At 41.2% G+C, this 72,089-nt stretch overlaps 2 protein-coding genes across 3 annotated transcripts in view; one reads left to right on the top strand and one right to left on the bottom strand.

Moving 5' to 3' along the window:
* Positions 1-23,755, top strand: part of KIN (Kin17 DNA and RNA binding protein) — a 37,093-nt gene extending 13,338 nt beyond the window's left edge. Inside the window, exons 8-13 of the mRNA XM_065872093.1 lie at positions 10,230-10,359; positions 12,511-12,561; positions 17,192-17,260; positions 18,068-18,167; positions 19,634-19,734; positions 23,416-23,755. Coding sequence (XP_065728165.1) covers positions 10,230-10,359; positions 12,511-12,561; positions 17,192-17,260; positions 18,068-18,167; positions 19,634-19,734; positions 23,416-23,478 — 514 coding nt within the window. The 3' untranslated portion in view covers positions 23,479-23,755. The remainder of the gene's footprint in view (positions 1-10,229; positions 10,360-12,510; positions 12,562-17,191; positions 17,261-18,067; positions 18,168-19,633; positions 19,735-23,415) is intronic.
* A 7,465-nt stretch (positions 23,756-31,220) lies between these two features.
* On the bottom strand, positions 31,221-68,845 carry ITIH2 (inter-alpha-trypsin inhibitor heavy chain 2). 2 transcript variants are annotated; one of them, XM_065870965.1, is made up of 21 exons: positions 68,652-68,845; positions 65,901-65,975; positions 62,987-63,019; positions 61,259-61,428; positions 58,058-58,162; positions 55,345-55,507; positions 53,626-53,733; positions 52,670-52,798; positions 51,183-51,299; positions 48,779-48,947; positions 47,686-47,811; positions 46,127-46,308; positions 45,094-45,279; positions 44,581-44,720; positions 42,594-42,763; positions 40,702-40,839; positions 36,356-36,469; positions 35,685-35,883; positions 34,955-35,127; positions 33,382-33,493; positions 31,221-31,421 (listed from the first exon to the last, which is right to left on the bottom strand). In XM_065870965.1, the coding sequence occupies exons 1-21, from the start codon at positions 68,733-68,735 to the stop codon at positions 31,274-31,276; spliced, it is 2,841 nt and encodes a 946-aa protein (XP_065727037.1). In that variant the 5' UTR covers positions 68,736-68,845; the 3' UTR covers positions 31,221-31,273. The 2 variants fall into 2 exon arrangements, with proteins under 2 accessions (XP_065727037.1, XP_065727038.1); XM_065870966.1 differs by lacking the exon at positions 62,987-63,019 and having other exon boundaries at positions 68,652-68,766.
* Positions 68,846-72,089: the final 3,244 nt, after the last annotated feature.

Here is a 72,089-nt window from a genome sequence, read left to right as displayed (position 1 = left end):
TAAGCTTAATCCATTTGTAAAGACCCTTTTTCCAAATAAGGTGACATTTGTAGGTTCCAAGGATGAGGACCTGATAGCTTTGGGGGTCTGCTATTCAACCTATTACATCCCTATGCCAAACTGTGATTTAGTAAAAACATTAGTTTTATTTGACCAAGTTCTGTGACTTCTGTCTCAACTGTCTATAATAATGCGAAAATAGTGTTGCAGATAATACAATGGAGAGACTATCTAAGTTTTCTTTTTCTGAAATTATGGTATATTTTTTTAGAGGTTGGGATTTATTTTCCTATTGATTTATATCTCTAATATATTTAAAACCCAGAATTAACTAAGTTATCTAGTTATCAAAAATGGATAATTTAGGCTGTGTGAGGCACAAAGATAAGCCCTGCTTCCCCATTGCTGGAACAAAGATTACTCAGTTCTCACTTCTGTTTTTCCTTTGGGCTTCCCTGTCTCTTTTTTTTTTTAACATCTTTATTGAATATAATTGCTTTATAATGTTGTGTTGGTTTCTGCTATATAACAAAGTGAATCAGCTGTATGTATACATATATCCCCATATCCCCTCCCTCTTGCACCTCCCTCCCACCTTCCCTATCCCACTCCTCTAGGTGGTCACAAAGCACCGACCTGATCTCCCTGTGCTATGTGGCTGCTTCCCACTAGCTATCTATTTTACATTTGGTAGTATGTATATGTCCATGCCACTCTCTCACTTTGTCCCAGCTTACCCTTGCCCCTCCCTGTGTCCTCAAGTCCATTCTCTATGTCTCTGTCTTTATTCCTGTCCTGCCCCTAGGTTTTTCAGAACCATTTTTTTTTTAGATGCCATATATATGTGTTAGCATACGGTGTTTCTTTTTCTCTTTCTGACCTACTTCACTCTGTATGTAGGACAGACTCTAGGTCCATCCACCTCACTACAAATAACTCAGTTTCGTTTCTTTTTATGGCTGAGTAATATTCCATGGTATATATATGCCACATCTTCTTTATCCATTCATCTGTTGATGGACACTTAGCATGCTTCCATATCCTGGCTATTGTAAATAGTGCTGCAATGAACATTGTGGTACATGACTCTTTTTGAATTATGGTTTTCTCAGGGTATATGCCCAGTAGTAGGATTGCTGGGTTATATGGTAGTTCTACTTCTAGTTTTTTAAGGAACCTACATACTGTTCTACATAGTGGCTGTATCAATTTACATTCCCACCAACAGTGCAAGAGGGTTCCCTTTTCTCCACATCCTCTCCAGCATTTATTGTTTCTAGATTTTTTTGATGATAGCCATTCTGACCGGTGTGAGGTGATACCTCACTGTAGTTTTGATTTGCATTTCTCTAATGATTAATGATGTTGAACATCCTTTCATGTGTTTGTTGGCAATCTGTATGTCTTCTTTGGAGAAATGTCTATTTAGATCTTCTGACCATTTTTGGATTGGGTTTTTTTTTTTTTTGATATTGAGCTGCATGAGCTGCTTGTATATTTTGGAGATTAATCCTTTGTCAGTTGCTGCACTTGCAAATATTTTCTCCCATTCTGAGAGTTGTCTTTTCATCTTGTTTATGGTTTCCTTTGTGCAAAAGCTTTTAAGTTTCATTAGGTCCCATTTGTTTATTTTTGTTTTTATTTCCATTTCTCTAGGAGGTGGGTCAAAAAGGATCTTGCTGTGATTTATGTTGTAGAGTGTTCTGCGTATGTTTTCCTCTAAGAGTTTTATAGTATCTGGCCTTACATTTAGGTCTTTAATCCATTTTGAGTTTATTTTTGTGTATGGTGTTAGGGAGTGTTCTAATTTCATTCTTTTACAAGTAGTGGTCCAGTTTTCCCAGCACCACTTATTAAAGAGGCTGTCTTTTCTCTATTGTATATTCTTGCCTCCTTTATCAAAGGTAAGGTGACCATATGTGTGTGGGTTTATCTCTGGGCTTTCTATCCTGTTCCATAGATCTATACTTCTGTTTCTGTGCCAGTACCATACTGTCTTGATTACTGTAGCTTTGTAGTATAGTCTGAAGTCAGGGAGCCTGATTCCTCCAGCTCCATTTTTCTTTCCCAAGATTTCTCTGGCTATTCGGGGTCTTTTGTGTTTCCATACAAATTGTGAAAATTTTTGTTCTAGTTCAGTGAAAAATGCCATTGGTAGTTTGATAGGGATTGCATTGAATCTGTAGATTGTTTTGGGTAGTATAGTCATTTTCACAATGTTGATTCTTCCAATCCAGGAACATGGTGTATCTCTCCATCTGTTTGTATCATCTTTAATTTCTTTCACTAGTGTCTTATAGTTTTCTGCATACAGGTCTTTTGCCTCCTTAGGTAGGTTTATTTTGTTCTTTTTGTTCCACTGGTAAATGGGAGTGTTTCCGTAATTTCTCTTTCAGATTTTTCATCATTTGTGTATAGGAATGCAAGAGATTTCTGTGCATTAATTTTGTATCCTGCTCCTTTACCAAATTCATTGATTAGCTCTAGTAGTTTTCTGGTAGCATCTTTAGGATTCTCTGTGTATAATATCATGTCATCTGCAAACAGTGACAGTTTTACTTCTTCTTTTCTGAGTTTGGATTCCTTTTATTTCTTTTTCTTCTCTGATTGCTGTGGCTAAAACTTCCAAAACTAAGTTGAATAGTAGCAGTGAGAGTGGGCAACCTTGTCTTGTTCCTGATCTTAGAGGAAATGGTTTCAGTTTTTCACCATTGAGAATGATGTTGGCTATGGGTTTGTCATATATGGCCTTTATTATGTTGAGGTAAGTTCCCTCTGTGCCTACTTTCTGGAGAGTTTTGATCATAAATGGGTGTTGAATTTTGTCAAAAGCTTTTTCTGCATCTATTGAGATGATCATGTGGTTTTTCTCCTTCAGTTTGTTAATATGGTGTATCACATTGATTCATTTGTGTATATTGAAGAATCCTTGCGTTCCTGGGATAAACGCCACTTGATCATGCTGTATGATCCTTTTAATGTGCTGTTGGTTTCTGTTTCCTAGTATTTTGTTTTGGATTTTTGCATCTGTATACATCAGTGATATTGGCCTGTAGTTTTCTTTTTTTGTGACATCTTTGGTTTTGGTATCAGGGTGATGGTGGCCTCATAGAATGAGTTTGGCAGTGTTCCTCCCTCTGCTATATTTTGGAAGAGTCTGAGAAGGATAAGTGTTAGCTCTTCTCTAAATCTTTGATAGAATTTGCCTGTGAAGCCATGTGGTCCTGGGCTTTTGTCTTTTGGAAGATTTTTAATCACAGTTTCAATTTAAGTGCTTGTGATTGGTCTGTTTATATTTTCTGTTTATTCCTGGTTCAGTCTCAGAAGGTTGTGCTTTTCTAAGAATTTCTCCATTTCTTCCAGGTTGTCCATTTTATTGACATATAGTTGCTTGCAGTAAGCTCTCATGATCCTTTGCATTTCTGCAGTGTCAGTTGTTACTTCTCCTTTTCATTTCTAATTCTGTTGATTTGAGTCTTCTCCCTTCTTTTCTTGAAGAGTCTGGCTAATGGTTTATCAATTTTGTTTATCTTCTCAAAGCACCAGCTTTTAGTTTTATTGAACTTTGTGTTTGTTTCCGTCATATCTTTTTCATTTATTTCTGATCCGATCTTTATGATTTCTTTCCTTCTGCTAACCTTGGGGGTTTTTTGTTTTTCTTTCTCTAATTGCTTTAGGTGTAAGGTTAGGTTGTTTATTTGAGGTTTTTCTTGTTTCTTGAGATAGGATTGTATTGCTGTAAACTTCCCTCTTAGAACTGCTTTTGCTGCATCCCGTAGTTTTGGGATGTTGTGTTTTCATTGTCATTTGTTTCTAGGTATTTTTTGATTTCCTCTTTGATTTCTTCAGTGATCTCTTTGTTATTTAGTAGTGTATTATTTAGCCTCCATGTGTTTGTATTTTTTACAGGTTTTTTCCCTCTTATTGATATCTAGTCTCATAGTATTGTGGTTTGAAAAGATACTTGATACGATTTCAATTTTCTTAAGTTTACCAAGGCTTGATTTGTGACCCAAGATACGATCTATCCTGGAGAATGTTCCATGAGCACTTGAGAAAAAAGTGTATTCTTTTGTTTTTGGTTAGAATGTCCTATAAATATTAGTTAAGTCCATCTTGTTTAATGTGTCATTTAAAGCTTGTGTTTCCTTATTTATTTTCATTTTGGATGATCTGTCCATTGGTGAAGGTGGGGTGTTAAAGTCCCCTACTATTATTGTTTTACTGTTGATTTCCCCTTTTATGGCTGTTAGAATTTGCCTTATGTATTGAGGTGCTCCTATGTTGGGTGCATAAATATTTACCATTGTTATATCTTCTTCTTTGGTTGATCCCTTGATCATTATGTAATGTCCCTCTTTGTCTCTTGTAATAGTCTTTATTTTAAAGTCTGTTTTGTCTGATATGAGAATTGCTATTCCAGCTTTCTTTTGATTTCCATTTGCATGGAATATCTTTTTCTCTCCCCTCACTTTCAGTCTGTATGTGTCCCTAGGTCTGAAGTGGGTCTCTTGTAGACAGCATATATATTGGTGTTGTTTTTGTATCCATTCAGCCAGCCTATGTCTTTTGGTTGGAGCATTTAATCCATTTACATTTAAGGTAGTTATCAATATGTATGTTCCTATTACCATTTTCTTAATTGTTTTGGGTTTTTTTTTTGTAGGTATTTTCCTTCTCTTGTGTTTCCTGCCTAGAGAAGTTTCTTTAGCATTTGTTGTAAAGCTGGTTTGGTGGTGCTAAATTCTCTTAGCTTTTGCTTGTCTGTAAAGGTTTTAATTTCTCTGTCAAATGTAAATGAGATTCTTGCTGGGTAGAGTAATCTTGGTTGTAGGTTTTTCTCTCTTATCACTTCAAATATGTCCTGCCACTCCCTTCTGGCCTGCAGAGTTTCTGCTGAAAAATCAGCTGTTAACCTTATGGGGATTCCCTTGTATGTTATTTGTTGCTTTTCCCTTGCTGCTTTTAATATTTTTTCTTTGTATTTAATTTTTGATAGTTTGATTAATATGTGTCTTGGCGTGTTTCTCCTTGGACTTATCCTGTGTGCGACTCTGCACTTCCTGGATTTGATTATTTCCTTTCCCATATTAGGGAAGTTTTCAACTATAATCTCTTCATATATTTTCTCAGTCCCTTTCTTTTTCTCTTCTTCTTCTGGGACCCCTATAATTCAAATGTTGGTGTGTTTAATATTGTCCCAGAGGTCTCTGAGACTGTCCTCAATTCGTTTCATTCTTTTTTCTTTATTCTGCTCTGCAGTAGTTATTTCCACTATTTTATCTTCCTGGTCAGTTATCCGTTCTTCTGCTTCAGTTATTCTGCTATTGATTCCTTGTAAAGAATCTTTAATTTCCTTTATTGAGTTGTTCATCATTGTTTGTTTGCTCTTTAGTTCTTCTAGTTCCTTGTTAAACATTTCTTGCATTTTCTCCATTCTATTTCAAAGATTTTGGCTCATCTTTACTATCATTACTCTGAATTCTTATTCAGGTAGACTGCCTATTTCCTCTTCATTTGTTTTATCTGGTGGTTTTTTACTTTGCTCCTTCATCTGCTGCATATTTCTGTGTTTTCTCATTTTGCTTAAATTACTGTGTTTAGGATCTCCTTTTCACAGGCTACAGGTTAGTAGTTCCCGTTGTTTTTGGTGTCTGCCCCCAGTGGGTTGTGTAGGCTTCTTGATGGAGGCGACTGGTTCCTGTGTACTGGTGGATGAGGCTGGATCTTGTCTTTTGGTGGGCAGGACTGTATCCGGTGGTGTGTTTTGAGGTGTCTGTGAACTTATTATGATTTTAGGCAGCCTCTCTGATAATGGGTGGGGTTGTGTTCCTGTGTTTCTAGTTGTTTGGCATGGGGTGTCCAGCACTGGAGCTTGCTGGTCGTTGAGTTGAGCTGGGTCTTAGCGTTGAGACGGAGATCTCTGGGAGGGCTCTCGCCTATAGAGATTACATGGGGCCGGGAGGTCTCTGGTGGACCAAAGTCCTGAACTCGGCTCTTCTACCTCAGAGGCTCAGGCCTGACACCCAACCGGAGCACCAAGACCCTGTCAGCCACACGCTGTCTCTGGTTTTCCGTCTCCAGGCACAGCCTGGCCTGCACACACCTCCGTGTCTCCAGGAAGGCTTGGCACTGGGCCCGGTCTGACAGGTAGCTAATGAAGATTCCAGCTGTGTTCATACACGTGAATAACACTGCCTGGGCCACAACTCATCAGCTCAGTAACTCCGCTTCGGTGTGGCTTCCCTGTCTCTTAATTGCACACATGCTCACTCCAGTTACTGAAAGCAGAATCCTAGGGCTGTTCTAGAAGCCTTCCGTTCCATTTCCTGCCTTGATTTTAACCTCATTTGACCCTGTCTCAATCTCTCACCTTTCTACTAGAATCTTTTTTTGGGCTGGAGGGGCATTATTGGTACAGCAGCTGGTGTAAGATTAAATATCATACAAAGCAAAGCTGGAAACAAATTGCCTATTTTCTTTTTTTTTTTTTTTTTTCGGTATGTGAGCCTCTCACTGTTGTGGCCTCTCCCGTTGCGGAGCACAGGCTCCGGATGCACAGGTTCAGCAGCCATGGCTCACGGGCCTAGCCGCTCCGTGGCATGTGGGATCTTCCCAGACTGAGGCACCAACCCGTGTCCCCTGCATCGGCAGGTGGACTCTCAACTACTGTGCCACCAGAGAAGCCCTCAATTTTTACCATTTGTATAATTTTTGTTTTTCTAGAATATTCTTTTCAACGAGGTATTCAAATTTATTATCCGTTTTATTAATCTTTTAGAATACTGTCCTTCATCATGTCTCATCAACATTCTTTATATTTTTCATTTATTCATTTTAGCTCTAAGAGATTCTTTTTTAAAATTTAATTAATTAATTCTTGGCTGTGTTGGATCTTCATTGCTGTGCGTGGGGGCTACTCTTCGTTGTGGTGCGTGGGCTTCTCATTGTGGTGGCTTCTCTTGTTGTGGAGCACGGGCTCTAGGTGCGCAGGCTTCCGTAGTTGTGGCACGCCGGCTCAGTAGTTGTGGCGCATGGGCTCAGTTGCTCCGCGGCACGTGGGATCTTCCCGGACCAGGGATTGAACCCGTGTTCCCTATGTTGGCAGGCAGATTCTTAACCACTCTGCCACCAGGGAAGTCCCTCTAAGAGATTCTTGATATCACAAGCAGAAAGGAGCTTTCTGAACGTCAAATCTTACCATGTCTTTCTCTTGTTAAAGACTTTCAGCAATTTAGGCCATCGTCTATATGATAACCTCTAGTTACGTTTACAGGCGTACCACCTGCCATCTGCACCACAGCTCTGCTAAGCCATTTGTCTCCTAAGCACTCTGTGGTCTCACCCTCGCTTGCATCTACTGCTCTCTCTCCGTGCAATGCCCTCCGTATCTGTTCTCCCACTACATCATGAGATCCTGATGGGCTATTCTGTTTAGCTTTTTATTCCCGATGATTCTCACATTTTAATCATTTAGTAATGCTGAATACATTTGCTAAATAGAAAACTTTATTTTTCCTATTCAGTTTAGTTTTCTTGTGTGGTGAAATATACATAACATAAGATGGTCCATTTTAACCACTTTTAAGTATACGATTCAGTGGCATTAAGTAGATTCACATTGCTGTGCAACTATCGCCGGTATCCATCTCCAGATCTTTTCATCATCCAAAACTGAAACTCTGAACCCACTAAAAAATAACCCCCCACGACACTTCCCCTTCGCCCCCGGTTACCTCTGTTCTACTCTTCTGTCTTTATGAATGTGACTGCCTCATTTGAGTGGAATCATACAGTGTTTGTCCTTTTGTGTCTGGCTTCTTTCACTTAGCATAAGCTCTTCGGGGTTTATCCATGTTGTGGCATGGATCAGAATTTCGTTCCTTTTTAATCTGAATAATACCCCACTGTATATATAGACCACAGTTTGTTTATCCATTCATCTGTCAGTGAACATTTGAGTTGTTTTTACCTTTTGGCTCTTGTGATTAATGCTCTTCCGAACATCGGTGTACAGATACCTGCTCAAGTCCCTGCTTTCAATTCCTTTGGGTGTTTACCTGGAAGTGGAATTGCTGTATTGTATGGTAATTCTGTGTTTAACTTTTAAAAGGTTTTCCACAGCAGCTGCAGTATTTTACATTCCCACCAGCAATTACACAAGGGTTCCAGTTTCTGCACATCCTTGCCAGTGCTTGTTATTTTCTGTAATTTTTTATAATAGCAATCCTAATGAGTGTGGGTAGTATTTCATTGTGGTTTTGATTTGCAGTTTCCGAATGATTAGTGATGTTAAGCATCTTTTCATGTGCTTTCTGGCCATTTATAGATCTTTGGAGAATTGTCTATTGTCCATTTTTAAATTGCGTTAAATTTCCAAGCTGAAACAAATACCAAAATATTGAATAATTTATAGATGTGTTTGACGACTCACTGTTGATAAAATTTGAGGAATCATGGAGAATGTGAGAAGACACAGAAAGCAGAAAAATAAGCAAATGTTTTTTCTAAAAGTGGAGAAAAAATCTTCAGAACACAATAGTAGCTAGCTTTTCCCAGTGATTATAGTAGGAAATAGTGGTTTGTGAACATGTAAGGAAGAAGTAATTACTAGACCCGAAAATAGCCACGTAATCCTAACTGCCCTTCTGCTGGGATTATTAGTGCCTATTATATAGACATATTGTGGTTGTTTATGATCTGGAATTATTGCTAAATTCAGTGGATTCCTAGCTCAAATTACATTTAACTCCAAAGAATATTTATTTTGAGTAGCATGTTGAAGAGTTTATCTTTATTTGGACTTAATCTGTTCACAACCAATGTATATTATTTACAGTTGTCACAAACCTTAGAACTTAAAAATATGTCAGAGGATTGAATTATGGGACAAAACCTAGTAAGTGAAATATCGCAAGGGTAAAATTAAAGCCTTCCAGTTAGATAAAGAGAGAATGGCTTCTATGAAGACAGGGTGTGGGAGTCCTGACCTGCAGCCTCCCCATATAAGAAGCAGGGATTTAAGTTGACTGCAGGCTCCACTGGGAGTCCTTACAGTCATCCGGCTGCTAATAAAGCTAATGCTGCCTTTAAATGCCTAAAGGAAAAGGTCCAAAGAGTGGAAAATATTAACTCGACTGTATTCTCTATAATCACACTTTTTTTCTTGTTTCCATGGTAGCTTTGTGCAAATATGTGTTCTTTGTATTTTACAAGTATGACAAATTAAATAATTATACTGATAATATTCAGTGAGTCAGCAAATATTAATGGAGCATCTATTTTATCTGAGTCACAAGATAGTTACTGCTACTTTACAGGGGGGAAAAATAAATATATATATATATATATATATATATATATATATGGATATATATATTCTCTCCCCTACTGTGAGAGAGGAGTCATATATACAAATGATTATATACCAGGTGGAGTGGGATGCCTGCCCCAAAGTGCTATGGCGGTTCAAAAACAACAAATTCCAAGAAGCCTCATGAAGAATGGATCTTAAAGAAGTTCAGCAAATGGAGATAAATGGAGAGACTATTTTAGGTATAAAAGAGGCATGTGCAGATTTGCAAAAGCTTGAAGCACAGGGCATGGCTCAGTCAATAGCAGAGTGTACAGAATGACAAGTATACGTAATACATCAGGGATGGCATTCTGGGGCCTGTGGTGACAATTTTATGATGGCGCTCAGAAATGTAGAATGTACACTGACGACGTTAGGCAATTGGGAACGATAAAAAAAATTTTAATTGGATGTTGAGATCTTTGCTTTAAAGAAATAGAACTGATAATGTGCCGGACTTCTACCAGCTGTTTTACAAACATCTCACTTAATCCTGCCGGTCGAGCTAGAGTTGGGTCACATTACTACCCCCGTTTATATGTGAGGAAATGAGGCTTAGAAAAGTTAATTGCTCAAGGTCCCAGCAGAAGTAGGATCAAACCCTGGTGGCCCCAACCCTGAAGCCAATGCTGTCACCCGTCACTCAGCCACACTGATAGAGTGGCACTAGCTGAAGGTGGGGGGACAGGAAGGGTTCCATGTTCTCATGGTGCTCCCGGTCCTGTAAGTGATAGACGCGCCCTTTGTAGTTTTGACTAATCTGTTCGAGGCTAACCATATAACAGATATCTTCTGTGTTGTTCCTTTTGCACATTATATAAAGCCTGCGTCTTTGCACAGTTTTTGTTAACAGCACAGTTCCTCTTCCCATCAGTTCTTTGGGACCAAGTGCTCTGAAGACAGTAGGGAACGCAGCATCGGTGAAACGGAAGGAATCTTCCCAGAGCTCAGCTCAGTCAAAAGAAAAGAAGAAGAAGAAATCTGCACTCGATGAAATCATGGAGGTACGCTTTATGAAGTGCTTGTCAACTCTAGCTGTTAGGGGAATTATGTGATTCCAACCAAGGAAAGTTAAATAGTTTCACCAATTATGAGATTAATATAAAGTGAGAAAAATGTGCTCATACCAGGTTAGGAAAAAAGAGCCTAGGTGTAGTTCCATCTGAATGGGGCTGGAACGTCCTTAGATAGGTTTATTTTCTTGCCTCAAGTGCTGTCTTCAAAACACTCCATGAAATTATGGTCAATAAAGTTAGTTTAGGAGAACCTCAGTGGTAATTGAAGCCAGAAATGAAAGCTCTGCTCACCTTTGGTGGCTTCGTGAAATTGGCATCCTCCATGGATGCCCCCACCAACCTAGGCTCTCCTGTTGCCTCTGACTTCCACTTACCACCTCCTACCTGGTAGAGAAAGCTCTGACATTATTTTTTTTTTCGCGGTACGCGGGCCTCTCACTGTTGTGGCCTCTCCCGCTGTGGAGCACAGGCTCCGGATGCGCAGGCTCAGTGGCCGTGGCTCACGGGCCCAGCCGCTCTGTGGCATGTGGGATCCTCCCGGACCGGGGCATGAACCCGTGTCCCCTGCATCGGCAGGCGGACTCTCAACCACTGCGCCACCAGGGAAGCCCTCTGACATATTTTTAATGTGATTTAACCTGATGGCCAAGTTTATATGATGAATCAGTGAAAACCTATGATTATCTGGATCTAGGGCTATACTTTTGCTCTAAATTTACCTGAAATTCTAGAGCCGTTCTGCAGAAGGTTCTTAATATATTCCTAAATATTCCTTTCTCCCTTCCAACACATCACCTTCCCTTATCAATAAATTTATGAAATAAGTAGAAAAGGCGAAGAGAAAGAATAAATGGGTACAAGAAGCTAACGTTTTTCCCTGTAACATCATTTCCTCTGGTCTCCTCATTCCTTTTCATTTGTCAAGGGATGGGAGTAACTGTTTGGTCTTCCCTGTTACTGAGTCCTCACACAATGCAGGACAGTTAGAAAAGCTTAAAGTATAATATGACGTGTGTACGCTGTGAGATGTAGTCATTACATCATTCAGCAGATACTGAGTTGCTGTTACGTGCTGGGCATCATGTGAGGTCCTGCATGTGTAGAGTAGGGAGAAAAACAGTCCCTGCATGTCATGGAGCTTTCACCCTAGTGAAGGAGGCATTCCACGACCAAGTGAACCAGTGGATAAGTAATTACAAAATGCTATGTGCTGAGGAGGTCTGAGGGCAGGGAGTGGGGAGATAGCTTGTTCCCCCACTAGGGCAGGGGAGATCTCTAGCTCAGCATCCAAAGGGAAGATCCAGGTGGCTAGAGCATGGTAAGCATAAGAGTGGTGGCATTTGAGGTTGGAGAGAGAAACGGGCAACACCACAGAGGTCTTATAAGCCATTTTGATTTAATTCAAAGTAAAATGGAAAGCCAGATCTACCTGCTTAGAATATAACCATGCCAAGTTTAGAATATTTTTTGTTCATATTGGAAAGTTGGAGGAATTAAGATGAGGTTTTGAATCAACCAAAGAGCGACATTGTTCAGTCCCTTTGAAAGTAGGTACTTAGGGTTAACTGAGCAGTTGAGAAAGAAAAAGGTGTGAGATACAGCCAGGTCAGCTGGTCAGCACGTTTTCCTTTTGGTCACCCTTTCATTTACTTCTCTCCTGGTTGTGTTTTTCTTCCCCTCCATTCACAGGCTTTATTATCCTTATCAAACAGGGAAGCTCCTCTTTGCCATCAAACTGTATACCCATCTATGCTGTGCTGAATTGGTCTGTAAGAGTTATGTTTTTGCCCCCTGAAAACATCACCTGTTTTCCAGCGCATGACAGTCCAGAGGAGGAAGCAGGGATAGGGCAGAGTAATGCTGGCAGGTGGCGATGCAGTATTGACTCAATAGAGGTTGCTTACGTTTAAATTCTTGGTCAGTTGACTTGCCTATCACTTATTTTCCTAAATCCAGGTTGCTTTTTTTTTCAATCAAAAACTAATTGCAAAAAAAGGTTTGTGTTTATCAGAGATTGCAAATTATATCGATCTTCTGTGAAGTGTGTTTTATGGTGTTCTTTTGCTAAATGGAATGTTATTTGAAATAAATTGAGGATTTTAAAGAGGTAATTTTGTGAATGTCTCATGCGTCCTCCAGATTGAAGAGGAGAAGAAAAGAGCTGCCCGAACAGATTACTGGCTCCAGCCTGTACGTATCCCGCTGGGGCTTCTTACTTCTAAATGTGCTTTTAAGCAAATGATTTAAATAGCATTTGCTATAAATGACTAAATTTCTTAAATATCTGTAAATTCTGTAGATAGATTTATAACTTTAATGACTTGTCTTTGCATCTACTCTGTAAGCATTGGTTGTATTGTTATTAGAGGGTTACTTCATGTTCATGGACCAGTAATGTTTCTTGAGTTTAATGCCAAATTTGTGTATGGACACCTTGAATTTAAGCCTGGAATTATTTTCAGTTTTTGCTATAAGAATACCCAGTTAGGTACTTTGTTGTAAAAACAGCTTTTTTTTTTTTCTTTAACATCTTTATTGGCGTATAATTGCTTTACAATGGTGTGTTAGTGAATCAGCTATACATATATCCCCATATCTCTTCCCTCTTGCGTCTCCCTCCCTCCCTCCCTCCAACCCTCCCTATCCCACCCCTCTAGGTGGTCACAAAGCACCGAGCTGATCTCCCTGTGCTACGTGGCTGCTTCCCACTAGCTATTGATTTTACATTTGGTAGTGTATATATGTCCATGCCACTCTCTCACTTTGTCCCAGCTTACCCTTCCCCCTCCCCATGTCCCCAAGTCCATTCTCTAGTAGGTCTGTGTCTTTATTCCCATCCTGCCCCTAGGTTCTTCATAACCAATTTTTTTTTTTAGATTCCATATATATGTGTTAGCATATGGTATTTATTTTTCTCTTTCTGACTTACTTCACTCTGTATGACAGACTCTAGGTCCAACCACCTCACTACAAATAACTCAATTTCGTTTCTTTTTATGGCTGAGTAATATTCCATTGTATATGCCTGCCACATCTTCTTTATCCATTCATCTGTCGATGGACACTTAGGTTGCTTCCATGTCTTGGCTATTGTAAATACAGCTGCAATGAACATTGTGGTACATGACTCTTTGCCCAGTAGTGGGATTGCTGGGTCATATGGTAGTTCTATTTTTAGTTTTTTTAAGGAACCTCCATACTGTTCTCCATAGTGGCTGTATCAATTTACATACCCACCAACAGTGCAAGAGGGTTCCCTTTTCTAAAAACACGTTTTAATTATATAAGTTCAAGGAAAGATTTGTTTTTTATTGCTTTTTTATTATTGCTGCTTCTGTTTTTTCGTTTTTTCTTAATCTAATTTACTAAAGTCTTTAAAAAATTTTTTTTTATTGAAAGAAAGATTCTTTAAATTCTGTAGTGCTTTCCAGTTTTCAAAAGTTTCACACACATGATTTCATGTAAGCCCATAATAACTTTTTTTTCCCTCATCCCTTTATTGCCCCTCTCCACTTCCCTCTCCCCATTGGTAACCACTAATTTGTTCTCTATATTTGTGAGTCTGCTTCTTTTTTGTTGTATTCACTAGTTTGTTGTATTTTTTAGATTCCACATATAAATGATGTCATAGTTTTTATCTTTCTCTGACTTATTTCACTTTATTTCTTATTCTTTTAAGATAACAATTGCATAATAATTTTAAAACATTTCAGTACTTTAAATATTTTTTATTTATTGCTGCTCGGTTTTGAACTTACTGGAATATGAAGTTTTCATAAAACCTTCAGGGTATCTTAGTTTTCCTTAAGGAAGCTGGCTTGATCAATAACTCGAGAGTGGAAAGTAATTATTTGGGTAATTTCTGATTTGAAAATTTCTGATTTACTTTTATTATTATTAATAATGATCTTGAAGATCAAAAAGCATAAAGTTCTAATTTAAATCTTCATAGTTATTCCCTCACTAGCTTAAAAATAATTTTGTTTCCATGTCTTAGTTTATGTTCTTATACAATGGGAAATATTTGCCTGGTGATCACATGAAAGATCATGAAATAAGTTATGTAAAATGAAAATCCTTGCTGTATTAAATAGAGAATAAGTGCTTCATAAACCAGACAGAGAAAGACAAATATCATATGATATCACTTATGTGTGGAATCTAAAAAAAAATAGATACAAATGAGCTTCTTTACAAAACAAATAGACCCACTGACATGGAAAACAGACTTATGGTTACCAAAGGGGAAAGGCAGGGAGTAGGGAGGGGATAAATTAGGAGTTTGGGATTACCAGTTACACACTATTATGTATAAAACAGATAACCAACAAGGACCTATGGTATAGCACAGGGAACTATACTCAATATTTTTTAATAACCTATAAGGGAAAAGAATCTGAAAAAGAATAGATAAACATATACATATAATTGAATCACTGTGGTGTACACCTGAAACTAACACAACATTGTAAATCAACTATACTTCAATTAAAAAAAAAAGAAAAACTATTAAAAAATATGCTTCATATGAATTATTTCAGTTAATTCTCATATCAGCCCTACAAGGTGATTACTATTATTATTCCCTTCTTATAGGTGAGAAAACTGAGGTATAGATTATTTGAGTAATTCCCCCAAGGTCATTTAGAAAGTGGTGAGCTAGGATGTCCCTGGCATATTCACTAGGTTGTACTCTGCCCTAATAAACATTACTTCCTGGGATGCATTAGTCTCCCTGACTTCCGTCTCTGAGTAGAAGTCTGGGTCAAGATTAGAAAAGGAAGGACCTAGAGAGAGGCAACCATCTATGGATTATTTTGTTTGCTTTCCCTGTCGGAGTAGCTAGCATTTGATATTAGTAGTTTCATATATTGTTTATGAAAGTGTGATCAAGAATTTTGCTTAGAGCAGTGGTTCTTAACCAGAGCACAATTCAAAAAAATTTAGGCCATTTCTTTCCAAGATATATATGCTTCAATACTACCACTGTCCAGTCTCCTGGGGTGAAATGGCTATTTTCACTAACCGCCTAGGTGATTCTCATGTTTAGAATCACCTTTTTTCAGAACCATTGGTTTAAAGGAAAAAGAAAACAAACCAAAAGCAAAAAAAAAAAAAAAAAGCATTTTTAGTTAGTCTAAAAGTTCTCTTCCCATTGACAATATTTTTTTTTTTAAGATTTTTTTTTTTAATGTGGACCATTTTTAAAGTCTTTATTGCACTCCTTACAATATTGCCTCTGTTTTACGCCCTGGTTTTTTGGCCACAAGGCATGTGGGATCTTACTTCCCCAACCAGGAATTGAACCCACACCCCCTGCATTGGAAGGCGAAGTCTTTAACCACTGGACCACCAGGGAAGTCCCTGCATTGACAATACTTTAAAAAAAATTTTATTTTCAGTTTGATAATCTTCTAGTATAGTAAATTATTCAGATTTTCTTCCTAGCTCCTCTTGGAGAATGTTACATTAAAAGTGAAGATCAGGGCTTCCCTGGTGGCGCAGTGGTTGAGAGTCCGCCTGCCGATGCAGGGGACACAGGTTTGTGCCCCAGTCTGGGAAGATCCCACATGCCGCGGAGCGGCTGGGCCCATGAGCCATGGCCGCTGAGTCTGCGCGTCCAGAGCCTGTGCTCCGCAACGGGAGAGGCCACAACAGTGTGTGTCTCGTTTTGAAATGGGCAGTATGTGTGTTAAAATAACCAGCAGCCCACAGAGATGGATTGGAGAGCTTTAGTTTTTAAACTCAGAAAAGAAAGTTTTGACAGATGTGCTATAAGCAAGTGTCAATAGTACAATGAAGTAATGAATTATGTTTAAATTATAAGTGTGTGTACCCATGAGGGCCTTTGAGAAATTTAGCCCAGAAATCAGAGAAGCTGTTGGTATTATATGGCTTCATTGAGAAAGTCTTAATAGAATACTGGCTTAAGAATAAGAACATTCAAGCCTTCTCTTAAACATATTTTTCTGCTGTTAAATATTCTCCCCCAAAGTCCTTACTAGGTTTTTGTTAATGTAATGTTTAGCCTGGCTTATTGAAGTACTTGTGACCATCTAGTACTTCTGCTGTATCCACTTGAAGTAGCAAATACAGAATTGCTGTAGTGAATCTGGAATTAAGTCAGGTGATTTAATTTTCATCGTCAGCCATTAGCCAATTGAAATCAGGAAAACAATGATAAAGAAGCAAACTCAGAATGCATTAATATGAAATAAACTCAGATTTCTCTCCCGTTGAGAACTAGATGCTCAGAAGAGCGATGCTTTTAACTGGAGCTAGTCTGGAGGAGTCCAGTCTTACCAAAAATCCAAAGCAACATCATGAGAAGAGAGCACTGTGGAAAGTGTTGCGCTTTAGCTCAAAGCCTCCGTTGCTTGCAGTTCCCAGTGAGACTCCTGCTCTCTTGAGTTTTTTTGTCAGCGGTGAATGTCAACATATAACATCCTTGGCATTTTTTCTTCCTTGAATGGAGAGAAAGAAAGAAGCTCTCTATGAAAGACCTGGATTAATAGAGTTGAGATTGGTGGATGAAAGTCCTAGATTTCAGGAAATCTTCACTATGGAAATCAGCCATGAGATACGCGTTTTTTCCTCTTGGTAACCAACTGTGTTGAATAAAAAGAGACAGAAGGAATGAAAGATTACTAAGGAAATGTTCTGCCATCGTTGGGAAGACTTCCAACTCCAAAATGTCTTATTTAGCAAAGCAGTTAACATTTTACTATGATTTTTGGTGAAAATGTTTAAAATGAAGGATCAAAAGAGGAAAGATAATTTATATCATTCCTTCCATCTTTATTTTTTTCTTATTTTCCAGGAAATTGTAGTGAAAATTATAACCAAAAAACTTGGAGAGAAATATCATAAGAAAAAGGGGATTGTTAAGGTAAGAACATGAAGTTATGATGGAATTTGGTGAAGGAGCTGGTGTGTGGCTGAGTAAAGCCATTTTGATACTCCTTAAAAATCAAGTCCTAGTAACAGAAGCAGTGTGTCTAAGGTTCTTGATGGTTCCATGAAAGGAAGGCTGACTTCCCAATGGTTGGAGAAATATTTCATTTCCAACCGTAGTTTATACTTAACTTTGGTCGGCTTTCTTACTAGAGCAAATGGTATGTATGAAATCCCATCGGCACCTCTTAAAAAAATTCAGTGAGCGCACCTTGCTAGTAAGTAAGGTACATTCCCTTGGTTAATGACGGGCAATGTAATAGTGCCCCAGAGTTCCAAGGAGGACTTCCTTGTGGTTTGCCTGAGAGACTTATCTTTTGATTGCTCTAGGATTTTAAAATTTAAAAATCAATGCTCCAGTCTTTTTCTTTCTTTTGCTTTTCCTGAGTATAGTTTCATGCTAGCCCACCCTTGTGCATGCATAAGTTGCCCTCCTACTGTACTTGAAATGACACAGAATTATCCCTCTCATTGTATTTCTTAAAGTCTTATTCTAAGATCACCAGCCTTTTCTTTCCAGATGAAAACCTTCACTAAGCTTTGAATTGAATTCTTTAAGAACCATAGCCTGAGGTCATATATGGCATCTAGAAAATAAGCTCCATTGATACAAGGAGTTGCTCTTAAAACAAGTTACTCTTATCTTTTGGTTAGAATTTCATTGTTTACATTTATTTCTGTCCTTTGGACTTTGCCGTTCACATGTCTCTTCTGTTATAAAAGTGTTGGTTTTACATGGCAGGAAGTAATTGACAATTACACAGCTGTCGTGAAGATGATTGATTCTGGAGACAAGCTGAAACTTGACCAGACTCATTTAGAAACAGTAATTCCAGCACCAGGTAAATCTTTTTGCAGACCATTTAATATACCATCGAAATAAGTGATTCCATTCTTTAAAACCTTAGTTTTTGACGTTACTTGATAGTTCTGGGTATGAGTTTCCTTTTTAGAAACATGTAACTGCCAATATAACTGATCCCAGTTTGACTTGGTGAGGTGGTAGTTTGCCAGTCCTCTGAGAAAGCTATTTTGTGGCATAAATAAATTTTCCCTTTCTAGAATCTTTGTTTTCTTTCCAGAAGCAAATCACAGACATATCTGGATAAAATCAATCATATTAGGATTATTATTAATATATTTGTTTAGTTATTTGAGATGGTAAAGTAAAAGTCAGTATTATTTTGCATTTTCTTTTCCTTAATTGTCTTACACATATCTAGTATAAATGCTTCTGTAGTTAGGTTGTTTGCCTCTGACGCAGACTCTTCATGGTGGTATCATTGCTGGCACAGTGATAATGTTAGTCTCTAAAACTTCTGTTTATCAGATCCTATATTCTTTCTCCATAAAATAAAATTCATTTTATGGATTAGAAATTGTGGACTTTTTTTTCAGCTTCAGTAAGATGTAATTAACATAAACTGCATCTGTATAAAGTACACAATTTGATGTTTTCAACACATGCATACTCCCGTGAAAACCACCCTTACAATCAAGTTAGCAAACGTGTCCATCACCCCGCAAAGTTTCCTCCGTTTCCTTTATAGTCCTTCACTCCCTGCTGTCTCCCGTCCCCCACACAACCACCAGTCTGCCTTCTGTGACTATAGATTAGCTCATAGTTTTCTACAATTTTATATAAATAAAATCATACCACGTGTCCTGTGTTTCTGTCTGGCTTCTTTCACTAAGTACATCATTTTGGATTCATTCACGTTGTTGTGTGCATCTATACTTTATTCCTCTTTATTGCCAAGTACTTCATTATGTGGATGTGCCAGTTTCTTTATCCAGTCACCTACTGATGGACATTGGGGTTGTTTACAGCTCTTGGCCATTACAAACAAACCTGCTATATGAGCATTCACATACAGATCTTTGTATGGATATATGATTTCTGTTGAGAAAATTCTTAGAGATAGAATGGCTCAGCCAAACAGCAGGCATATATTTACGCTTTTATGAAACTAGCAACCATCTTATCTTAAAAAGAGAGAAATTAAAAGTAAGCTGAATTTTTTCTGATTACTTCTGGGCTCTGGGCATCTCCTCCAAGAACCTTATACTCCTTGGTATAAAATTAAAACATCCCTTGACAAATAAGTAGAAAAAATGAGGAGTCTTGTAATGTTACAGTAATCAAAGTATCTACAAACTGTACTGTAGCATCATACAGATATTAAATGGTTAAGAACATCTAAGAGAAGAGTTTTGTTTTCTACTATGTTGATTCAGTGTAATTGCGTTTGGCTGTAAGAAAGTGGCCATTTTCTTTGTATTAAGTGTTAACCCTTTTCTGTTACAGGAAAAAGAATTCTCGTTTTAAATGGAGGCTACAGAGGAAATGAAGGTACCCTAGAATCCATCAATGAGAAGACTTTTTCAGCTACTATAGTCATTGAAACCGTAAGTATAGTTTACACAAAGATGGAAATTTCAAAATGCTTTTAAAATGTGCTATGGTTTTTTTTCATCGGATTGGTGTTTTAAGTTTGGGTTTTCTGTTTGCCTTCTGTCCTATTTGGAAATCTATAAGCTTATTTTCTCTAATGACCGACATTACTAAAGCATTTTATTTTCTGATTACAAAAGAAATTCCTTATGTGTCTTAATCTGTTCAGGCTGCTATAACAAAATACCATAGACTGGGGTGGCTTTAGAAACAACAGAAATCTATTTCTCACGTTTGTGGAGGCTGGAAGTCCAAGATCAAGGCACAGGCAGATTCGATGTCTGCTGAAGGCCTGTTTCCTGGTTAATGTGTCCTCACATGGTGGGAGGGGAAAGGGAGCTCTCTGGGATCCCTTTTTAAGGGCACTAATGCATTCTCAGGGGCTCTGCCCTCATGACCTAATCACTTCCCAAAGACCCCACTTCCTAATACCATCACATTTTGAATGTATTGAATGAATTTTGACAGGGACACAAACATTCAGTCTCTAGCAGCACTCTTGGATAAAAGCTGAAAAATACAATTTAATATAAATAATTTTTAAAATTGCCCGTAAACCCTCCAGGCAAATGATAACCTCCATTAATATTTTGGTCTGTTTTTTTTCAGTATTTCTATTTTATAACATTGTATATATTACACATAGCTTTATATCCCAGTTTTCTTCCCCCACATCTAACATAAAACTCAATCTGCCGTAGTGTGATTAGTGGAGGATATATAGTCAGAGTTAGTGGGGGAAAAGCCACAGAGATCAATAATATTTTCTAATGTCCATCTTTCTTTCATAAAGGATTTAAGGTAGAAGAGATCAATAAATAGATTTTAAGAAATCTGACATTTAAGTAAAATTGTTCGTTGACTTAGAACTGATGGTCCACTGACAGGTCTGCACATGAGGCTGAGTGAGACCTGAGCTGTCTTCAGAAGGAAGGGTCTGAAACATGTTCTTTCCTAACTGCCTAATTCTTTTTAGATCCCTGCGCTACTGCACCGTGTATCTTTATCTCTAAACGAGAAACTTTTTCATCTCCACTACAGGAAGTTTTAGTGTTTGGGGGAATAATCAACTTCCTGAAGAGTCTGATGAAAGTTTTGGGCTCTCTGCAAGAAACTGCACATAAACTGCCAAATTTTATGTGTTCCCTTTAAGGAGTTCTTAGGTCCCCTGAGCCCACCTATAAACTGGTTTGAGAACATGTGTCTCAGGAAAGCTTTCTAGAAAAACCATTTAGGTTCTTATTTGAAAGAAATCACATTTCAGTAAATTAAGCATTTTTTCCCTGTCCTTGAAAATACTAACCTAATCACCAACGAACATAAACTCTAAGGGGAAAAAAAAGAACAGGGAATGTCACCTGTCAGTAGGGAATTTATTAATCTGACAACATGAACAGATTGAAGTTCTTTTTTAAATCAGTTTTTTTTTTTTTTTTTTCTGATTCAATCAGCATAAGATCTGGAAACTCTCGTATTTCCTTGGCAGGTTGAATCTCCTCCACTTTCTAGTTTCCTAATACTATCCAACTTAGATCCCGCTTCATGTTTTCATCTAAGGGAAACAGAAAGACTCAGTACTGTTGAGGATATTCTAGGTTCCATCCACACCTTTGGTTGCCAGTCTGTATGCTTTTCGAGAACTGCTTTCTTCCCGGCCTTGCTGTGAACCCACAGCTCCATCTTCCCCTCTAATGCTTTCATCGCTCTCAGAGCCGGACCGAGATAGAACCTCGGAGGTTATCCGCAGGGAAAGCCTTTCTGGTTGATTGCAAAGCAGCATGTACTCTTGGGAGAGGAAACCCACATGCAAATTTTTTGGGTTTTTCTTCTTGTTTTGCAGCCTGCCTCCATTAAAAATATCTGTGCTGGTTTGTGCATGTCGGTCAGCTTGTCTCTACGTCCGCATGTTTTCTCCAAGTCAATGCCCTGAAAGACATGAACTTTTCGAGTGGTTTCTCCTATTTTTATTATTTCTGGCATCTTAAATTTTAGTATCAGTATCATAAGATTTGGAATTTATACATTTATTAAGCAGATTTTTTAAATAGCTCACAAATTGTTCAAAACCAGCCCCAACTTTTTAGATACTTGCCTAGTTAACCCAAGTCTGGCCCCCCTTCTTTATCCCTTACTTGGCCTTCTTATCACAGAAGTGTGATTGACCTTCGACCTTTAAACCTGATGATGTCAAACTGGGTCATGCTTTATCTGGGAACTTATTTCCTTTATATGTAATCATTATAGTACATTAAAAGAAAGACATTTTAAAAGCATTTTTTAAAGGAAGGTAAAAAATGTTAAAATCTCAGCCCAGGGTTAGAGTCACCATCATCATTTTATATTTTGCAGTGGAGAGGACCAACTTTTAAATTTTAACTGAAAGATTTAATAATAAGGGTTAAGAATTATTGAGCTTGGGCTTCCCTGGTGGCACAGTGGTTGAGAGTCCTCCTGCGATGCGGGGGACACGGGTTTGTGCCCCGGTCCGGGAGGATCCCACATGCCACGGAGCGGCTGGGCCCGTGAGCTATGGCCGCTGAGCCTGCGCGTCCGGAGCCTGTGCTCCGCAACGGGAGAAAAAAAATTATTGAGCTCATAGGCATATTATGTTCCAGATGTTATTCTGAGCACTTTATATGTGCTAACTCATTTATATTTCTCAACAAGCCAGTAATGTAGGGTACTGTTACTGTTCCCCACTAGGGGATAATGGGGCACTGAGGGGTTATGTCACCTGCCGAGGGTGGGGTTTGAACTTGGGCAGTCTGGGTCCAGAGCCCATATTCTTAGCCTCTGTGTTCCCAGGCTGTATCAGCTTTTATGACAGGTATCATCTTTCATTAATCCAGTTTTCTTTCCCCTTTCCCTTTTTGGATATGAAGGGAACAAGAAAATGTATTTCAGGTTAGACTCATTTTCTGTAATAAGACCAGCCTGTCACAGCTAAACTAGACACATATGTTTGAGTATGAGGATTTGTATTGCTTAAAATAATATTTGTTATTTAAAAAAAAAACCAACTGATCATGGCACAAACATAATAGACATTAACTTCTCATTTTGAAGTCCAGAACAGGTCTTCTGAATCAGGGAATGGCTCTTTTCTTAGCGGTGATTTGTGCACCCAGGGTCCTTCTGACTTGTGGCTCTACCACCTTTAACCGGGGTTTTGACAGCTGCCGTGTCCGTGTGCTTCAGGCAGGCCGCGGGGAGCATGACGGGTTGCCTGTGGAGGGGAGCATAGCCTGGGCCTGGAAGTGGCCCGCATCGCTTCTGTTCCCTTCCTTGGGCCGGAGCTCCATCTCATGGCATACCTGACCACAGAAGGAGCCAGGAAGTGTGACTTTCTCCAGGAAGCAGAGGAGATACTGACCAGCTAGCCAGTCTCTGCCACAGGGTCTAGAGATAACACATGCCACATAGCACTGAAGAAAATATGGCCAGTTCTTGATGAGGTTGCCGTAGAATACTTTAGAATACTTGTAAAATTCACAGATGTGTAGAGCTGTTAGGTACCTTAGTGGTATCATAGGGATGTGAAAAAGGCAAATTTGGATCCAGAAGTGTGTGTCCTTTTCTTGTTTTGTAAGTACATGTGTGTTCTTAACCTCTTCTTCAATTATTTTAATTTGTAGGGCCCTTTAAAAGGACGCAGAGTTGAAGGAATTCAATACGAAGACATTTCTAAACTTGCCTGAGTTTGATGACTTGTTAACAGCACATTAAAATCTTAAAGCATCAAATTGGTGTTCACAAAGGCATTACAAGACTCTACTGTGTTAGGGTGTTTCTTTTGTATAAAACAAATGGATTTATTTAAATATTACTGTATAGTTGTTTAGCTAAACTTACAGAAAAATCTAGTTATGTCTAATGAAGTATCAAAATTATGTAATTTTGTCTTTGTTATTTTTATTTCCTTTGTAATATTTCCTTGATGATTTTTTATCTTCATTAAAAGAACATTATTGTAAAGTGTTTTATATAGGACAATTTAGAATCATATAGTTAGAGGAAATCCTTCATATACTCTAAATTTCTATTTTCATCAGTAAAGTAGTAAAGTTGAACCGTAAATATAATTACATTTTAAAGAGTCAAACTATAAATTGAATAGCAGCTTTATTGAGATATAATTCACACACCATACAATCTCACCCACTTAAAGTGGACATTTCAGTGGTATTTAGAATATTTACAAAGTTGTGCAAGCACCACCACTATCTAATTTGAAACATTTTCATCACCCCCGAAAGTAACCCTGTATCCATTGTCACTCCTAACCTCCCCTCTCTCCCCAGCCCCTGGCAACTACTAATCTACTTTCCATCTCTGTGTATTTGCCTGTTTTGGACATTTCATATAAATGGAATCATACGATATGCGGTCTTTTATGACCAGCTTCTTTCACACAGCATAATGTTTTCAAGGGTTATCCACGTTGTAGCACGGATCACTATCTCATTCCTTTTCATTGAACAATTATCCATCATGTGGGTATACCGCATTTTTAAAAAACTATTCATCAGTTGCTGGATTTGGGTTGTTTCCGCTTTGAGGCAATTATGAATAATGCTGCTGTGGACATTCGTGTACAAGATTTTGTGTGAACGTACGTTTTCAGATCCTAGGAGTGGAGTCAGTCATACTGTAACTCACTCACGTTATACCATGTTTAACCTCTGAAGAGCTGCCAGGCCGTGTTCCAAAGTGGCCACGCCATTTTACAATCCCACCAGCAATGGTGAGCTCTCCATTTTACAATCCCGCCAGCAATGGTGAGCTCTCCATTTTACAGTCCCGCCAGCAATGGTGAGCTCTCCATTTTTAAATAAGTAGGGCAGCGTATTATGAAGGGATACAAAAGACAGGAAACCCACCTCACAGTTGCTTATGGAAAAAAAAAAAAAGGAAGTTTATAGTTCATATAACTGCGAAGGAGCAGACCCTCGATTCAAGTGAGATTCAGGGTGCAAGCAGTCCAGATTTAGGGCTGGGTCCCTGTCATCTCTGGCTTCTGTGTTGGGTTCATTCAAGGTACTTTTCAAAACAACAAGATGACTGCCAGCATCTCCAGCCTCCAGGTTTACATCTTACCCTTCTGTCACAGTTCCAGCAAAAAACCTGGGATTGAGTCTTATGGATCCACACCGGGACAGATCATTCCAAGTAAAAGGATTGGAATACTACCGACTGGCCAGACTTGGATTGTATTCCAACCCATGGGCCATCCCTCTGGAACCCCACCCTTAGGGGAGGGGTGATAAATCTATTATCAGAAGGCGGGAGAATATTTGCTGGTGAACAGAGACAGAGGAGGCAGCGAAAGAAATAGTAATAGGATGATGTCAGTAGCTTTACAGAAAATGTTATGGGATGAATTAAAGCGTTTCCGAAATAGCTGGACAGCATCGTATTGGGGAAAGGAGCTGGGTTTTGGAGTTGGGCAGACTTTAGGTTGAATTTTGGCTGTTCTATTCACTAGCTAAGTCACCTCAGGAAAGTTAATGTTCTCGAATTTCAATGCTTTTAATGTATAAATTGTCAAAAATAGTGTGTCCCGGCAGGGTTGTTGTGAGAACTACAGAAAATGCATATGGAGTGTCAGACGTAAAGCCCAGCACTTAGTAGGTGTTTGATAAACGGAAGTGAGCATAGTGTCAGTAAATGGGGGCGAGCGTTTGTGACCTGAGGAATTTCCATAAGGGGAATGGTTCTCCCTGATTATAGTGGAGAAATAAAACATGACAAATTTCATAGGCCTCCCCCAAATCTGTAAGTTTGGAATCGACTCAGTGGTTTTCTTCTTAGAAAACCATGTTTCATCCCTACCACCCCCGTTTCTTTTCTCCAGCATCTTCCTGAAATTGTCGCAGGATAAAATAAAGTAGCATTATTGAAGGTCAACTTAATTGAAAAAAGTCTGAAGCACAAAAATATGATGCTAGACTGTAGAACCTTTTTTCCTGTAAGTTTTTAGAGGCCAATATGGTTATGTTAAGCAGAGTGACTGCAGACACCTAAAATCACGTCTTATGTACACTTTTTTCTCTATTTTCTTTTCTTTCTTTATTTTTTTGGCCGAGCCATATGGCTTGCAGGATCTTAGTTCCCCGACCAGGGACTGAACCCGGGCCCCCTGCAGTAGAAGCGCAGAGTCCTAACCACTGGACCGCCAGGAAATTCCCTGACTTTTTTTTTCTTTTTAAAGCATTGTAAGCTATTCTTTTTAAAAAAAAAAAAAAAAAAAAGACTTTATTTTTTAGAGCAATTTTAAGTTCACAGCAAAATTAAGCAGAACGTGTAGAGATTTCCCACGTGCCCCCTGCCCCCTGAGCCACAGCCTCCCTACCATCAGCACCCCCACCAGATGGTGCATCTGTCATAACTGATGACCCTGCATGGACACGTCATCCTCACCAAGCATCCGTAGCTGACGTCAGGGTTCACTCTTGGGATTGTACATGCTGTGGGCTTGGACTAATTTATAATGAAATCTGTTCACCATTGTGGTATCATGCAAAATAGGTTCATCAGTCTAAACATCCACCCGCTCGTCCCCCCTCCCCTGCCTGCCTCCAGCAACCAGTGATCTTTTTACTGTCTACATAGTTTTGCCTTCCCCAGAATGTCTGATAGTTGGACTCATACAGTATGTAGCCTTTTCAGACTGGCTTCTTTTACTTGGTAATATGCATTTGTTTCCTCCACGCGTCTTCTCGTGGCTTGATGTCTCTTTTTTTTTTTTAAGTGCTGAATAATACCACCTTATCTGTATATACCACAGTTTATTTATCCATTCACCTACTGAGGGACATCTTCGTTGCTTCCAAGTTTTGTCAACTATGAATGAAGCTGCTATAAACCTACGTGTGTAGATTTTTGTGCAGGCGTAAGTTTTCAACTCATTTGGGGAAATATCAAGGAGCGTGGTTCCTGGATTGAATGGTAAGATTGACTTCCGAAGTGGCTGTTGTGTTCTGTAGTCCTGCAAGCAATGAATGAGAGTTCCTGTTGCTCCACCTCCTTGCCAGTATTTAGTGTTGTCTTGATTTTGGCATTCTAATAGGTGTGTAGTAGTATCTCATTGTCTTAATTTGCAATCCCTAATGACATATGATGTTGAGCGTCTTTCCATATGTTTATTTGCCATCTGTATATCGTGTCTATTCAAGTCTTTTGCCATTTTTAAATTGGGTCATTCACTTCCTTACTGTTGAGTTTTAAGGGTTCTTTGTATATTTTGGATGATCGTCTTAGATAATATCTTTTGTAAATATTTTCTGTCTGTGGCTTCTCAGTTTTTGGAAAGCTGTTCTTTTTCACCAGCTTGCTTGAGGTCATGTCAAATTATTGGCATTGATATCTTAGGAAACCAAATTCCTTGAGTTTTCTTCATTAGGAATGCCGTCTGATCCCATTGCCTTATTTGCTCTTTTTACCCTTGTGTACTTCTAACTGCCTATCAGTTTTTGCTGACACGTTTGAGTGAATTTATTCAACAAACATTTACTAAATCACCTCCCCTAAGTAAATGATCGCAGGAGGTGCTGGAGATAAAAGGGTGAGAAGCAGGTGTAGGCCCAAGATGGGTGTCGTGTAGGAATTGACAATGTTTAGTGAATTGATATTCAAATGAAATGATTGGCCGCTAAACAGAAATTAGCTAATTTGGAGTAGCTATTTAAAAATCCGCCCTGGGACTTCCCTGGCTGTCCAGTGGTTAAGTCTCTGCGCTCCCAATGCAGGGGGCCCGGGTTCCATCCCTGGTCAGGGAATTAGATCCCACGTGCCGCAACTAAGACCTGGTGCAGCCAAAAGAAAAAAAACCCGCCCTGACTTTGACATACCGCAGTGAGAGACCGTTACTGTTACCCGTAACGTAAGTAGGAACTGTATATACCTCAGTTCCTACTCCGGTGAAATGGGATCACAGGATTAGAATATGGCTCAGCCTTTGTTGTAAGTTCGTCATTAGGTAGACTGAAGTGACCCCAGAAACGTTAACTGGGTAATTGAATCACTATACCATTAAAAGGAAGCGTCCTTGACTTTTCTTTCTCTCACATGGATATTTCAGAAAAAGTCACCCATGTAGACTTTGCCAGTGTGAAAAAGTGTTTTGTTCTGTTTTGTTTGTTGGTTTGGTTTTTTTGCCATGCCTCATGCTTGCCGCTTGCGGGATCTTACTTTCCTGACCAGGGTTTGAACCCGAACCACGGCTGCTGAGCCCTAACCACTGGTCTGCCAGGGAATTCCCTGAAAAAGTGTTAAGAAAGGAATAAGACTACTAAATTATTACAGCATATAAGCATTTTTATATATCTAGGCAGCCAGGTAATTTCTACTTTCATCTTACTGGGTCTTTGGAGTCACTTACAGCTCTTTCGATTGGGATAAGTCTGAAGAGAAGATGTTCCTCCTTATGGTATTAAGCGATCCTTTAAAGCAAGTAGAATGACTTGCATAGGACCTCATACCATTAGGTACTAAAATAACTACTGATTTATAGTTCATTTTTACTACACATAGAGACACTCTCTAATTCCCTTTTTTTTTTTAACTTATTTCTTTGGATTGCCAATTTTCCGACTCTAAGAAGCCTTGTTTAATTTTCAGATATTTAAAAACACAAACAAACAAACTTACGAAAGAAGTATGACCTGAACGCAGTCTTGTTTCTCAAACAAAGGCTCTTATTTTCCTGACGGTTCTGACAATAAGACATACATATCTAATTGGTTTAATGGGAACTGTTTAGATTGATACTTATAGAAAGCTTTGAAGATAGGCTACTTTTATCCTAAAGAGGAATATGACAAATACCAGCCCTGTACTACCCCAGCTTTATACAAAATTAAATATTGATCAATTACCAATGGGTTCCAAGGTGTTCAACGAATAAGCATAGATAATTGTCAACTTGTTTTTCTTCATCACTGAGAGCATAATACTTTCAGAACTAACCAAGAGGCAGACAGTGGAATAGTTCCTTCTTTTCCAATGATTCCCATTAATTTGGTTTCTTCATTTGAAATTCAAAATTGATTATTCCCTTATAATTCAAAATTAATTATATAGAGAAGGCAATTTTCTGGTCTCAAGAGGGACACATGTGAACAGTATTAATAAGGTTATTTTTTACAGGAAATGAATTTTAAAACACCAGCTATTAATAAAAGTTTTGATAATTTGAATAACATGGGTTTGATTTTAAATCGTTTCTTTTGCTAGGACTGTGTTGCTCAGTACTCTGCATGTAAATTTACACCCCAAGATTTTCATCATTATTTTTAAAACTACTGAGCACATGTAAAATACTGGGAATAGATCTAACCTTATATAGCTAAAGGTAGCTGTAAGGTCAAAATTTTTTACAAAGTAACCAGTATACGAACCCACTTTTGAAGTTTGTGTTGAATATTAGCATTTTAAGATTAGTATTTTTGAAATAGGGATAGAAAAGATGTAATAGATTTTAAAAAAAATCATAGGTGACCAATTTTTATAGAGGAATGAAACTAAAAGACAATGCTATTTACCTCTTCAGAACTGAGGTTATCTTGGAAATTATAGAAATAATCACATGTTTAATATTTTGCAATTATGTCAAAAGATGATCACTTGCTTTCTCAAATATTGGTTGGGTATGTCCAAAAAGAGGTAGTTTTGTCTACTTTCTAAAATGAAAAATTGTTTTAACCAAATTATGGAGCAAAAGCTTCATAAAAATGTACCTTAAAATTTTTTAAGTGCAATTTCATCACTTTGGCCTTTGAACATATATCCATTTTCAGAATAGATTTAAAGGAAAGTTATAAACAAAGGAAAGCACAGAATGATAATGGATCAGACTTGCACCAGCCTCCATAAATCTCTTCATATATATATATATATATATATATATATATATATATATACGATTGACCCCTGAACAACATGGGTTTGAACTGCATGGGACCACTTGTATGTGGATTTTTTTTTTTTTGCGGTACGTGGGCCTCTCACTATTGTGGCCTCTCCCGTTGTGGAGCACAGGCTCCAGATGCGCAGGCTCAGCGGCCATGGCTCACGGGCCCAGCCACTCTGCAGCATGTGGGATCTTCCCAGACCAGGGCACGAACCCGTGTCCCCTGCATCGGCAGGCGGACTCTCAACCACTGCGCCACCAGGGAAGCCCCTGTATGTGGATTTTTAAAAAACAAATATAGCACCTGTTGTTTCATTTTACAGATCTTTAAAATTAACTAAGTATGGGGAAAAGTTTGTATTTAATTAGAGATCACAGTATGTGGAATCAAAAAACTAGGGTTTGAGGACTTCCCTGGTGGCGCAGTGGTTAAGAATCCACGTGCCAATGCAGGGGACACGGGTCCGAGTCCTGGTCCGAGAAGATCCCACATGCCACGGAGCAGCAAAGCCCATGCACCACAACTACTGAGCCTGCACTCTAGGGCCTATGAGCCACAACTACTGAGGCCACGTGCCACAAATGCTGAAGCCCACGCGCCTAGAGCCTGTGCTTTGCAACAAGAGAAGCCACCATAATGAGAAGTCCGCGCACCGCAACAAAGAGCAGCCCCTGCTCACCGCAACTAGAGAAAGCCCATGCACAGCAACAAAGACCCAACACCGCCAAAAATAAATAATATAAGTAAAAGATAAATTTATAAACAAAACAAAAAAAAACTAGGGTTTGAGTCCTGATCTGTTCTATACTGTCTCAGTTTCCTGCCCTTGATTAAATCATCTATCAATTCCTTTGTCTTTGAGACAGAGATAAAAGTTTGTTGATTTTCGACTGTGTGGGATTTTGGCAGCCCTAAGCCCCACATTGGTCAAGGGCCAACTGTATAGGTGTGTACGTTTATATATGTGTGTATATATGATATGGCTATCCTACTAGTTCTCTTAGGAGAATCCTAATACAGGCTTCTTGGACTAAAATGGGTCTCTGAGGCCAACACTAAGGAAGGAATTTTGGCAAAGCATCATGGGCATCATAGGTACCTTGGCAAGGTTATCCCTACAGAGGGTGACAGGGCTTTATATTCATATATATATATAACTACAAAACAATTAAGATAGGTGACTTCCCCTGTTCTTACTCCAAGTTCACCAAATAACCTCATAATTGAATTTCCCATGTAACTGACAGTGTAATAATGTATTCAGTTGCAAGGTTGAGGACCTAACACTAAAAACAGTGAAGTCCTTACAGTAAATGCCAAACCCAGGACTCCGTCTGGACGGCAGCTTGACTCACCAATGCAGCCCTCCTCTGCACGACCTCGATTAACAAACCTTCCCATCTGAAAACGTAACAACATCCTAAAACTTCTTTGCAAAGTATTTTCTTCAGGTGTGTTAACAGGTTTTATAAACCACCATGATATCTGGTTAGTTTTTAATTATTCAAACTCAAGAACGACTGCAAAGGTGGCAGGGAAAAAATGTATATTTATACATAGAATTTCCCCAACTATAAACTTTTCAAGGCCATTTGAGAAAGCTGTAGAGCTGAGGCACAAAGTAGTCCTTGTAATGTCCGTCGATGAAGCCTTTCCCACTGTTGTGCACAAACCAACAAGGAACGTTGGTCCCAAACACTCTGTCTGTCCGGTAGTCCTTTTGCAGGCCTCTGCAGGGAGAACAGTGGGCGTGGTCAGGACACAGACCAGGCGTGGCCAGCCTATGTATCTAGAAAGAAGACACACTCTCCCTCTCTGTTTTCTGCCCCCTTCTAGCACCGTATCTGCTAACACCCCCGTGCCCCATCCCCATTCCCCAAGTCTTCCCCAAGTCATACAAAGCACCAGAGTCAGGGGCTTGGTTTAGAAAGACAGACAATAAGCAGTGTGTCCTTAGAAATTCAAATAACCTGCTAGAGATTGACCAATATGGACTTTTCCAGGAAGGTAAAGAGTGCAAATTAACTTTCCTTTTTTACTTTTTCCCTGCTGCCTTGGAGGGGAGGCCCATGTATTGAGGCAGTCCTCTTTCTGGACATGGGGAAAGGGACAAGGGAGCAGTGGGAACTGGCTGGGGCCTATGTCCTCAAGGTTGCCTAGGGCTGGTATAGTCTCCAAATTAGCCCAGAGCAAGGAAGAAGCTGCCAGATTTAGCAAATAACAATGCAGGATGCCAGTTAAATTTGAATTTCAGATAAACACCGCTCATGTTTCAACAGAAGTATGTCCCAAGTATCTGAAACTCACAACTTCCTGGGTGTCTTGTGTTTATCTGATGAGGCTGGAAGAGGATCCAGCCATCGTGCTCTCTGGGGAGCTGAGGCTACTGCAGGGAGGCTGTGAGGCGGAAATAACGTTCAAATGGAAAGAAGGTGGAAACGAAGCTCCAGCTCACAGGTTCCCTGCAGGATGAATCTGAGGTGCGTCTCAGCTTGACTGCAGGGGTGACTGTTCTACTTAGGAGCGACGCCGGCTGTTCCAGAGACATTCATGGTTTTCGTCTTAAGGGTAAAGAAGTTATACGGTGTATTGCCATTAATGAGCTTTAAAACATACATCTTTGCGCGTGGCCCACTGGTCGAGTTAGTTTCCGCTGTGCGTCACGAGGTGCTGGCAGTAGAAGAAAATGGGGCCCAGCCTTTACCTTTGGTCATTAGCATAGAGTAGATGTGTGTTTACCAACCTCAGATAACTTGTTATTACTGTGATCAACTGTGCTCAGCGTTGCTTCTATGAAACACGCTTACTGACGCCCAGTGGTAACTCACTGATCTCTGGTAAACCCATACTAGTTGAGAAGTATACTCACTAAGAGTCCAGTTTCAGTTCACAAATCTATTTCTGTGGTAACTTTTACTGTTGTAATTTTATGGCTTAATGATTATTGTAATTTTATGGCTTAATTGTTGTAATTTTATGGTTTAATGAAGTACATGGAAGCCAATGACATTCGTGTGCCAAAAGAGTCATTTCTCATCGAGCAAAGTTGGCTGCTTTGTAAAAACTCTAAAAAGGCCCCGAATTCTTTAATATGATACCAAATTAGGCCTGGGTGAGACAACTGTAAAGACTGGGAAAAATGAAAAAGACGTGTAAAAAGTTTAAACTCAGGGTGCTTTACAGGTATCTATGTTCTCACTTCAAAATGAAGCATACGGATACGGTTTATGGAAGAAAAGCTACACCAAGATGTATTCAGTAGATTCAAACACAAACATGCATTCAGTGGATAAGTACTCAAAAAGAAAGCTCTAGGCTTAAGTAAAAATCTACACATTCTTTCGCTAGCACTAAGGCGAGTAGGTATTTTTATGATTTCTTCCTTTGATCTGCTTTTTCAATTATCCAGCTTGTGGCCGTATGGCATCTAATGTACGAAGGTGAGAAGAGTAGATTAATTAATCTTGGCATTTGATGGTACATACTTATGTACCTGGTCATTTTTTGCATTTCGGATGGACTCCGTGCAGTGTCCTTATGCCAATGCCATGTATGTGTCTCTTCCTGGTGAACTGTTTAGTGTGACACAGGTAAAGCTTGAAATGGCTTTTCTTGTTCTTCTATGTGGCCGTGAGTCCAATCCTAACAGGAGCCCTTTTTGTTCTCGTAGTATATGCATCCGAGACATACCTGGTGACAATCAGCTTTTGTCCCTTCACGTCCATGTTTGCCTCTGGCTTCTCAGGGTCCTTTCCTGGTCGCTCATTGAAGATATGTATCTTTGGCTCATACATGAACTGGCCTATGAAACAAAGCCCAGACGCTTATTTACATGTAACTCAAGGGAAGACAAAAGGACAGGCTGGTCATGTGATCCAAGCTGCATTTTGGTTCCCCCATCTAGACTTTCTGGGGTAGACAGATGTACTGAGAGGAAAAGGATGCAGATGGGGATGGGTTCTTCCTGAGGGCAAATCCATGCTGCTCACTCATATGTCATTTGACATATGAGTCTGATCAACTGGACCCCAAGTAAAATCGAACACTCTGATGGTGGGGGTAAAGGTCAGCACCTGAGAGTACAGCTCAAATCTAGAAACACGTTTGGTTTGTGACACTATATAGTATGCTTAAATCGCCACCGTTCTTTAAAAAGTAGGGGGGCTTCCCTGATGGCACAGTGGTTGAGAGTCCGCCTGCCGATGCAGGGGACACAGGTTCGTGCGCCGGTCCGGGAAGATCCCACATGCCGCAGAGTGGCTGAGCCCGTGAGCCATGGCCGCTGAGCCTGCGCGTCTGGAGCCTGCGCTCCGCAACGGGAGAGACCACAACAGTGAGAGGCCCGCGTACCGAAAAAAAAAAAATAAAATTAAAAAGTAGGGAAGGTTGACCTGGACGCCCTGCTTGTTATCACAGACTTCCTAAACCAGTTCGCTTCTCTTCAGTGAGAAAAAAATCTTCAGCATAAAACTTACACTGTATCCATCCCTTCTCTTAATTTGCCCAGTATGTGATGAAATCCCAGCCCTGGACAACTTTGTCTGGAGCAGCAAATAGTCCCAGCTATAGCATTACGAGTTGCCCTGCACTGCTGTGTTGGGTTGTAGGAATCTTGTTTTTTATTCTCTGTATATTATGATGTTTTGACATCTTAAAAACTCCGTCTGGCTGGGGAGAGACTGCCCCTCCCTGGGAAAGCCAATTCTGGAAGAGAGCAAAGGACTCAGCCAGGAGCATGGCGGGGATCTGCAAATGAACCAAGCCAGAGCCGGCCTCCTGTCTCTGGCCTGGGAGCCCCAGAAGGAATCATTCCAGGGCCAGGTGCCAGGCAAGGAAAGACCACCTGTAGCCCAGTGCCCACTGAAATTATTAAGCCAGCCAACCCCAAACTACCCTGCTCTGTCCTGTCTTTGCCACAGAAACCCCAGTAAAGGCTCTGGCCTGGACCTATCTCCTGCTCCTGCTTCTGGTTCCTGACCCAAACCTAGCCTCCCCGTGGCCTTGCATGGTGAGCTGTGTCTCATGTTTCTATGGAAACCGCGAGCAACGGTAAATGTTACACTCTGTCAATGACACTGACCTCTTTGTGTGTCACTCAGGCACCTTCATAAATTAAGACCAGGGTGTGGGTCCTCCCTGAACGATTGAGTCCATACCTGTCACTTTCCCACATTCTAACCAAATGTTCTAACCTTGAGCCAAAGTTGCTCGAGACCTAGGGTGGTCAGTCCCAAACCTGTCAGACGGTCCACGGACACTTTACCTATCAACCCGTGTACATTAAGAGAAAACTTGTTTGTGGGGGAGATGTAGATCCCCAAAAAGTCGACATTGATCGGATGCTTCTTCCAAACGCGATGAAGTAAAACAGAGAAGGACATCTCTTTATCCAGGGTGATAGTCACAGTTTTCTCTTTCTTCACCGAGACAAGCACCCTGGTGGGAAGTCAAAAAGGAGTTAACGATTCCAGAACAGACTCGTTTTAGAATGTCATTCCTCTCCCACCCCTAATATGACTTCACTCTGCCCCGTACAATCCCCCCAGTTTTCTAAGAGCTTTACGACATTTTGGCCACAGAACGTTGATTTATCTCCCAGCGCTGAAATTCTGTCAATGTATACGTTTCCGTATCAACAATGAACAGATACTAATGGGAAGATATTACTCGTAGGACAAAATCATAGTGTTTCTGAGCACTCTGACACACTGGGCTGGATTTCAGTTGATGGATTCATTCACACGTCCAACATGTACTTATTGAGTGCTTACTGTATGCCAGGCGCCAGGCTAGCACTGAGACACACTGTGACCAAAACACATAGACTCTACTGCCAGGAGCAGGGCAGGAAGTAACAAAATTTTTTCTGAACCTTGACTTCTTCACATTTAAAATGACGATTTTGAGTTTTATGTTTGTGTCACGCATGTCTGGATTTGTTGATGTAGTCACGTGTCAAGGATACGCCCTAATTCAGATGTAACTGTACTTGCCTCTGGTTAAGGACGTGGGCCGTGTCGGACCAGGACAAGACAGATGTTCGAGAGTCCCCGCTCAGGGAGATGGTCTCAGTGCTGATTTCTATTTTCATGTCCTCACGTTGGAAATAAAATCCCAGTTTCCCAAAATAGGTGCTTAGTTTTTCATTCTTGGGCTTCTTGGCACCGATGAGCTGTCCATTGACCAAAATCCCTGCAAGGAAAAAAAATGTTTTTTTCTCTCTTGTGCGCTCTTTTTCTTTCTTTCTTTCTTTCTTTTTTTTTGCACATGTGGGCACCATAATTCAAATTTATAAAACTTGACAGAATGGGAAAATTATTTTTTTATTTAGCTTCAGGATTTACATAATATTTTTTTCCTCTATAATTCTCATTTTATAACTATTTTATTATGGTTTAAATTAATCATATCACAAGTTCTGCTAGTTCATACTCAGAGTATTTTATCTAGAATAGTTCAAATAGTTAGGAATATATTTATAATCCATTTCTCACTATCAGAGTTTGAAAAGAGTAGTTTGAAATATATATATATATATATATATATATATATATATATATATAAGATTTTATTAAGGTAGGAAAGAAAGAAATCCCAGGTAGTGACAGTGAAGAATGACCATGATCTAGTAGTCTAATTCTAATATAATATCTTTTTATTTTACCTAATTCTGGATCAGAAACAAGGTTGAGGATTTTTCCAGGTTCTGAGTCAATATTGAAACAAATATTCTTTTGGCTTTTTGGTAGGTAGATGACGAAGTGTGGGTCATTTTCAACTGGAAAATATACAAAGAAAATGAAAACAAACAAAATCATAGAAAGGAAGATTAATTTGAACAGTATTTTATTCCTGAACATCTTTAATTTCACAACAACAAATGTTTATTGTGCTCCTACTATATGCTAGGTACTGTTCTAGGCACCAGGGACCCAGTGGTCCAAGCACTGTCCCTTCCTCATGGAGCTGCCGTCAGAGTTCTAGGTTATCTTACAAATATAATGTATACTCGTTTTGTAGCTGTCACATATATTCTAGGCTAGAGAGAAAAAAATGAGAAGAAAGACATTAGGAATAAGAAACACAAGCATACACACTATATGTATAGTATATACTACAAATGCACTACGTATGCGTATATACAGTGACTGTGTGTATAGATAGGTAAAATACCTGTATTTTTAAGTAGTCATGCACAGTGCATAAAAATAAAAAAGACATAATATTACCTTTTGGCATACAGATTAATATTGATCAATTCCAAGAGCAATGAAGGATCAAGCTATTCCCAAGAAAGTACTCCTTTGTTACTAGACACCATTATTCTGGCTGATCTTTTTTGTTTGTTTGTTTACCCATTCAACAAATATTTGGTAAGAAAAAAACCAAACCATGTGCAAAAGTCTGAATTATGCAACGCTTGGTGTAGCTATAAATAAGTCATGGTCTTTACCTTCAAGAGAGAAACAATTTAATGAAGGAGTGACAAAGACTCCTGGGACTAACTCTACTCAGGCTTCCCTGAACTCTTCAAGTTTGACCTCAACTTTTGGACTTCCATGTTCCTCTCGGCATTGTCTAATTTTAGCAAAAATCCTACTAAGTAGGTTTAGCTAGAATCCCCCACCCTCCAAATCTGATCACCCTTGATATCTCTTCAGGTCCCTCCTCCCCCCACCAACCTCAAGTGAGGTCTGATTACCTGGCCTGCCTTCAGCAAGAATCCTGTTAGGTTAGTTTAACCAGAACCCCCCCTTTCCACTGATGTTTCCTCTTAGTAATATTCCGTTTACTGACCTCAGCCTGGTTTTTGTCTGTAAATTCCCACTTTCCCATGGTGTGTTCAGAGTTGAGTCTTATCTCCCTCCTGCACTGCAATACCCCAATGCAGTGGTCCCTACACCCATCATGAATAAATTGTTCCTTACCGTGCTTTAACAAATGTCTGAGAGGTTGCTGTTTTCTAGATGCTATCACAAAGCTCTTTGCAAATATTAACTAATTCTCACCGCAGTCCTGCAGAGGACAGGTGACCTGCCCGAGGTCACATCACAGCGTTAATAAGTGGCAGAGTTATGACGCAAAGCCACGCCGTTTGATTACATGCCTATTCTCCCAACCATCCTGATATGCTCCTTCAAGTGTGTGTTTGGGAACTTGAAATGGAGGATAAACTCATCCAGAACTGGAACAAAATCTTGTACTTCTTTGCACCCCTCACACCACCAAGGTCATGCTCTGTAGTCAATAAATACTTGGTTAATTGATTTAGTGTAGGAGCTGGGCATGAGAGGGCATCATTAAAACACTCAACAAAGGTTCCCAGCTCTTTGTTTTTTTCATCAAAAAAGTCATCGTATTATGATAGCCTCTTCTTTCCTCTACACAAATAGGGTGTTTTGAGATCACTTGGCTTGAAGGAAATTGCTTTTATTAAAGATAATGATGGGTTTTGCCATTTTGATGAACCTAAATCCCATCCATCAGAACTGGTGAGCAGCAGCGAATCAGTACTGCCGTAATGAGTGGATAGACGTCTACCAGAAACAGAAGATCATACTGAAGTTAGTCTGTGCAGCCTTCCATTCTGATCAGGTTGGAGGGAGATTGAGGACCTGGGGTTAATGGGTGTAAGACTAGCCAGCATTTACCGAGCTTCTCCTAGGAACCAGGAACCTACTTTAGAACCACCTTGCAGGTTATTATCATCCCCATTTTGAAGGTGGGCTGAGACCTGTAGATGTTTCAGTGTCCAGGCCAAGGTCATGGGGGCAGAGTTTGACCCCAGAACTGTCTGATTCTCAAGACCTTGTCCTTTTTGGTTGCCTCATACAGCAGAGACAAGAAACTCGGAGCAAGCACTGCATTCTTACTGAGAAGAACACTTCAAAAGAAATTGGCTCGGGCTCTACATGTTTCTCTGAAAGTTTTATTTTGCAAAGGAACAGTTTAAGTGACTCATGAACTTGTCACTGCAATCAGATCTTCCTCTCAGAAGCCACTCGTTGGAAACACATAGTAAAAATGGCTGTTGTGCAAGCACAGCAACCTTGGACATATAGATTCCCTCCTCATGTGCCACTTTACGAGGCTGTCACTTCTGAGAGTCACATGCAGAGCCCTTCGCCAAAGCTCCATAGTTGGAGGTGATGTGGGAGGGGAGTGGAGGGTCCTCTGTCTGAAGCATCACCACCAATGAAAGGGTGAAGAAGAAGATCACTTTGGGCCCCCAAATAACAATTTCAGAGCTAAGTCGTAGAGGTGGGATGTTTTAAAATATCTCTATCAAGATACTTATTAAAGATATTTAAAGATATCATAAATACCCAAAGTCCTTGCTGTGTTCTCTCTGTTATAATTCTATGTCAGGTGAGTGGTAGGTGTACAGTCCTGAGAAATCAGTTCTGAGGATTTCTGGATAGAAGAGTCTTACATTCCAAACAGACTAGAAAAGCAGCACATTTCTAAGAAGCTACACCAGAAGCTACTCTGATATTTAAACTGCAAACCACCCGAGTTAAGCTGGTACTTTGGACCTTCCAAGAGGGAGAGGGATGTGCTCCTTCTTCGAATGTTGAAATTTACTCCTAAGTAAAAGGCAGAAAAGGGACACAAGGTTTCTACATGGGACCAGCCAATGGGTAGGCAGTGGAAATCCCTTTCACTGAAAGGCATAGTGCAGACCAGGAACAGGAGAGAAGATAGTTTCCTATTTCCCCCAGGCAGCCCCTCTCTCTGGTTGAGAAATAAGACCCTGCAGAGGTTGACGACCAGAAGGCAAAGAAAGAATCTGCACAAGGAAGCCAGCTGCAGCTGCCAGGACCCTCGTGAGGAAATTCATTTTCCTGGCTTTCACACGATTGCATCTGCTACCCATGCCTGCCACTGAAACCACTGGTAGAAAGATTTTTAAATGCTGAGCAAAACTAGGATTTTCAAATATGCTGTTGATTAAAATCAAGTAAGCAAATTAACAAACAACCTCACAAAATAATGTATGATAATGCAGTTATATAGGAAACAACATTCAAGTATTTTTGATTATAAAATTGATAATGACACCTATTTAGGGACTTTCCTGGTGGCCCAGTGGTTAAGACTCTGTGATTTCACTGGAGGGGGCACAGGTCTGATCCCTGGTCGGGGGAGCTAAGATCCCACATGCTGCATGGTGCGGCCAAAACCAAACAAAACACCTATTTATTGAGTGACTCTAACATGCCAGCTCTGTAAGATGGTTACACATTTAATCGACAGCTGTGTAAGTAGCTTACAGCATGATACGTACTTACAGCTACGCAAGTATCATGATGCCTGTTTTCAAAATGAAGGAAGTGAAGTGCAGAAATGTTAAGTAACTTAAGTTCAAATGAGTGTCATGAACAATCTCCAAAGAAGATGTCCTTTCCATTGACACACATTGGCCCTCCCCACACGAGAGGTGCATCTCTTCCATCCCAGAGGGTTTGCCTTGTACAGTTGGAAATGGGGTGCTATGGAATGTGTTGTCCCCCCCCCCAATTCATATGTTGAAGCTGTAACCACCAACACGATGGTGTTTAGAGGTGGGGCCTTGGGAGCTGATGAAGGTCATGAGGGTGGGACCCTTATGATGGGATTTGTGCCCTTATAAAAGAGACACTGGAGAGCCTGCCCTCTATCTCTCTCTCCAGTGCATACACAAAGGGGCCATGTGAACACACAGGAAGACAGGTGCTCCCTACAAACGAAGAAAATGAAATGTACCTTGCTGGCACCTTGATCTTGGACTTCCCAGCCTCCAGAACTGGGAGAAATAAACTTCTGTTGCTTAAACCACCCAGTCTATGGTATTTTGTTTTGGTGGCCCAAGCTGACTAATACATGGGGCCATCTTCTTTCCATGGAAGGCAACAATGCCTATAGAAGGCTTCCAGTTTTACCAGGATTTTTTAAACGTATACCAATGCTCCATGGCATTATGGTCCAATTGAGATCTGGGATGTGGAAGCATTGTGGAAGTTCCCTTACCTCTCATCACGTGTGGAGGAGGGGTTGTCTCAAGCACTGGAGCACCAACTGCAGGCATTGGGACCATTGGTGTCGGTGAAGGGTTCACCCAAGGTGGGAATGAATTTGGAGCAACTCTGTTGCCATAATACAGGGCACCTGCATAGAAAAAACTGTATCCATTAGTTTCCAGGTTTACTTTTCCATGGACATTGCTTACAATATCAAGAATCTGTTTTATGCAGACAGACCCCAGAGGTTTTCAGCTAAGGTTTTCTCCCATTATTTTTATTCCTGAGTTCTCTATCTTCCAGCTCCTTCTGTCATCATGCTGTGAGGGCCTGCTGTAGGCTTCTCTGCAGAGTCTGGGTCCTGGGCTAGGGTCTGTAGTAGGAGGAACCAGCCCTCAGAGGTTGGGGAAGGACCTTGTGCCTTCACCATAAACTGGGGAGATGAGGTCCAGCCAGACTCTGGACGGCATCTTCTTGGATCTATTCCTATCTACTCACCAAATGACAATCAGAAAGCAATAAGGATTTACTGTATAACACGATATTCAATATCTTATAATAACCTATAATGGAAAATAATCTGAAAATACATATATATATAAAATGGAATCATTTTGCTGTACACCTGAAACTAACACCATATTGTAAATCAACTATACTTCAATAAAAAAGAAAACAAAACAAAACAATCAATCTGAACGATTTAGTTTCCCAACCAACCAATATCCCCTACTGGTTGCAAAAAATTCATTTGGGGGCGTCCCTGGTGGCGCAGTGGTTGAGAGTCCGCCTGCCGATGCAGGGGATACGGGTTCGTGCCCCGGTCTGGGAAGATCCCACATGCCGCGGAGCGGCTGGGCCCGTGAGCCATGGCCACTGAGCCTGCGCGTCCGGAGCCTGTGCTCCGCAACGGGACAGGCCACAACAGTGAGAGGCCCGCGTACCGCAAAAAAAAAAAAAAAAAAAAAATTCATTTGGCTTTCTGATATGCAGTCAGCTCCTTGTCTCTGAGAAAAAAATGCCAGTTCACCTAGGCATTTTATTCAGGGGATATAAAATCACCTATAAATGCCAGGTCATCTAGCGTGAGTTTCTCCCTGCATAAATTTAGCTGTGAGGCTCCAGGCTATTGTAACTGGAAGTCAGAAGTAAGAGTTTCCTGAAGCCTGGACCACTGTCATAAAGTTGGCATCTCACTTGGACAGAATTAAAAATGCAGAAAATGATCCCTCCAGTGAATGCTGGTCATTCTCAAGATTGTTATAACAGGAGCAGTCCCTAAGAAAGGGAGGAAGGAAGAGATGAGTAAACCAAGCTCTTCTAAATGTGGGCACACGTGCCCTTGGGTGTACCCTGGGACATTCCACGAAACACAGAGATCGTGGATAGCTTTTACGGCAATTTTGAGCTTCTTAGCTTCCATATATATTTTCCCCAAGAAGACCCTTTCTCCTAGTTTAGAAATGGAAGGCACACCTTTTTCCTGCCTGCCTCACCAAAAACCTCCCAGGAATTAAGTGTCCATTTGAAAATCGGTGTAGTGCCCCAAAATGGAATAACTCCAATGTCTAGGAAACAAATCTATTTGTTAGTGAGACAGTTTTCAATTCTTTGCTTTCAACAGGATTGGAGAAGAGCCTGACATGTCATCTGATAGACCATTAAAAATACTTTTTTGAGTACTAGATTCTATATGAGTTTTGTATATGACTTCAAAGAAGTTCAGATAAGTGACTGCCACTGCTGTAACCAAGTTCTTTCCATTCCTGTTTACTTTTATCTATGTCAACAAGGCTTATCAGGGCTTAGGCTTATAAAAAAATATCAGGTTGGCCAAAAAGTTCGTTTGGGTTTTTCCGTAACATCTTATGAAAAATTTCTCCACCAGGTAGGCAGACTCACCTGAACAACAAGAATGGTCTTGTGGAGGGGAGTCTGCCAGCATGCGTTCATCCCCGGCATCATTCTCAATCACCAAGGCTGTGAGGGGGGTCACTATATGGTGATCCAGAGACATCTGCAGGATTGTTTTTGTAATTTTCCTTTTCACAGCAGCTGTAGGAGCCAGGCTCCTGTACTCAGGAAACAGAGACATTGGACAGCATCACTAGATTTAACTCCACCACTTCTGGGTCCAACTGGGACCCTGGGGACCATGAGGTAAAACAGAATTAACTGGCTTCATGAAGCTTAGTATTTTGTCTATCCATGCAGTCCTAAGGAATTTTTAAACAGATTATTATTTTTCTTAACTGAAGTATAGTTGATTTACAGTGTTCTCTGTGTTAATTACCACTGTACAGCAAAGTGCTTCAGTCATGTATATATATATATATATTCTTTTTCATATTCTTTTCATTATGGTTTATCCCAGGATACTGAATATAGTTCCCTGTGCTATACAGTAGGACCTTGTTGTTTAGCAGATGTAATAGCTTACATCTGCTCACCCCAACCTCCCACTCCACCCCTCCCCCGACCCCCTCCCCCTTGGAAACAAGTCTAAATAAGTTATTTTTGAGAGCAGTTTTAGGTTCACAGCAAAACTGAGCAGAAAGTAGAGCTTTTCCGTATACTCCCTGCCCCTTCCCCACCCGACAACCTCCCCCATTATCAACATCTCCCACTAGAAGTTGTACATCTGTTACAATCGATACATCTACATCTACACGTCATCATCACCCAGGGTTCACTTTTGTGTTGTACATGCTATGGGTTTGGACAAATGTATAATGACAGGTATCCGTCATTATAGTGTCATACAGAGTAGTTTCACCTCCCTAAAACATCCCCTGTGCTCTGCCTGTTCATCCTTTCCACCCACCGCTCCCTGGCAACCACTGACCCACTTTACAGGGATTGTTTTTTAAAAATCAATATTTAACGTCTGCAGCAATTTGCTATGTACCTTTACATGCACCCAGTTGCCTCTGTAAAGATGCAGGGACAGTTCTCACTTACTTTAAAGCCACGGCTTACAAACTTGTGTCTGTTTTAGAATCTTACTGACATTAAGGATTTTCTCTCTGAGCACCGTTATACAGCTGTATTTCATTTTTTCCAGCCCCGTTCACACCACCCTGCTCCCTCTTCCTAAGAATCTGATCGAATAGGTGGAGGCGGGCTGGGGAACAGTAATTTTCTTATCCAAACACCCCCCTGTAATTCTGATACACGTGATCAAAGAACCATACATTACTCTAGAAATATAGTTTTTATATTGGAGCATTTAAATACCAGTCAGCTGAGAAGCCAGAGATGAAATGGGTACCTATAGGAAGCCCTTACTTACATGATATCAGAATTGCATAATCATAAATTTCTCTTTGGACAATAATCTATTTTCAGGAGTAAATGCAAATGAATTCCTGATACCCATAGCAATGATATGGATGAATCTCACGGGCATCACATTGAGTGAAAGAAGCCAGAAACAAAAAATACAGTTTGTATCATTATATGAAATTTCATCATAGACAAAACTAATTGATAGTGACAGATGTCAAAAGAGTGATTTCTACTCGAGGTGGGAGGTGGGTGTTGAGTGGAAAGGAGAATGAAGGAGACTTCAGAAATGGAAGAACTGTTCCGTGTCTGGATAGGGTGCTGATTACGTGGGTGATGTGCATAAAAATTCATTAAACTGTACATTTAAAATGAATGCACTTCACATGCTTTATTGTATGCATGTTATATGTCAAGAAAAGAGAAAAAAGAATGAACCCAGCTTGAGTTAAAACTGCCTGAAACCAGTGGAAATGAAAACTCCAAACCCTGTAATAATTTGCTGCCCTTCTTGGTTCCAAACTCTTTTTTTTGGTCTATTATGTCAAGTATCCAAGGCAAGTGTTTTGCTTTTGCAAATCCCTGTGGTGTACGGTCTTCTTACCGTTCAGCCAGAAGTTGGTTGATAGTCAGATAGGCCCACAATTTCTTGGTGAAATCAGGATCTGCATGCTTGTCTTTGGATAGAAAATCCTCCAAGCCATCCATCTCGGCCAGGGTTTCCAAGACTAACTCTGCATTAGCCTGGACAGTGGAAGGTTCAGTTGAAAGACACCAGTGGGGCAGATTTGTAGTTAATCAATTCACATTTTCCAAAGGATCTACTGTGAGTGAATCGGGGTAGCAGGCAACTGGAAGGGGAATGCAAAATAACCCAAAAGAATACACGAGAGGAAGTAAGTGCCAACCTCTAGAGTTTGGGATGGAAAAGGTCAGGATTTACACAATAGTTGGGAAGATGGCACAGATATTCTCAGGCCTTCCCTTTCGCTTTTTGCTTTTATTATACCCACACGATTCTTGGAATTCAGAGTACCAGCCTGTTAATATACAAGATGTCTCTCGTATACTAAGGGGACAATTAGTATTTTTAGAATAAGCAGATAAGTAGAAGTACCGAAGTTGCAGTGATAATACCCTGTAACTGCTCCAATTTATCAGGGTCAACTTTTCCTGCCACCACGATCTCTGAGCCTCCAAAATAGTTATGGAAACTGTTTTGAGTGACATCTGTTACTGGTGTTTGGGGATAGTTGAACTGAACATTCCGGAGCAAGGGAGTCGAGACCTGGTTGTAGAATTTCTACAATTCATAGAAAAAAACAGAGAAATCATTATTTTCATATCACTTTATAGATCTAAAGCATTTTTCTCTGAGATTCTTCAAGTGTTTCGCAGACATCGCTCAATTTATTCTCCCAGGATCTCTGTGGAAAGCTATGGAAAATTCTCATAGTTATTCAATGAACTGAAACAGAGACGATCAAGACTTTGTTAAGAATATTACTCTTGATTTCAGAGCCCAGCACATTTTCTTTCTGTTATGACGAGCATGAAAAGCTCATGGACTCTCATAATAAGTCAGCTGGGTGGATATCCCCAAATTAGAACCTGTCTCTTACCTGTCCCCAGGTTTAAATATGGTGCCTGCTATGGTACTGACAGAGGGTGGAGTAAAGTATATTCTTCTTCTCCTTCATTTTTTCTTGTCCATTTAGTCAAAATAAACAAGTAATTGATATCCTTTATATTTAAGGAAATGTACAGGCTATAGTTTGACTTGTGTTGCATTATAGAAGTTGATTTCCAAGATGCCAATGTAGTTTAAAGGGAGAACAGTGCCCATGACGATTAGGAGGACCGATGGCTTAGCGGGACTGGAGAGACACAAGAAGCTGTGATGTGTCTCCCAAGACCTGTTCAGGGAGTAGGGAACTTGGTATCCATCACCTTACCGCCTCTCATCTCACTGTTACTGCAGGTGTACAAGTGGGGGTGGGGTGCATGAGAAAGGAATAGAACACTTCCCCGATTCTTGTGACCTAATATAACTGACATAATGACAATTTTTACTTAAATTCAGCCATCTTAGGCATCAGATATTGCTAGTTGAATGATTTTAAGTGAAAAAGAACAGAAAAAAAAGTTACCTTGAGCTGGGCAGAAGTGTCCTGGTTTCCATAAATCCTTTGCGCGATCCCACGGTTTTCGTTGGAGAGTCTCTTCAAAAAATCATAGTCAACATCAAATCCTATCCCCAAACTGAACAAGGAGATGTTTTCTCGTATGTTCTGCTTCACGTTTTTCTGAATTTTTGACAATTTCAATTCCCCTAAGGATGATGACAGGAAGGAAAGGAGTGAGAAGCCAATGCTATCAAGATTTAGGAAAACGCATGGAGGGCAGTTTAGCAAAATTTGTCCCAATTCAAAATGCACCTATGCTTTGACTCCGTCACTCAACTTCTAGGAATGTCCCCTAGAGATGCCCTCATACATGTTTAAATGAAGGACGGACAGTGGTATATAGCAACGTTATTGGGAATAGCAACACATTAGAAACAACTTAAATGTACACCGATAAAGGAGATGGGTTAAATTATGGTATATTCAAACTGAAATACTATGCAGTTATAAAAAAGAACATGGCAACTCTTTATGTGTTTATATTGAATGATATCAAAGGCACATTTTTAAAGGGGAGAAAAACAAGGTGAAGGTCAGCATATGCAGAATGCATCTGTATACATGTATGTATGTGTGTGTATATATTTTCACATATTTGTGTGTATATGTATATACAGATACACATAGAATATCTCTGGAAACACACACAAGAAACTGGTAACCAGTGACTGTCTCCCGGGACAGGAACTGGATGGTTGAGGGTCAAGAGTAAGAAACTGACAATTTTTTAAGCTTATTTCCTTAAGATTTTATTCTAAAATTGAATTTTAAAAGTCATCTGATCCAAGCACTGAATCTACAACAAATACACAACAACTGCCATTCTGCCTCGCGCTCCGTCTTTCTAGAACTCTGGTACCTTGTCAGGATCGCATCACTGGTTCTCCTTCCACTGAGCTGTGTCAGGCACAGTTAGGTACATCCTTGTCTACAAGACGGACTGCAGCGCAATCTAGCATTCACTCTCACTGGTGCTTGTCCGTGTAAAGATGCAAATGAAGCAAATGAAAATAACAGTGTATGTAATAGAAGCAGGGAGACGGCGAGCCGTTGTGTGGATAAGAAAACACACAGGATGCATCAGAGAGAAGTAACCTGTCCAGGTGCAGTGAGTACATGGGGGAAATTTGGAGAACAGCGGGAGAACAGGTCACTGCAGACTCAGAGGATACATCCTCAACACACACTCTCCACACACCACCTCGCACACCTTACGCTGAGGAAATAAACACACTGCACTAGTATGTATCAGCAATCCTCACAGCATGTGACTCAAATTCAAGTTTCCCCACGCTGAGGAGGTGAAACTGAGGCATTCAAGAGCGTCCTCCCCCCAAACGTCCAGGGACTGCTTTAAGTGGAGTGAATGCTTCAGGGTCAAAAGAACCCTTCTTTCAGGAAGCACGGCTTTAAAATGGCTTAGACACTCAGGCAAATGCATCTGAGTTCCCATTTTGAGCAAATCACGCTCCCAAGCAACAAGAGTAAAAATATTTATCACTAAAAATGTAAATGATACTCGCCTACTGTCGGATCGCCGTCAGACACCAAAATGATCAGCGAGACCGCGTTGGGGTCCAACAGTCCCAAGTTATTGGCTTCATTCAAAATAAAGATGGCCCGCAGCAGTGCTTCGTTGATATTCGTCCCTGTGAAAGCCGTAGAATGTGCTGTTCTGTTACACACTCTTACTTTCCACAGAAACAATCACGTCTTGGGTTCAGGTTCATCTGTTTGGTGATGACTCATGTATAGTTTATTCAGTACCCAAATCATTCGATTGCCTTCTAAATTTTGACCAGGCTGGTCCAGATCCCCCAGTGGAATAAAATATTCACTTTGTAGTCAATGGTTCCCTTAGAGATGAATTAACCCTTTCAAAGCACCAGTCATTTTGTTAACCACCAAACTGAAGTTACCTAATTCAGCCTTGCTGACATACTTGGACACTGTCCTGTAAACAATTATGTGTTATGATATGTGATTTTTTTCTTTTTTTTTAAATTGAAGTTTAGTTGATTTACAATGTTGTGTTAATTTCTGCTTTACAGCAAAGTGATTCAGTTATACATATATATACGTTCCTTTTTCATATTCTTTTCCATGATGGTTTATCTCAGGATATTGAATATAGTTCCCTGTGCTATACAGTAGGCCCTTGTTGTTTATCCATCCTGTATATACTAGTTTGCATCTGCTAATCCCAAACTCCCAGTCCATCTCTCCCCCACGTCCCTGTCACCCTTGGTAACCACAAGCTTGTTCTCTATGTCTGTGAGTCTGTTTCTGTTTCATAGATAAGTTCATTTGTGTCATATCTTAGTGATATTATACGGTATTTGTCTTCCTCTTGCTATGCGAGTCATAAGAAGGCTAGTATCACTTACTGACACCCTTTTCTGAGGATGGAATGGTTAAAAACGTGTGTGGGATGGGGTATGAATTATGCTTTCACCATGACCATAGTATTCATTGTTTAATAATAAATGTATTATTTAAAGCAGACCACTGCAGACTGGGCAAAGACCACTGGGGTAGGGAATCATATTTCTTAAGTGAACCAAGATTTGAATCCTATGGGAGTTTCTCACTGGGCTGTGGGCTAAACCTACTTACCTCCACTGGGCTGGATTTTGTGAATGTAATTCTTGGCATCTGCAATCTGTGTTTTAGTAGCTGAGACTAAATCGTTTCTCCAGGTTCGAACATTGTGGTTGAAATCAACCATGGAGAAATGGTCTTCAGCGCGTAGATCATCCAATATGGTCTTCATCGCTTCCACTGTCTGTTTTGAGAGAGAATAGAGAAGGGTCTTAATACATAAGCTCTAAGCCTAAGATGAAATGAGGAAGACCAAGAATTCATCCTAGTCATCTTTCAAGTAGTGGCTCAAGCTGTAATTTTTCCAGAAAACCATATAAATCCACTTGAGTCAACACAGATCTACCTCTCCTGTATTCTGAACATGTATTGTCTGTATTTTGATACTTAAACTTTTACTGTCTTATTTTGTCATGCATGACCAGTCTCACTAGCTTGACTTTAAGTTAAGGATTATGAGCCTCAGGTGGCCCCTTTGTGGTGTCTGAGAATCAAATGTATTTCTCAAGTGCATCTACTCAGCCTTCTCATCCACTACCACGTAATTATTGCTTCCTGTCTCCTTCCCCTTCAAACCACCAACACCCCCCTCTCCTGTCTCAGCTGATGACCTGGATTCCTACTTCACTGAGAAATGCAAGCAATCAGAAGAAAACTCCCACAACTCCCACCACCATAAAATCCCACCTGCCAGTACTTGTACCCATAAACTTTTCCTTCCTGCCTGGTAATGTAGAAGAACCGGTAGTTGTATTTCCGCCTAATGCAAATCCATCCACATGTGACCTAGATGGCATTCTCTCTCGTCTACTGAAGGACATGGCTCTAGCAACTGCCGTTTGCCTCTCCTGCATCTTGAATTTCCCTCTGTTGGTACATTTCCATAAACAGAGTAACATGCTATCATTTCTCATTCCTTAAAAAACCTCATAATGTACCCATTTCTCAGCTTCCCTTTGCAATAAAATTCCTTGAAAGAACTGTCTAAACATACTGTCTCCAAATCTTCTTCTGAAATACATTCCATTCAGGTTTTCACCATCATCCCTCCACTGAAACGTCGCTCGTCAAGGTTGCAGTGAAATCCGGTGGACTATTCTCATCTTATCAGACTCAATCTGAGCAGCATTTGGACCAACTGGTCACATCTCTCTCCTAATATAACTTCCTTGTCTTCTTCCAGAGCCTTGGACACTCTTGGTTTTCTTCTTCTTTCGTTGGCTACTTTTTCTTCTTTGCTGGTTCCTCGTCTTCTCCCCAGATTATTCTAATTATTGGAATAGTGTAAGTTTGACTCTTGGTTTTCTTCTCTTATCTACACTTACTCCTTGGCGTTCTCACCTGGTCTCATGGCTGTGAATACCTTCTGCATACTGGTGGCTCCAAAGTGTCTATCTTAATGTCTCACCTCTGAGCACCAGACCTGTAGAGCCAACAGCCTGCTTAATATGTTCGCTTGGGTGTGTAATAGTCATCTCAGACTTCGGTGATGAACTAAGCGCCCGACACATAGTGGGTGCTTCATAAATACTTGTTAAGTGAGGGAAGGAAGGAAGGAAGGAAGGGAGGGAGGGAGGGAGGGGTGAAAAAACTCTTGTATTAGAGCCGTGGTTCTCAACTGAGGGTAATTTTCTCCCCAGGGGATATTTGACAACGTCTGAAGACATTTTCGATTGTCATGACTGGAAGGGTGGGTGTCATTGGCATCTAGTGGATAGCGGCCAGGGATGCTGCTAAACATCCTACAACGTATAGCGTGGTCCCCACAACAAAGGATCAGCCAGCCCAAACTGTCAAAAACACCACTGTTGAGACCTGGGTACCGGGGTAGAAGCACAGTGGGCAGGGCCATGTCTTTTCTGTCTTTTGGATCCTAGAACAGTAGTGAACACTTGGGTGGTCAGAAATGGTTGTTGAATGAATGAATGGTTAGTTGGTGGTTCAAATTGGCTGGATGGATAGATTGATGAATAAAATAAGACATTTCCTTGTTTGTTTAGAATTGCATCTATACCATTAACACTGAATAAGCCTATGTTGAACTTTGAACTGGAAGATGTGAGACAGGATGGCCACCCTCAAGGAATTACAGCATAATTAGAAAATAAATGCATACAGTGGTGTCAAAGTTATTCATGAACAATGGCAAGGTATTAAAGTGTTATATGCAGAAGAACCAAAAGAATATGACGCAGAAGAGTGAGTAGAGTGAGAAGAGGTTATACTGACACGAAAGTTTTCAAAAAGGTGAGTTTTGAATAAATTTCTGCTGTTCAGAAGCCACCCAGTCTGTGTGACTTTGTCAACAGCCTGAGCTGAGACAAGCCCTGTGGGAAGGGGACTTGAACAATTGCATCATCAGGAGAGGACCAGAAAAGGTAGGGAGCCCCAGGTACCACTGCCCACCAGGGGTACTTACCTGTTTCATTTTTATTCCCCACATTGAGCCACTAACGTCGATGACAAAGAGGATGTTTTTGGGAATTGGGTCCATGTTCTCAGGAGCAAAGAAGTGGACAAAATATCCATTAAATACCTGGGAAACCAGAACACATTTGTGAGCCAAACCATTAGCAATGTTTGGAATGTAGGAAGACAAGGGTCTGAGGACTGAGAGAGGAGAGGGGTGCTCACAGGGGACAGGAGAGAACAGAGGCTTGGTGTCCCCCTGCTTCTCCTTTCTCCTTCCTGCTCCCACTCTGTCCTTCCCTGCGAAGGTCTGAGCCTTCTCAGCAGTTCACCTCCTAGGCTATTTCCCTCCACTCCTTCCACCCCACCCAGTCTTCATCGAGAGCCTCCGTCCCAGGCACCCTGCTCACCGACAGTGAATCAGGAAGAGTCCCTGCTCTCCTGAGGCTCGCGGGCGATGAAGGACCCAGACAAATAAAGAGGCAATTTGCAGCACAGGTTGTTAAGTCCGTGATCAGGAAAAATAAAAGGCTCCAAGAACACCCCCAGTGGCGGTGCATCTAAGTCAGGCAAGGGCGTCTTCCCCAGGGAAAGGGCATCTACACTGGACTTGAACGTGGGTTCATGAGTTTGCAGTTAGGCTGCCAGCGTCGGGGTTGGACTGAGCTGGGGGGTGGGGGCCAGGCCGGGGAAGAGACTTCCAGACAGTGCGGCCCTCGGCACACTTAGGGCTCCATAAGTGGTTCAGCACGATGAATTCAAGTAGTTAGGGCAGAGAACCCACCGGGCAGACCATGAAGGACCTTGATGTGCACCCTGGGGAGTCTGGGTTGTTCTAGAAGTTAATGGGAGGGGCTGGATTCCTGATTCCCCCCCCCACCCCATCTTCTCTTGTAGGTGCTAAAGACTGGCTCACCTCATTCTCTTTCCACTGCCCTTTGGTTGCTTCCCCCAGGACATTACAGTGTCCAGCTGTCAGGTGTGTAGCTGTGGACACTTCCCGACACACCCCCCATCCCTGGAGAGAAGCACAGGCTCTTGGCTACTAAGGCCTCATTACTTTAGCACAGGGAAATATGCACACACATCTAAGACGTGACAAAAGAGGAAAGGGAAATGCTCAAGAAATCTCACAGGGAACATAATCTCTGTGCTTTCTTTGATCATCTCATTGCAAAGGGCCTTGGAAGGTTATCGAAAATTCCCATTTTGTGACTTCCTATGGTTCTTCATTCGAGGCCTAGACGTACCTTCCTGGGACAAAGGCATGAGGCCCAATGACCTTTATTCAGTTATCTTGACATAAAATGCTCGGCGACACTTAGAGAAATATGCTTTTAGTCCCTTGTCTGCAGCCTTGACACTCGTCTGGGCAGCTGGGAACTACCCAGAGGCCAAAGAGGTTTATTCGTGGGTGGGGGGAAGGGGGCGTTATTCAACAAAAACCAGTTCTTTGGCTTTGGCGGGGCCACTCTCCCAGAGTCTGTTTTCACCCACCTGAAGCTCACCGACTTTCTCCTCTCTGTTCACATCATACATCACCACGAGCTCACCGTCTACCGCAGTCTCAGAGCAGTTGGAACATTTTCTTTGTTGTGCTACCGTGGGCTTGAAGGTGATGTGTGCCTGGAAAGAACAGTAGTGTCACAGCCTGGTCTCGCCCCCCCCCCCCACCTCCAGGTGAGGAGTTGACAGCTGCACCTTCTCGTGCACACAGGTGGAGGTCCAGGGCCATTCTGCATCCGGGCAGCATCGGTGGTCCCGTTGTTGATGCAAGGGATGGTGCCACAGCATGTGAGGGGGGCGTCTAACAGCCTGCGGTGCTGCTGGCCTGGTTTCAGTCCTTTATAAGAGATTCAAAGAATTCCTCCCTTTCCCCCCATGGAAGAAACAGCTACCAGCTCTAGAAAGAGCTGGTGAAAGGTTCTTACAGGACTTCGATCCCTCCAGAGGTGGTTACTATTGGCCATTAAGGCAGAGAGAATTAGGCTGAGTATTTCTTGCTGTGATTAATGAAAATCCACTGTGTATTATGTGAAAACTGTCTTTTTGTGGCTGCACCACGCAGCATGCAGGATCTTAGTTCCCCAACCAGGGATCAAACCCGCACCCCTGCAGTGGAAGCGCAGAGTCTTAACTACTGGACCAGTGGTTTTCAAGTCCCTGTGAAAACTGTCTTTAAGCTACTGCTAAAGTGAAATTACCTGGGGGAAATGGGACAGGACCTCCAAAAGGAACAGACTCTGGTCAAAATGCAATGAAACAATCCGTAATATTATTCTGTATATCCTGTGGGAGACCCTAGACTTTGCTCAGGAGTCACTGTTCCTTCATATAGTTCCCTCAGCTCAGCACCTGGGCTTTTCTATCCCCCAGAGCAGAGGAGGAGAGCAGAACCCAGGAGCAAAGTCTAAGTGGCCACTTAGACTCTGTAACATCAATGCTTGTGGTACCTTCTGGTGTCCTTTAGATACGACGGGAACTCCATCAAAATGCCCATCAAACGTGTCCGGAACATGAAGAAATCTCATTCCCTGAGGTTCAATAATCCACACATCTACCTAGAGGTGGGAAAGAAATTACTCAAAGCATTAAAATATTTCAAGATTGAGCAAGAAGTACACTTACTAAGTCCTCTGCTGTTCTTCTCATCTTCAGGATTTCCCAAAGATGACCCAGCATGGCTCCAGCATCACTTCTGCAAGTTCTTTAAATTCTGTGTGACACAATGCATCTCACCATGTAGGCTGAAGACCTTTTGGGCAACCTAGTATTCCCCTTCTATTGCTTCATTTCTCTGGAATTTAATTCCCCTCATCTACTCTATTCCATTCCATTCTTATTTATTTATTTGGTTGCACCAGGTCTTAGTTGCAGCATGCGGGATCTTTTAGTTGCGGCATGTAGGATCTAGTTTCCTGACCAGGGATCGAACCTGGGCCCCCAGCATTGGGAGCACAGAGTCTTAACCATTGGACCACCAGGGAAATCCCCATTCTATTCTTATTTAGAAATAAGAATGGAATGAGAATGTTACCATGATCCATTCATTCATCCCCTTGAATCTCCTACATCAATGGGCAAATTACAACCTGTCTGCTTCACCTTCCTATGTGTCAAATGGAGAGCAGGTCGAACTGTGCACTTCCCTGGGTTTCTTCCAGTTCTGCTCTGCCTCTTACACAAGTGGTCATGTGATGTCAATAAGATTCGAACCAAGAAAAGAGCAGCTCAGTTCTCACGGCAAGAGGTGAAGATTACAGCAGAGGTGAGTTCAAATTGGTAGCCAATGCCCTGCCGCAGGCACTGCTCTCGAGGTGAAGGGAGTTGGAGTGCAATGCGGGGAACGTGGAGCAGATGAAGACGACTACCTCAGCCTCCACTGAGCTGCTATCATTTGCCACCTACTTCCATAAGCTCATCTCACTTGTAACCAAGGAGTCTAAGAACGTTGTAGTACCCTTTTCACAGGTGAGAAAATTGAGGCTCAGGATAGCTTGTCCCATGTGGAAGGTCAGTGTAGTGGGTTAAATGGAGCTCCCCCCCAAGACATGTCTACATCAAATCCCTGAAAGCTGTGACTACTATCTGATTTGGAAAAGGGGTCTTTGCAGATGCAATAAAGGATCTTGAGATGAGATCATCCTGTACTACCCAATGGGCCCTAAAGCCAACGACAAGTGTTCTTACGAGAGCAAGGCAGAGGGAGACTCGAGACACTCAGAAGACACTCAGAACAGGTCACACCCTGGTGACGTGACCAGGGGGGCAGAGATTAGAGTGATGTGGCCACAAGTCAAGGAATGCCAGCAGCTTCCAGATACCAGGAGAAGCAAGAATAGACTCTCCCTGGCAGCCTTTAGGCACGTAGCCCTGCCAACAAGTTGATTTCAGACTTCCATCCTCCAGAACTGTGTGAGAAGACATTTCTGTTGTTCTCAGCCACCCAGCGTGTGGTCATTTGTTCCAACAGGCCACAGGAAACTGACACAGCTAATAAGGAGATGAGCTGGCATTGAAATCTGCAAGGAAGTGGCCTGGTTGACTCCAAACCCAGAATCCTTTCTGCACGCCACCCTGACCTGCAGTGTCGAGTGGCATGGAACACCACAAAGAGTGGGGACAGGCAGAAAGCACAGATGAGGGACAGAGCCGTAGAGGGATGGGCTCACCTCCAGGTGCTTGGCCAGTCGTCCTGGCTGCAGGTGGAGCCTGTGCTCGTAGGACCCCAGCTTCCTCCACTTCACTTCCTGGTAATGAAGTTCAAACTGCACCTTGGCTCCGGGGGCAATGTTCACTTCGGTTTTGAAGTTCTCCATATCGAGGGCTCTGCTCCTACAGGTGCGAGCCCCCCACGTGAGTCATCACAGGCAGAACCTACGCAGAGGGCAGTCGGGCTTCCCTGGGCTAGCAACCTGCTCACTGTTCAGAAGAATGAATGGTAGGTACAGTAGAGGTAACTGCAACTTCTAGATAAATTTCATTCCACCAGCCTGGAATTTTCTTCTCCTCTCCTACCTGATCTTTTTCTTCCAGAGCTTCTTACAGATTTGAGTGTCATCTGCAAAGAGCTACTAGTTATTGATCACCTATTATGTGCCAGGAACTGGACACACATATCATTGCTATTATAGCAGCTCGGCAAGCTGGATCCCAATACCCTCAGTTATCAAATGATGACAGATGAGGCTCACAAAGGGTAAGTAATCGCTCCAGACCACATGGTGAGTCAGTTGTACGGTAGGAACTCAAACCCAAGTTTAGATGATTCCAAAGACAGCATGCCTTTCCTCTACTGCTTTTGAGACTCATTCTAGAGATTCTTTATATTTTGAAAGTCTTCAGAAAGAAGACATCCATTATTTCAACAAATTGAATGTGTATTTCCAGCACTGATGCCTTATTTAGTCCCATACACACCAAGTCCAACGTGATCATTAATCTTGAGGTGTTTATGGTTTTAAAGAGAAAACATTGTCAAATGAGGGAGATTTGAGCATTAGGAGAAACAGTGGGTGATTAAAAAACAAATTAAACAGCTAAATAAGCAAGGTGAGACCATGCATAACCGGATCGTTTGGGATCAGGGAAGTACCATGAAGAAGTGAGCTTGGGATACAGGGCAGCTGAAGAAAAAGATGAGCACGGCCGGGTACAGAGCTTAGGAGTAGAGAGTGGGGTGAGAGGCCTGATGTATCTGGGTGGGGGAGGGCAGGCTACAATGCGAGCTCCGTGTTCTCTGCTGTATCCGCAGTACCTGGAGGAGTTTCTGCTGCAAATAAATATTTGTGGAATGAAGAAATAATAAATGGATGGATGATGTGGTCAAAGTGATGGGTAAAGACGGCAGAATGATACTTAAAGCACTTATTAACCTGGAGGCATGCTGGAGATGTTCCCTGGCTTGGAATTTCTCCTGTCCCTTCTCCTGGCTGAATTCTATTAATCTCTTTGGGCTCAGCTCAAACATCGAGTCTTCTGTGATGATCTGGACCCCCGGACAGAACTGTTCACTTGGTACTTGGAACTCCCATAGGGTTTTGTACCATCTCTACATTAGCACATTATACCATTATATATTACCCCATTATATATTATATATATTACACTTACCTATATAATATATATATATATATATATATATATATATATATATATATATATATATATACACTGTAGGCACCTATATGGTATATATGTTATAGTCACCTATATATTATATATATTACAGTCACCTGTTATATATATTACAGTCATCTGTTATATATATTATAGTCACCTATAGGTTATATATATTATAGTCACCTGTATGTTATATGTATTACAGTCACCTAAATATTATACATATTACAGTCACCTATATGATATATATATTATAGTCACCTATATGCTATATATGTTATGGTCATCTATATGTTATAGTCACCTATACACTGTCCGTTCCGTGGCCATCGCCTCCACTGGCCTGACGGTGTTTGTTGCAGTGTTGCCGTCACCTTTGACAGAGCTGGGTACAGTGTTAACGTTCAGTGCATTTTTCTGAATGAATGAACACATGAATGAAATGAAAAGAACTTCAGCTAAGGGGAAATTTGGGCGTCTGGACGAGGAGAATGAGATGAAGAAAAGAAGATGGCAGGATCTGAGGGCGGCTTAGATACGGAGTGTGGGGATCAGTGAACATTCCTCTGACATTTCTGGTGGAAGAGGCTGCCTCTCTGAGGGTGGCGTGGCATTTCCAGTGTCTTATTTAAAGACCATAAGGGGAAAAAAATAAACAGAATCTAAACTAAGTAACTGTGCTGAAAAAGGTGCCACCCCATAAAAATAGGCCAAGAAGATCATTAAGACAAATTCCAAACCTTTCTTTCTGTGTCATGTGGTGCTGTAACAAGATCACCAATATTTCTTTTTTTCTTTTTTTTTTTTTTTTGGTACGCGGGCCTCTCACTGTTGTGGCCTCTCCCGTTGCGGAGCACAGGCTCCAGACGCGCAGGCTCAGTGGCCGTGGCTCACAGGCCCAGCCGCTCCACGGCATGTGGGATCCTCCCGGACCGGGGCACGAACCCGCGTCCCCTGCATCGGCAGGCGGACTCTCAACCACTGCGCCACCAGGGAAGCCCCGATCACCAATATTTCTGTAGTTCCTCTCTGTACTCTGCTGGGAATCAGTGTTTAGTGACAGGACAGCCATCTACATGCAAGGCAAGCTATGTAAGGCTAACACGTGTGAGATCATCCAAAACTCATGTGTTGCAGGAGGCCTTAGGGAAACAGGAACGGAGATACCTAACTCTGTCGCCTGAGGATGAGGTTCTGTGCCTTCTTGGAGGCTGGTTTTGGGGTTGAGTGGGGGCAGCAGTGGATGAGGACCCCCCCGCTTACCTCACCAATCCAGCCATTTTGCCTTTTGCTCTGGCCTGCGAGTAGAGGGCTCGGCCCACCGTTTTCTCCTTAACAGAACTAGTAAATGTCGTGCCATCCACAGTCCTAAAAAATGACAGAGGGCCTACAGTTGGTCCAAATAGTAGTCTTAGCACAACAAACAAACAACAAGCCAACAGCCCAACCAGGTGGACTTAATGAATTATTTAATTATCATTTTGAACCTGCAGGAAACACGGAGACGTTTGCATATTTCACAGGAGTTCCTTTATCTGATAGTGTGATTAAGAGAGGTGAGGTGGGCTCCCATCCTAAAAACTTCCTCTCGCATATTGTAGTGTTTAAGATGTTTCTTCCTAACGTTTATAGCAGCACTATTTACAAAGGCCAACACATGGAAGCAACCTAAGTGTCCATCGACAGAGGAATGGATCAACAAGATGCGGTACATATATACAATGGAATACTACTCAGCATAAAGAAGAATAAAATAATGCCATTTGCAGCAACATGGGTGGACCTAGAGATGATCATACTAAGTGAAGGAAGTTGGACAGAGAAAGACAGATATCGTATGATATCGCTCATATGTGGAATCTAAAGAAAATGATACAAGTGAACTTATTTACAAAACAGAAAGAAACTCACCGACTTAAAGAACAAACCGATGGTTACCAAAGGGGAAACGTGGAAGGGGAGAGGTAAATTAGGAGACTGGGATTATCACATACACACTACTGCATATAATTAGATAACCAACAAGGACCTACTGTATAGCACAGGGAACTCTACTCAATATTCTGTGATAACATAGATGGGAAAAGAATTTGGAAAAGAACAGATGCATGTATATGTACACCTGAAATTAACGCAACGTTGTAAACCAACTATACTCCAATATAAATGTTTTTAAAAATGTTTCTTCAGTTTCCAGTTTCACCCTTCAGATTAAGGGTTTTTCTCTCGTGCATCCCTTTGGAATGACAAATGTGCCTAGGATTGGTGACTGATAAGTCACTAGTTATCTGGCTGACTTTTGGTTTATAAGATCATTCTCCTGTGTGTTAAGGATCTGGGGTGGCCTGGAGGCATTACGGTCTCCTGTGAGGGTGGAAAAGAGCAAAGAAAGATGAAGAAAGGTGCTTGTCAATCTCTTTGCACAGTTTGTGTTTATCTCTCCAACATCTCTCTCGGGGACCTCTGTGTGCTCATGTCACCTCTTGTCTCTTAGCTGGCCGTCACCTAATCCGTCCCAATAATGGTTAGCTGGAGCAGTCGAATGACAGAATTTTAGAAGCCAAATGGAACATCTGGCCTTCAAGTGGGCAGCATCTCTCCCCAGCATCTCTCTCCAAGTGCATGGAGAAATTTTTGGCTGTTCTGATGACTGAGAAGGGCTACTGGCATTATGGGACGACCCCAAGAGTGCTAGACATTCTGCAACGTGAGATGGAGTTTCCTGTCCCAAATGCCAACAGCATGCTTGTTGAGCACGCTTGGTTCACCTCTGTGGGTGAGAGAAATCAGAGCCAAGGAGTCAAGCGACCTGCTTGAGGTCACACACTTGCTCAGGGGCAGAGCTAGAACTGGACCCCGAGTGCCCAGGTCGGCACTATTTCCATCAAGTCATGCTAAGGTTCGAAGACCAAAAAGTCTTTATGACAAAAGGAAATAATCTCTAATGGTGGAATATTTGGAACCTTGATAAATAGGCAGGAGAAGTTTTTTGACTGGAGATGGAGGTCTGTGTGGTTCATATTAAATTGTGGTGATGTAAGGAGCTATCTTCTCTGATTTATACATTCAGCCGGGAGTACAGAGAGATCAAAATAAACATATATTTCACAATTCTGTCTTTCATCACCTCAAATCTTCTAAGGAATGAGATGGGGACGAAGGGAAAGAATGAAGGAAAACAGAAAGATGAGACACCTGGAATATCTAGTCATATAGTTTAAAAGTAAGAATTTATTAAACTAGTTTTAATATAATTTTTTAGACAGTGTCATATAATACCACTACATAAAAGCTTTTCCTTCTACATTTGCTTTTTAGAAAAGGCTGACTAAAAAAATTTTTCTTTGGAAATAAATTTCTCAGACAATTTGAAGGATTCAAAATCCATGAATTCCAATTCCAGTAAGTCCAATTCCCAGTTACAAATTGCCTTTTGTTCCCCTCACCTTTGTTTTGTTTAGAAAATATAATTAAAATGGCTCTGCCATTTTTAGAAGCCAAAGTGCTTGGTATTTGAACCTTTTATTTTATTTATTCCTCTATTGGCAGAACAGGGAAAGTTTACCCTTGATGAATGAAGCCTCAGGGTGGGAACAAAATAACTGGCCTTCACTATTTGGGTGGTTTAAAATTTTTTGATTACGGAAATCTTTAAGTATACAAAAAAACAGAATAATGTAAGACACCTCCATGAAACCATCACTGAGTTACACCATTATCAATACTCAGCCAACCTCCATTGTCTATACCCCCTCCTTCCACCTCATTTATTCTGAAGCCAATCTCAGATAGCTGACCATCTCATCCTTGAACATTTCAGTATGCATTTTGTAGGGAATTTTTTTAAAGTTCTTTTGTGAATAGAACTAGAGTCATTGAGTAGGAAATGGAACGGATTTCAATTAAGTGGCAGAAATAATTCTAAGCGCTGCCAACCACTGAGTGAATTGCCTTGGAAAGTAGTGAGTTCATCATTAAGGAGATATTCAAGTCAAGCCTGGATAATTCTCACTAGTCAGCGGCTACACAGAGGAATTCAAGCACTGGACACGTGACTGGATTTAATCAGCGGTTCTCCACTTTTTTTTTCCCCGTAAAGAAACATGTGATAGATGATGCTGACCTGCAACCTCCTACACACTCATATACGGTTTCCTGTAACCCAGGGCAACTCCATATATTTTTCTCTCCCCAAGTAAGTGGGAGGTTGTTACCACAGAGATAGGCTTAAGGATGCTTTAATTTATTAGAAAAGAAAAGCAAGTGCTTCACAAATTGTTACTCTGAACAGAAGCAAAATACTGGGACCCAGCCCAAGATGACTCTTGATGTCCAGGGGGTCCACAGCTCTGAAAGCGAGAACCACTGGAATAGGTGGCCATTAAGGTCCATCCTAACTGTGACGGGGTTCGATTCTGCGAGCAGAGCATATCCAGTGTCTGGTTCTGCACAAGAGTCACTCACATGGAGAAGTTGGAGATGAAGGCTCCTCTGGGAATCTGCACATCGAACACGACATCCTGAGGCTGTGGGGAGTGGTTCACCACTTTGGCCTGGATGACAGTGTTGGCCATTCGGGAAGTGATAGTAGACCGGACTTTGTAGCTATAAAGAGTCACTTGATCAACATCTTCCTGTAATTGGCAAGAAAATACAACTGCACTCAGAGAAAAATGACACAGAACTTCACTACGTATTCAATGCTAACATTGGTCCACTGGATTACAAACAATTCTAAGACACCGGTAAGCATACAACTCAGGTATTACTAAGCATTCTCCTAACTTCTTGGAATACCCCTCAGGCAGAAGCCTGAGATATCTTCTTTTTTTTTTTTTTTTTTGTCATTAGTAAACTTTAACGTGCCCTTTTCAGAACCAAACAGATCAAAGATTAAAAAAAGCAAAGTCATAAATTAAATAGCAATAAAAATAAAAAAGTCAGAGGAAATATGAAATTAAAATAAATACAATTTAATAACAAAAGGTCTGAGATATCTTGAGATGCCTTTCAAGCGCTATGAGGCTATTAAAAATGATTTTAAAGGTTAGAATACGAGGAGAAAATGGTTGTGGGGAAGCAAGTTTGGATTACGAAAGTGCAGGAAATAACTTCGAATGCAGGGCCAGAGGGAAGGAAGGATGCAGGACTGCAGCGTTGGAAGGGGACCTGGGCACTACCAGGGGTACGGTGGGGTGGAAGACACATGTGGTCCCCAAAGCCCCACACTGCCACCTACCTTCTTCAACCTGATCTATTGTAATTTCACCTTCTTGCAGTCCTCTTGTCCTTTCCCAAATTAAAACAAAATATGAGAATGCTGATGGATGTGAGCAAAGAACAGAATACCTTGCAGAGGGCGTTTTGATGCAGTTACTGGTCCAGTACTCGGGACCCCTAATCCCAATCCTTCTCTACTGACTTAAGGCAGTTCCAGTATCCGTATGCTCAAAGACAAAGTACTGCAAACGCACATCTTTTAGGAGGTGACTCTAAACAGTCAGGATTATGGCAGTGATGTGACTGACTAGGTTTTGCTTTTTTCTCCGAAAGCTTTTGCTTATTTCAATACTAGGTGTCATATCCCTAAACTTTGTCATCCAAGATTAAACCTTTCAACACATTAACATCCAGCCCACCTCAAGCTGAGATAAAACCCAGGCTACGTTGTTTGTCCTTCTTCCCCCTTAACCCAGAGCTTCTCACAGTTGCTATCAGTTCAGAGCAGGAAGCCCAGGGAACCCCTTCCTCTTGATGTTTTCTTGCCACAGGAAGCTCTACTCCGAACATCTCAGGGAATCGGGCCATTTCATGTTTGAGAGTGCTTTTTCCACACTCACGGCTTTCCCTCCAAAGCTGTTAGGTGTCCTATTTTAAATCAAAACTGTTCTGTTGGAATAAATACACAGTTTTTATTCCAAAAACACCTACAATGTTGTCAAAACTTGCGAAAGTAAAGAGAAGGGACATTTTCACTCCTGGGGACAGCTCTCCCGGCTGCATACAAACTGCACCCTTTCATGCTGAATTTTAGACACACTTCCAAACAGAACTGGGGAAGGGGGTATTTCGAAAGTCAGGTAAACATTCTCAGTGATGAAGACAAAGGAGGCACCCGTATTGATTTCTCGATAATAGGTAACAGAAGAGTCATTCAGACATCAATTTTTAACAAAATCAAAGTAAACTTACCATCATTTCTCCAGATTCTCCAGAAACACTCCTCTGTGAAAGGAAGTTGGATAATCATTCTTCAGAAGCGTGTTGCTTACTACCTTGAGGGCAAAAACTCTTTCCTCAAAAGATACTTTTTCCTTCAGTGCTGAGCTATAATTCATTCACTGGAACCAAGACATAATTATCAAATATTCTTGAATGCTATTTTCCCACTGGTGTGTTTCTGTGAACAAATGTCTCAGTCACTGTTTGGTTGCATGCCCACCATCCTTTGATACAATGCTAAAACCTATGTTTTCGAATGAAAATGTTCAACCAAACTTAATCTGAGTAGCACAGATCACCTTTACCCTATTTGTCTGATTGTTTTCTCAGCAGCAGAGCCTTTCTTCAAAGCCAGGCAGTTGGAAGGCATGTCTGTCTCTTCCACTAGATGAAGCTACATGGGAGCAGAGACTTGGATGCGTTTCCTCCTTGGTGTAGCCCCTGAGTCAAGCACGGTGGAAAATTCTGTACTCAACCGCTATGTTAGAGAATTACAGTAAGTCCCCTACATACGAACCGTCAAGTTGCGAACTTTTGAAGATGCGAACGTGCATTCCATCAACGTCAGGCGTGAGTGAAATTGCAGCTTGCCCTCTGTCTCCTACTTCTGACGGTCCTTCAGCTCTACCATCTCCCACCTCCTCTCCCTCCTCCAGGCGATAACTCTCCTTGCCTGTTCACTCGATGCCATCCCCTTTACGCCAGCTGTTGTACTGTACTAGTGTACTTTTCCAGGTACTGTACTGTAAGATTAAACATGTTTTCTTGGGACTTCCTGGTGGCGCAGTGGTTGGGAGTCCGCCTGCCAGTGCAGGGGACATGGGTTCAAGCCCTGGTCTGGGAGGATCCCACGTGCCGTGGATCAACTAAGCCCATGTGCCACAACTACGGAGCCTGTGCTCTAGAGCCCACGAGCCACAACTACTGGGCCCATGTGCCACAACTGCTGAAGGCCGCGCACCTAGAGCCCGTGCTCCACAAGAGAAGTCACGGCAATGGGAAGCCTACGCACCACAACGAAGACCCAACACAGCCAAAAATAATAAATTAATTTAAAAAATTAAACTTAAAAAAATTATTTAAAAAGTTTTATTTTTTGTGTTTGTTTTTTATGCATTATTTGTGTGAGAAGTATTATAAACCTATTACCGTAGGTTTATAGCCGATTGTGTTAGTTGGGTACCTAGGCTAACTTTGTCACGCTTACGAACGAACTTGCTGAACGTGCTCTCGGAACGGAACTCACTCATATGTAAGGGACTTACTGTATCCACGTGAATGACTGTCCTGTGGGCATGGAAAACTGACTGGCTTTAGAGTGATGGGTGAACCTTTAATGTCAGATGGATTTTAAAGGAATAATTAAGGTGTGGGACATTAGCTTTGCTTGCTTGATTTGGGGTGAGTTGAAATTTTAGGGGGTATTATGTGACATAGCGAGGCCAGCGACTGCCTTCTTCTAGACTGTTTTTAATTGGAGCATAGTTTATTTATTTATTTTTGGCTGCACTGGGTCTTCGTTGCTGCACACAGCCTTCTCACTGTGGTGGCTTCTCTTGTTGCGGAGCACTGGCTCTAGGCGCGCGGGCTTCAGTAGTTGTGGCTTGCTGGTTTCAGTAGTTGTGGCTCACGGGCTCTAGAGCTCAGGTTCAGCAGCTCTGGCGCACGGGCTTAGCTGCTCCGCGGTATGTGGGATCTTCTGGGACCAGAGCTCGAACCTGTGTCCCCTGCATTGGCAGGCGGATTCTTAACCACTGTGCCACCAGGGAAGCAGTGTTAGTTTAGTGTTAGTTTCAGGTGTACAGCAAAGTGATTAGGTTATACCTACATATATAACTATTCTTTTTCAGATACTTTTCCCTTATAGTTTATTACAAAATACTGAGTATAGTTCTCTGTGCCATACAGTAAGTCCTTGTTGGTTATCTATTTAATTTTATTTATTTTTTGGCCGTGCTATGCGGCTTGCATGATCTTAGTTCCCCAACCAGGGATCGAACCTGTGCCCCCTGCAGTGGAAGCGTGGAGTCCTAACCACCGGACCACCAGGGATGTCCTGGTTATCTGTTTTATATATAGTAGTGTGTATCTGTTAATCAACTTCCTAATTTATCCCTCTCCCCCTTTCCCCTTTGGTAATCCTAAGTTTGTTTTCTATGTCTGTGGGTCTTTTGGACTTCTTGAATGCAATTCCTAACGATGATGTTTTCCCTTTTAGATGAAGACACTGGCGTGAGGACTTGCCTATTGGGTTTTAATATTATCGGTCTACAAACAGCCTGGACTTGCAGCAGGTCAAAAATTCATACCCGCACAAAAGATGTCATAGGTCAGCTTACACAAATACCTCCTTTTTTAGCACCTGGGCTCTACATGGGAGAAGCCAAACCCTTCTTGGCCCCCTGGAGAACTCACCCCATGAGTTAGAGCATTTTGTCTGTGCTGTTGCTGGCATCCGGGAGGAGACTGCCAGCATGGTCAGGTCCCCTGTGCTCTCTGAGCAACTCCCCGAGACAGTAGGGACCGTGACTAAGTAGGAGAGCATGGATGGCCCCAATAGGAAGTGTCCTATGAGGAAATTCTTCCATACAAAGCAGTAAAACTATCCCATAATCTTAAACTTTGAAGAAAACACATAGCAATGTATTCTCTAAGGGACCAAGGTGACCATTACAGTTTGAAGATGAACAGACAGCCATGTGGAGGCTTCCCTTTATTTCAGCTGGATAGTGTTTCCCCTGGGTGCAAAACCACCAGACTCTTTGCTGATAAAAAAAACATGCTCTTGAGAAAATGTAGCAAAAATCATCTCAACCCTTTACTTATTTCTTCAATCATGATCTCTTTCACTTATTTTCCCTTTTGGAACTGAGGTTTACTGTACCTGGTACCTCCGGTTCTCTGGCACAAACTGAAATTTGCCTGGGGCCAGTTCCACAAGGTCTCCATATTCTGCAAACTTAAAAAAGAATTTAGGATGTTTATTTCTATCAACATAAAACAGGGAGCTGGTGACAGGCATAAGGTACTGTATTCAATATATTATTTTGCCTTGTTTTCTATATCTCTGGGCAATCTCATTTTTTCATACAATGATTTCTTTTTTTAAAATTGAAGTATAGTGGATTTACAATGTTTCAGGTGTACAGCAAAGTGATTCAGCTATAGATATACATATAATCTATTCTTTTTCACTATCTTTTCCCATACAGGTTATTACAGAGTATTGAGTAGAGTTCCCTGCGCTATATATACAGTAGGTCCTTGCCATTTATCTATTTTATATAGAGTAGTGTGTATCTGCTAATCCCAAATCCCTAATTTATCCTTCCCCCCTTTTCCCTTTGGAACTGTTAAGTTTGTTTTCTGTGTCTGTTACAATGATTTTTTTTTTTTTCTCTCTCTAGTTGCGGAGAGCAGGGGTTACTCTTCATTGCAGTGTGTGGGCTTCTCATTGTGGTGGCTTCTCTTGTTGCGGAGCACGGGCTCTAGGCATGCAGGCTTCAGTAGTTGTAGTACATGGGCTCACTACTTGCAGCATGTGGGCCCTATAGCACTCGGGCTTCAGTAGTTGTGGCTTGCGGGCTCTAGAGCACAGGCTCAGTAGTTGTGGTGCACGGGTTTAGTTGCTCCGTGGCATGTGGGATCTTCCCGGACCAGGGCTCGAACCTGTGTCCCCTGCACTGGCAGGTGGATTCTTAACCACTGTGCCACCAGGGGAAGTCCCTACAATGATTTCTTTAATATATTTGTTTGCCAGTTACGTCTCAGAGGTGAGTAAATGAGAGTTAGTATCTCCAAATTTGGGGAGGCAGGAGTTCATTTCTGAGTTTGCCTATAGATGATGGGATATCCAAGTAGGGGTTGCAGTAGCCCAATGATCAGGTAGGTGCCTGGCAGAAGTACTGGGTAGATCTTGGGGGCATCAGAGGTGTCTTACTAGGTAAATGTGGACCATTATCCATTGAGTTAGAAATGGCGATGTGAAAGGAATGCCAGTAAGTGACTGAAAAAGCACAAACACATTTGGATATCTTGCCTCCAACTCCTGGCTTCGTCAATGAGATTTCCAACATACTCTGGTAGTTTTTAAAGTGTTAGAAAATATGATAGTTTCTAGGCAGACAGGGTGATTTTTTTTTCTTGCAAATATGCCATCCTGTTCTTTGGCATCTTTGTAGGTAATCCATTCTGTAAGTAGCACAAGCAGCTGCGCCTTCTAGGATATTCCCAGAATACATGCTGCTTTTCTGGCATCAGAATAGCTCTTGGGGCTTCCCTGGTGGCGCAGTGGTTAAGAATCCGCCTGCCAATGCAGGGGACACGGGTTGAAGCCCTGGTCCGGGAAGACCCCACCCACCCCGTGGAGCAACAAAGCCCATGAGCCACAAATACTAAGCCTGTGCTCTAGAGCCCGCGAGCCATAACTACTGAAGCCCACACACTTAGAGCCCGTGCTCTGCAACAAGAGAAGTCACCGCAATGAGAAGCCCGCGCACCGCAACGAAGAGAAGCTCCCGCTCGCCGCAACTAGAGAAAGCCCGCAGGCAGCAGCAACAAAGACCCAACGCAGCCAAAAGTAAACAAATAAATTAAAAAAAAAAAAAAAAAGCTCTTGTATGACTTTCAGTCCAAGACTTTCAATACGTTGGGGATGATCAACGGTTTTAAGTGAGGACCTGGAGCTCCCCAGGAGTAATTCCTACACTCTGCCCGTCCATTTACCCAATCTTCCCCTTTAACAGGAATATTAAGTGTCCTTAATTTGGAAATCATTTTCACTTAGATATGACAAACAGAGTGCTTTGAAAATGACTTTTCTATATACTCTTAAGTAAAAGAGTGATAATGATATTTCATAATAAGAGTTATGAGAGCTAATAATTATTAAGTTCTTCCCCAGGTTTGCACTGTGCTGGGTAGTTTACATATGTCACTTAATTCTTACAACAACCCTTTGGGTTAGATCAATTATTATCCCCAATTTTTTAGATAAGGAGGGGGCAGCTGTACTTCGTAAATGGTACACTATGGGGTCGGGCTGTGAACTTGGTTCTCATGCAAAACCTGTTAATGCTCTAAAGGGTAAATATATGTTCCAGAACTTATGGTTACCCGGGGGGAAGGCATAGTTAGGGAGTTTGGGACTGACATGGACACATGGCTATATTTAAAACAGATAACCAACAGGGTCCTACTGTACAGCACAGGGAACTCTGCTCAATTTTATACAACAACCTAAATGGGAAAAGAATTTGGAAAAGAATAGATACATGTATAATTGAATCACCCTGATGTATGCCTCAAACTATCATAACATTGGTAATCAAATGTACTCCATATAAAATAAAAAGTTAAAAATCCTTATCACAAGGGGAAAAAAACTGTAACTATGTATGGTGAGAGATATTAAAGACATTGTGGTGATCATTTTCCAATATATACAAATATTGAATCAAAAAAAGGGTAAATACAGGTTCCAGTAATTATAATAGTGAACACGTCTACTCAGATTAATTTTTTCATGAATTTCCATTCCACACAGAATGCTGTCCTTGAATAGCAACAGGTAACAGGTTATTTACCAAGCTAACCTTTGGGGCCGACAGCAAGGAAGTCTTCTGGAAGTACTTACTTCTGAAAGTCCATTAGTGGGGATTTCGAAGCCCTGTGATTCAGAAAGGAGGAAGCAGACGAGAAAGCACACGACCCCCTTCATCGTGCTAGGTTGCTCTGCCCAGCTCTCCAGCGCCAGGTCTGGGAGGAGCCCACTGCTCCCTGAACCACGATCAGAGGGACAGCAGAGCCGTACAGTTGGTTTTCAAAAAGAAAATTGAGAGAAAAGAGAAGAAGAGAGCTCTCAAACTTTGTTCCAAAACAGGACAAATATTTGTTCTGGAGTTCAAACTTAAGCTGGGGATGGGGGGGTGGGTCACACATCCAGAGGTTATTCAAACAGCAGAGCTGGGGGCAGTCCCTGGGCTGCGAGAGTAAGGCAGGGGTCGGACAGATGTGCAGTGCTTTTTTTTTTTTTCCTTTTGCTGATTTCTGTTCATCTTAAAATCAGAGAGACCTAAGATCAGCGTCATCTTCTTTGAAAGACCAGGTGAGGCACGTGACTGAGAAATCGAGTCAGAGAGGAAAAAGCTAAAGTGAAAAGCTTCTGGAAACAAAATCCTTTAGTTTAAGTGAAAGCAGGAGGAATTTAGGAAAAGTGGGAGAAGAAACCCCACGGTTTTCTGAGCAAAGCACTCACTGGCAGTGTCTCCCCCTCTCCCTTTGAAAACCGAGAACCTATTTCATGAGAGAACTGGGCAAGCAGCAGTGTGGGAGGTTAGGCACCCCTTCAGCAAGGAAGTTTCAGGAACCTCTTTGATTAAGAGAACAGAGTCTGTTCCGGCTGCCCCTGGTCAGTCTCACTCAGGTTAGCGGAAAATCAGTTCTCCCCATCCCAGAACCAGAGACAGCCCAGCCTGGAATCCCTTCCCGCCCATGGTCATGAATCCTAATAACAATGTTGACTAGGATTTATTGAGCCCTTTGTGGTGTCATGCACTTTTACCTACATTAACTTTAACCCCCTGTTTTTATTCAACTATAAAAGAGCCATGTGAGACGTGTACTACATGTATCTTCATTCACAATGGAGGAAAGTAAGGTTAAGTATCAATAACTGATTCCACATTTCATAGTTAGCACGTGGAGACTTAATTCAAGGTCAGCCTGACCTCAAATCTTTTGTTGTTCATGACCACATCCAGGAGAGGCAGCCTGGGGTCCATCTCTGGGATCAGTGTTCCAAGTGTGAATTTAGACTAACAATTACCTGTAGTTCCCAAGCTGGGTGGCCAGTGTACTTGATGAAACTTTTTCTTGAGCCTCTAATCCAGACATCTGCTTGGACAGAGCCATGCTGTGGATCTCAATTTGGCCACAGCTCCCATGTCTTCTCTGGCAGTTTCCTTTGCCAGGATGGAACGATGGCTTCCTGCCCGAGGTCTCTGATCCATCACCTGGTCCGGGTCTTGCTGCTGGAAAAACCTCTACTTTCCCAAAGTGCACTCCCACAGGGGAACTTTCACCCACATGCAAACAGAAAGTCTGCGATGGCCTTTGAAACCTGGTGATGTAGGGCTGTTTCCACCAGATCCGTGCCGACCAGACTCAGCTAGCTTCTGGGGATCTCAGACACGCATCTTGAGGATTACAGCGAACCCAGGATGAACAGGTCACTTCTCTGAGATTGCCCTCTGATTTTGTTCAAAGGGACACGGTTTAAAGTTTATTTCAAAAACAATGCAAGTGAAAAGAGGAAATCAAAACCATGCCAAAAAAGATAAACTGACATGTTAAAATATGCAAAATGATCTTTAAAAAATGACAAATTTATTTGTTAAATCCAAGCACATGCCCCAAATAACTGGAAGTGCTGGTTCAAATGTAATATAAAATGCAAATAGATTAAATGTATCTGTAAGATTATGAAGGGTTACTGATGATTGTTTTAAAAATGTTCAACTGTATGCTGTTTCTAACAATTACACTTTATCTCCAAGAGACAAAAACAGACTGAAAGTTGAGATAGCATTAAAATCTATCTTATTTATTTCAAATACTTGAAAATGGGGGTTACAAAGTTGGTATAGGGTTAAATTAGATGTCATAGCAAATAATACTAAAAAGAAAGTCAGAAGAGAGAATTAAATCTAAGATTATTAATTGTATGCAAATTGTTGTGAAGTACCTCTCTAGAAATTGTTCATCTTGCAAAACTAAAACCCTGTCCCCATTAAACAATAATTCCCCATTCTGTCTGCCCCCAGCTCCCGGCAACCGTCATTCTATTTTCTTTTTCTATGAGTATGATTACTTTACATACATCATATAAGTGGAATCATCCAGTATTTGTCCTTTTGTGAATGGCTTATTTCATTTAGCAGAACGTCCTCATGGTCGATCCATGTTAACGCCTATCAGGACTTCCTTCTTTATTTAAGGCTAAATATAATAGTCTGTCGTATGTATATATCACATTTTCTTTATCCATTCATCCTGCTATGGACACTTAGGCTTCGTCTGTTAAACAAGTGTATCTTTAAACTTTTCTCTGAAATACTTCATAATTAAACATTTTAAAAACAATTTAAAGAGCAAAAAAAAATCAGTTTCAAGTCAGTTAAAAATATTTTCAGCAAGGAATAAAGGTAAACTTGGTGGAATAAAGAAGATCCCTTGTTTTACATGCCACCTCATTTTGTTTAAATAGAATAGAGATCTAAGCTAAACAAATAAATCTATTAGCTGAAGGTAGAGCAGTGTTTGCTACGAATGAAGATGACGTGGGTTTGGATCATGTACGTTGATTTGGTTTTGTTAAGTGTGTACTGCATGATTTGGGTAGTGAATTTACACGCCCCTTCCCCCCCCCCCGCCCCCCCCCGCCAAATGCTTGGTCTCAGCTAAGAGTGAACGTGGTAAGCGTTTCTGGGGACATACCAACCGATATGGATTGCACTTTCTCTCCATTCCCACTGTCACTACTCTCATTAATTTTTCTGGAATGATAGCGATGTTTTCTAGAGACGTCTTGGCTCCTGTTTCTGAATCCATCACACCACGGCTGAAGCAGCGTCCGAGTGCAGCTGTGAAGCGGTCACTCCCTGCTCCAAAGTTTTCACTCTCTTTCTAGAGAGGATCCGGCCAAGACTGATTTTCATGGTGGTCAGTGCTCTACCTTTTCAGCCTGAGCTCCAGCCTACACACCACAAAGCCAGACTATTGGCTCACCTCCAAACCTTTCAACCAAGGGCTTTCCCCGACACAGTTCCCCTTGCCTGGAATTCCAACCTTTTCCTCCAACGTCTCTCTATTAAAACCACATCCCTCTTTCAAAGCCCATCTTAGTTGCGACTTCCGTCACCAACATTTTGCAGATTCCTCTGGCTGACATTCATCATTCATGTCATTTGGGGGCATGATTGCAACACACACCTCCATGCCTTGCTACATTTTCTCAAGTGTAGAGACCACACACTCCTTCATTCAACGCTCTTTATAGAGGAAGACAAATACC

The sequence above is a fragment of the Phocoena phocoena genome, chromosome 2 (assembly GCF_963924675.1).
Source record: "Phocoena phocoena chromosome 2, mPhoPho1.1, whole genome shotgun sequence".
NCBI classification, from domain to species: domain Eukaryota; kingdom Metazoa; phylum Chordata; class Mammalia; order Artiodactyla; family Phocoenidae; genus Phocoena; species Phocoena phocoena.
Note: the sequence above shows the minus strand (reverse complement) of the source record. Positions and strands in the feature narration are given on the sequence as shown.

What these genes read in the sequence shown, in the direction of transcription:
- ITIH2 (XM_065870965.1), bottom strand. Translation starts at nt 68,735, where the DNA reads ATGAAGGGGGTCGTGTGCTTTCTCGTCTGCTTCCTCCTTTCTGAATCA. An exon ending in CAGAGAACCGGAGGTACCAG is followed by an intron (nt 63,020 to 65,900) that starts GTACAGTAAACC and finishes TTCCTTTCACAG; the next exon opens with AGGAGTGTTTCTGGAGAATC. An exon ending in CAAAATCCAGCCCAGTGGAG is followed by an intron (nt 47,812 to 48,778) that starts GTAAGTAGGTTT and finishes CGGCTTTCACAG; the next exon opens with GGACGAATATCAACGAAGCA.